A 72,089-nucleotide genomic window follows, 5' to 3' on the forward strand; every position below is an offset into this window, starting at 1 on the left:
CCGTGCCTTTTTGCACCTCCTTTTCGTCATGTGTTCAATACTTTTTCCCTGTGTCATTCCACTTTATTACACACAACTTAATTTATGGACTTATTTGTCTAAGTTCTTTGTATGTGTGGCTTACTTGTGTTGTTACTGACATCTGGGGGCCGATTCACTAAGCTCGAGTGAAGGATTCGAATGAAAAATGCTTCGAATTTCGAAGTATTTTTTGGGTACTTCGACCATCGAATGGGCTACTTCGACTACGACCTTCGACTTCGATTCGAACGATTCGAACGAAAAATCGTTCGACTATTCGACCATTCGATAGTCGAAGTACTTTCCCTTTAAAAAAAACTTCGACCCCCTACTTCGGCAGATAAAACCTACCGAAGTCAATGTTAGCCTATGGGGAAGGTCCCCATAGGCTTGCTAAACTTTTTTTGATCGAAGGATTTTCCTTCGATCGTTGGATTAAAATCCTTCAATCGTTCGATTCGAAGGATTTAATCGTTCGATCGAACGAAAAATCCTTCGATCGATCGAACGAACGTTTAGCGCTAAATCCTTCGACTTCGATATTCGAAGTCGAAGGATTTCAATTCGAGGGTCGAATTTCGAAGTATTTTTTACTTTGAAATTTGACCCTTAGTGAATCTGCCCCCTGGTGTAAAGGTCATGTCAATAGACACATTGCTGAGAAAAACGTTGACATTTCAATACTTATTTTCCTTGCTGAATACTGTATGTTTATATATAACAAGGCATTTCTGGGAAGGCACCAGATATTCACAGAGTTAGGAGAGAGAAGTGATCAAATACAACCATTCAATTACATCACAGGGTTATATACTACAATTTGGTTGGGTTAGGATCGTGCACAAGTGATATTTTTGATGAGGAAAGGGTGCCTTTAAGAAGCTATGTTGTAAATTTAAAGGGATACTTTTTTTTCAAAATGAATCAGTTAATTGTGCTGTTCCAGCACTGAAATCCATTTCTCAAAAGAGCAAACAGATTTTTTTATATTCAATTTTGAAATCTGACATGGGGCTAGACATATTGTCAATTTCCCAGCTGCCTCAAGTCATGTGACTTGTGCTCTGATAAACTTCAATCGCTCTTTACTGCTGTACTGCAAGTTGGACTGATATCACCACCCCTCCCTCCCCCCCAGCAGCCAAACAAAAGAACAATGGGAAGGTAACCAGATAACAGCTCCCTAACACAAGATAAGTGCTGCTTGGTAGATCTAAGAACAACACTCAATAGTAAAAATCCATGTCCCACTGAGACACATTCAGTTACATTGAGAAGGAAAAACAGCAGCCTGCCAGAAAGCATTTCTCTCCTAAAGTGCAGGCACAAGTCACATGACCAGGGGCAGCTGGGAAATTGACAATATGGCTAGCCCCATGTCAGATTTCAAAATTGAATATAAAAATATCTGTTTGCTCTTTTGAGAAATGGATTTCAGTGCAGAATTCTGTTGGAGCAGCACTATTAACTGATGCGTTTTGAAAAAAACATGTTTTCCGATGACAGGATTCCTTTTAAAAAAAGCATTCACACTTGTATATACATTTTGAAAAAGAAATAAGCATTAGTGTGCAGAAGAGACAAACCAAATGCAACTTTTCTACCATCAAATTCAATGGTTCTTTGTTGGCTTTTGCACTCATCGAACCATTCCTCTAGAACATTTCTACTGAACACGCGTGTTAAAAAAACGGTGTATTTCTGAATCATATTTAATTTGATTTCTTGCCAGAGGCAACGTGTATAAGACAATATTGAAGAATGAGAAAACAGTTTTGCTTATAGAAGGATTCTTGGGTGCAGATCTGTGGCAAAGATTTCCCTTTTCCCAAGACCTTACATATCATTAAATGAAGCTTAGTAATTACATTTTCACTGTGAATTTGGCATAGAAGTGTAGGCTGAAGTCATTTTCCAGAAACATTTACTGGAAAAATAAATTTAAACAAGCCAATGTTGGGTGTTTTAAACTTGGTCAGAGAATTAAGAAAGTGTTTTTCTGCTCTGTGGTACATTGCATATAATAAATAACTGTAGAGCGGATAGAACTAAAGTTAATACAATAAGTTTGAAAATCTGAGAGGATGGGTGTTTATCTAATACCACCGTTTTAATTGTATGCAGAAATTTGAACATTTAAGCATATATGCAGATTGGATAGTTTTAAACCCGAAAACATGACCTTAGACTTTTCTGCATTGCACCACATTATCTACTTAGTTGGCCAAATTGTTCTACATTGTTTCCCTTCCATGTATTACATGTCCTCTGTCCTTGTTTCACTTGAGTTTGTTTCATCCTCCTCTACCATTTTTGAATCTACCAACCCTTTAGCCACATTTATTTTTTTTATACAATTTATTTGCTGACTGATTTGTTCCATTTTAGAAGGGACAGTCCTTCCCACCTGCCCATACTGTTGGTGCACCATTGTCATTATTGTGAAATAATAGTCAGTGCACTAGTAAGACATTGAATCTCAGATTCTCCTTAAATCACCTGAAATGTCCCAGGAGGCAACTTCGGACTATTTAGTGATACATTGCATAAACGGCCATTTTCGGGAGATTTGTTGCAGAGTAAAAAAAATTGTGGGCGACAAATCTTCCCATGTGCCCCTACCATTAGGAGAGAGCAGGAGAATCCTGCAGAGTTTAAGATTGATTGCAGGGGAGAGTGTCTGGGAGACTGGTTAATAGGAGATTGCAGTAGTCTAAACAGGGTAGGATAAGGGCATGGGTTTATGTTTTGGTTGTCATTTGTGAAAGTACAGTAAGTAACATATCTTGACAATATTGTGGAGAAAAAAGTGTTGAGTTTTGGAAGTAGTAGTAATTATTTCTATTAAAAGGGGTCTCCACTAGTGATGGGCGAATTTGCGCCGTTTCGCTTCGCAGAAAAATCAGCGAATTTCGCGAAACGGCAAAAAATTCACGAAACGGCGCCGGCGTCTCATTTTTGACGCCGGCGCCCGTTTTTTTGACGCTGGCACCCGTTTTTGACGCCGTTGCCCGTTTTTTCGACAAAAAATGTTTTGACGTCGGCGAATTTTTGACCCAAATTTTCGCGGGCGTTACGCGAATTTATTCGCTGGCGGCAGATCGCGCAAATTCGCCCATCACTAGTCTCCACGTGATGGTTTTAAGGGTTCTATAAGAAAATATACAACAGCTGGATTTTAAAGGGGCAGTATACCCCCCAAGAGCAATGAATAGGTCTTATGCTGAACATACTTTTTGCCTATTGGTTTAGCCATGAATATCTTGTTTGTATGTTGTTTTTTTTTTTTGCTAGGGAAATTAAAGCTGCTCCATGTTTGGTCCTTTGCTGGTAGATAATTCAATTGTTGTGCATGTTTTACCAGCAGGAGTCCATATTATGTAGGGGGGGGATTATCTATACATTCCTAATCTAATTATCTCAAGAACCAAATATGGAGTAGCTTCAGCTTCCTTGTTTGCCCTTGTTTAGCTTAATAAATAACAAAAAGTAGAAAGTATGGTCAGAACAAGCTCTGTATAGTCAACTTATGTTGCACAATGGTTGTTAAAATATTTTGTGAAGACCACCTATCTCAAATTAAATACATATTTAATATTTAGGCCATGTACATGGTGAGAGTTTGTTCATGAATTAAACCAATAATTAAACTAAATACAGAGAAGCATTTTTGGAACATATGCTCTAAGAGCTGCTGATGCTTGTGGAATATAAAATATTTGCCTTGCTGGGGGTTTTGCTAAACTGACATCACTGTACCTAGTGGGCTGTATATTCTAGTTCTGTTGATACATCTGTGCAAACATCAGTATAACTCAACAGCTGCCAAGCAGTTGGACATATTTATAGGGTGAACCGGAAAATAATCAATTTTGTGTTTTCAGCCCAAGTAGGTAAGACGCATACAGACACCACATTTTAAGGGGAAATCATAAGGACACCAAACAGAAATAATATCCTTCCTTCCTAGATCAATGGCTAAACTCTGTATAATCTGCTATTTAGCAATAGGGATGATTGAAAGCATGGTATTCTTCCAGTGCAGATTTTGCACTATTTCTCAGCTGAACTGACAGTATTATACTGCTTGCTACTCTGTTTAACTCTTCAAATTTAAAGGGAGGTATACTTTTATATTTGCTTTTAGCATGTAATAGATGAATTCTTTCATGCAGCTTTTCAGCTGGTCTTTGTTATGGTGAATTATCTTAGTTTCTATTCTGTATATTTCCCTGCCTGTTTATCTTTCTTTTTAAGACTGTTTTACTCTAAACAATTTTATCCAAGAATGTTGCCTTTCCTATATTTTATAAAAAAAAGTGACTGCAAAGGGATATGATCAAGCTTCTAATGATGCAAGCTACAACTTCTACAGGCTAAACAAAATGGAAACTATGGAGTTGTCATTGGTGATCATGTAATAACTGGAACATGCAATATATAACTTTGGGCACCTTTCTACATTTTTTTTTGTGGAATGAATGCATTTTAATAAATATTTTCAGAAGGGTTTTTACAGTGAGAGCTGTGAACATGTGGACTTGTCTCCCTGTCGTATAGGCTGATACATTAGATAGCTTTAAAGGGATCCTGTCATCGGAAAACATGTTTTTTTCAAAACAAGTCAGTTAATAGTGCTACTCCAGCAGAATTCTGCACTGAAATCCATTTCTCAAAAGAGCAAACAGATTTTTTTATATTCAATTTTGAAATCTGACATGGGGCTAGACATTTTGTCAGTTTCCCAGCTGCCCCTGATCATGTGACTTGTGCCTGCACTTTAGGAGAGAAATACTTTCTGGCAGGCTGCTGTTTTTCCTTCTCAATGTAACTGAATGTGTCTCAGTGGGACATGGGTTTTTACTATTGAGTGTTGTTCTTAGATCTACCAGGCAGCTGTTATCTTGTGTTAGGGAGCTGTTATCTGGTTACCTTCCCATTGTTCTTTTGTTTGGCTGCTGTGGGGGAAAAGGGAGGGGGGTGATATCACTCCAACTTGCTGTACAGCAGTAAAGAGTGATAGAAGTTTATCAGAGCACAAGTCACATGTCTTGGGGCAGCTGGGAAATTGACAATATGTCTAGCCCCATGTCAGATTTCAAAATTGAATATAAAAAAATCTGTTTGCTCTTTTGAGAAATGGATTTCAGTGCAGAATTCTGCTGGAGCAGCACTATTAACTGATTCATTTAGAATTTTTTTTTCCCATGACAGTATCCCTTTAAGAAGGAGTTAGACAAGTTTTTCAGCATGTGAATAAATGCATTGTGATGGGCGAATCTGTCCCGTTTCATTTTGCCGAGAAATTTGCAAAACTCGAAAATGGCAAAACATTTCCCGAAACGCATGGAAGTCAATGGGCATCAAAATTAATTTTGACACGAGCGACAATTTTTAGAAGCGCGAATCTTGCCCAAATCCATTAAAGTCAATGGGCGTCCATCTGTCTGTTCAGTAAATTAATAGATGTTTTAAATACCTGTGATATTCACCTCCCCCCAGCTAATGTACCTTTTTAATTTAGACCAAAAAGTAAACATGTCAGAAGTATCCATGATATAAGGTGTGCCATCATCCAACTGATTAAGGCACCAATGTAATGGATGAGTTTCATATGGAAGAGCATATCTTTACCATTTGTTACTGGAAACTAAGAACATTTCAAGCCCCATGTCAAATTTCAAAATTAAATATTAACTTAAAAAATTGGTTTGATCTTTTGTAGGATTCTGTTGTAAAAGCTCTATTAAATTATGCATTTTGTAAAAACACATTTTACTGTGACAGATTACCTTTAAGCACTGCCCTGAAAGACACAAAAGTTATTATTAGTTTTATATCACCATCATCTCCAATATTGCTTTAAAAGTAAGGGGATTAAACACAAAACCTAACCATTTACCCCTACATACAGTGACATCTCACTCAAGGACACACATTGCATATGTGAACAGCATTACAGACAATAGGGGGAGGGCCTGCTCAAAAAACATGAAAAACATACAATCTAAAAAGGAAAGGGGAGTGTGCCATAGAGGCCCATTTATCAAAGTCCAAATTTATCTCAATATTATTTGGAGAAAAAACACCTACCAATACACTTTTTATGAATTTTTTGGACTTTACACTCGAAAACTCAGTTTTTCTTCGTTTTTTGGCCCGAAAACCCCTAAAACTTCAGATTATTGCACAAAACCCATCGCAGATGATAAAAACTTTGGGACTTCTCCCATTGACTTATTTGGAAGCTCGGCAGGTCTGAGATGCCAGATTTTTGGATTCTGACTTTTTCCATCCTCGGGGTATAATAAATTCTGAAAAATTTGTGTTTTTTTAAAATTCCGATTTCATACTAAAAAACACAAATTTAGTTTAGTAGATAACCTCCATAATGTGGAGGTGGCCAGTAGTTCTGTAAGTCCAAATATTGGTGGTGTACTACAGTAGATATGGGTGTTGGAGAAGAATAATGGTGCTATGAAATGTGGGCCAGATGTTGTTGCTTGAATGAAGAAGTGGGTTTTATGTGAGCATTTGAATGACTGGAAGTTCTGGGAATTTCTCAAAATCTTTATGAAATCCCCAAGTCGATATTTAGCAAATCTTCCCCCAAGTCTGCTTTAAAAGAGGTCCTACGCCTTCATAGAGGACTTCAGTAACAAGGAGTTCTTCATCTTAAGAAGCACCTCTCTTGGTCACGCTAATTAAACATGATTCAAAATATAAAGTTCTTGGCAAATCTATACATTGACAGAGCAATGAATGAATAGCTGATGTTTGGCTTGGCATTATGTAATATCTGTTGCTTAGCTCTGCTGGAAATAATCAACATTGTCTCTTCCCTTTTTCATTACATACTCTCATGACCTCACCCTCATTAATGTCACACTCCTCATAAACACAGTAATCACTGACACCACCAGCAGCATTTGCTCCTGACTTGGACATTTTCTTTTCCATGACCATTACTTTACTAATGGAACGGGAAGAGGTACTCGTTGTACTCACTAGTATGGCACTACAAGAGGCTGGCAGTCAAAAACCATCGAGAAACTGACATGTATTCATTCAAGTTATTCAAGAATATAATTACGTATTGAACCAAAGGATTCATAAATTTAGCAGCACAATACAGGGTATTCATATACCAGTGTCCCTGTAGTGTTTAGCAAAATGGCACCTATCCTGGGTAGAGAGGAACAAAATATCGCCTTAGGGTATCATAATTTTACAGTGATAAAGCATTTCATGAATGCACGGCCAAATACCATTTAACTAACACATTATAAAACACTTTGCAAACAATTTGTCCTGATATCCAATCAAATACAGCAGTATATATAGAAATGACAGTTTTCAGTGAATAATGTTAATTCGTTTTTCTCCCTTGAATAACCAAAAAACAAAAAAAAATCGGAAGCAGTAACCAATAAACTAATCAGTCCTTTTGAGACAATTTAATTGGTTTAGCCATGAATATTTTGTTCGTACAGTATGTTGTTTTTTTTGCTAGGGAAATTAAAGCTGCTCCATGTTTGGTCCTATACTGGTAGATAATTAAATTGCCAGTAAACCCCCGTCCTTTGTTGTGCATGTTTTATTAGCATGATATTATGTTTATATTATGCTTTATCCCTACAGGATATTATGTAGTGGGGATTATCTATACATTCCTAATATAATTATCGCAAGAACCAAATATGGAGTAGCTTCAACTCCCTTGCTTGCCCTTGTTTAGCTTAATAAATAACAAAAAGTAGAAAGTATGGTCAGCACAAGCTGAAAAAAAAAATCGGAAGCAGTAACCATTAAACTGATCAGTCCTTTTGAGACAATTGGGGAGAACATATTAAACCCATTCTCTAGCTCATAAGGGGTCAATTACAACATGGATGCCAACATGGGTGGCAGGGTGCAAACTGCAAAAACTTCACCAATCCACAATTTTTTTGTACTTTGCCTTTTATGGTTGCTGAACTGGTGCAGGTCTGGAACACAGACACCTTCAGCCACTCACATGAATGCAACTCAGCAGTGCTGTATTTATGGAGGTGTTATTGGTAAGCACCCAGGTGTCCTGTTCTCTACACCTCCCTAAAGTGCACACAAGTTAGAGAGCAACAGTGGATGCAGGTCGGCAGTGGGGCCCTTTGATAACCGCTTGCCCCAAGGCATACCTGCAGAGGTCCTGCTTCCCTTAGTGTTCTTGCATTTCTGTTGTGGGTCTTCCTAAATTACTCTTTAAATCTCAATGTAAATGTAACATATCCTAGTGGTCTAGCAGGTCACGCAGTGTCTCTTCATAATGCTGGTTTTCTATGGCATGCACTTTGATCCTTGCCTGCCTGATTATTCTGAACCCTACCGATATTGACCCATGCCTGCATGACCCCGGCCTGATTGACCTTGCTTGAACCTGTACCGACCCCAGCCTGCCTGACTACACTTTTCTTAGACTCCCTGAACTGTTGTTTTGAGTCCAAAACCTTGGAAACACACATGCCCCTTTGCTCGTTCAGAACTTCTACTTTGCTCCTCTCAAGTTAAGACCTGGCTGCAACGGAGTAGCTGAGAGCTGCTCCTGAGGCCAAAGATTGAGCCGTGACCAGGGAGCTTAGTACTTGTTCTGAATTTAGGGAGCCGTACGTCACAGTATAACAGTAATTTTGGAGACTGATCAAGTTGAATGACACTTTTCACTGCCTAGCTTTGCCTGTTCAGAGATACATAATAAATTCAAGAATCCAGTACAGGTATTCTCCAAAGTAGGTACACCTCTGGAGCAAGGTGTCATTTAAGGAGAAAGGATGTTCCTAAGGGACATGTAATCATAGAAATAGGACATGGGGTGTTTCATTCACTGCAGTCTTATTAAAAAAAAAGGCATGAGATTAGGATGCCCATTCCTTCTGGAAACATCTATCTTTTTAGAATATGCTCAGTGGTAGTGCAACTTAGCAAATAATATCTTGATCTCTCCTGTTCTCACAGCTACAGCGAGCAAAGCAGTCTTGGTGCCACTGTAACACAAGGAAATATGTGAGTAACTCAACCAAAAACAGTAAATGGTGAAATATCAAAGAGGAAGATAATAGCCAAGTTTTACTGCTCCCCAGGAGATTAGTGAAGACCAAACAGATGACTATAGCAGCAGTTTAGTAATGTCTGGAGAGATGAGGCCATGCTTATCGTGTTCAGCAGCAGTGCATGTGAAAGGGAGGATCCCAGCAATGTTTTTGGGTAAATCATGTAATCCCATGGGACAGAACATGAATAATTCTTTTAGTCATCTTATACATGAAGTGGCCAGCAAGGGAATGAAACATTACCAAGAATTAACTAGATAATAGATGTTCCTTCATCATTTTAATTCTTGGAAGTAAACACTTGTCTATGATCTTTCTGAATTCATTATAGTTTTTAATTGGAACCATCCGCCCAAAGATTAAGTGCATTTTCGTATCTACTTTATTAAAGTGTCAATAAATCTTGCACTCAGCATTTAATATGTGGCTCACTGTATTCAGCAACAATATAGATCAAACAGTTCTATGTATTTTGAGTAGTGATGGGCGAATTTATTCGCCAGGCGCAAAACCGTGGCGGAATTGCGCGATTCGCCGCCAGCGAATAAATTCACGAAACGCCCATGAAAATTCGCCCGAAAAAATTCGTCTGCGTCAAAAGAACGAGACGCCGGCGCCATTTCACTAATTTTTAGCCATTTTGCGAATTTCGGGGAAGCGAAACGGCGCAAATTCGCCCATCACTAATTTTGAGTTATTGAATCTTTTTTTAAGTTAAAATATTCCCCTGCTTTGTTTAGAAAAGGCTGCTCATCATGGAGACTTGTGAAAAATTGTGATTACTGGTATCTTTCAAAGCAGGGCACGCTTAGGGGCCAAGTTATCAAAATTCAAGTTTACTTTTTTTCCATGATTCAAGAAAAAACACAAGTGTGAATATACTTGAGAACAGTCTTCAGAACCTTGAATGGAATGTATTTATCAAAGAAAAAAACTTGGTTGGCGAGTTTCAATAGAAGACAATGGAACTTGTCTCTAACATCTTTATTCATTTATTTTTTCTAGTTCATTTAGCCTCATTGAAAATGAATGGAACAAAAAAGTTTACAAAAACATGTGTGCCAATATTTTGTTGCAGTTTTCTCTTAAAAAAAGTTTGTGTTTGAGAAAAGTTATTTTTTTTTTTGGTTCATGTGTTTTTCCCCCGAAAAATTGAGATGCACACTGCAGTCTGCATCTGAACATTCACAGTGATACATATCCCTGATATAAAGTGGATATATGCATCTAGATTATTTGGCAATGAGCCATGCAGTAATGAAAGTGTATGTGTTCTGTTAAGTAAGCTGTGTTTCCATGTTTTGTTTATCCTCCTGCATCAATCAAATGATTCCATCCCCTCTAATTTAACTGCAGCTTGCACACAACTTTTGACAGGGTTCTATTGCGTTAGAACTGTGGGGGAAAAAAATTGTGGATAAAAACATGGAGCTTTCCATTTAAAATTGCACTTTGCACACTGCGCTTGTGGTGATAAATGACCACTCATTTGTGTTATATATCAAGTTCCCTTGGTTACCCATCTGACAATACAATGAGTTAATACAATGCAATAAACCACCTACCCCTGCTATAAATATCAGTCTCAATGTAGCTACTTTAATCTACAGTCCTCGAGGCAGTGTAATAAAATGAAGGGTTTGAGAATGCAGAACTTTCAGCTAGCTCACATTAGAGTGTAAACATAAACACGAGTACAACAATGATATTAATTACATTAAAGGGTTTTTTTAAAATTGCATCAGTTAATAGTGCTGCTCCAGTAGAATTCTGCACTGAAATATGTTTTTCAAAAGAGCAAACCAATTTGTTTTATATTTAATTTTGAAATCCGACATGGGGTTAGACATATTGTCCAGGTGTCCCCAGTCATGTGACTTGTGGTCTGTGTAACTTCAGTCACTCTTTACTGCTGCACTGCAAGTTGGAGAGACATCAGTTTCTCCCCCAGCAGCCTGACAACAGTCCAATGGGAAGGTGAGAAGTAGTGATGGGCGAATCTGCGAAACGGCGCCGGCGTCTCGTTTTTGACGCCGGCGCCCGTTTTTTTGATGCTGGCGCCCGTTTTTGACGCCGACGCCCGTTTTTGACGCCGGAGTCCGTTTTTTGGAAAAAAAAAATTTTGACTGCCTAAAAGCAGTTCAATCCTAAAGTGCTGGCTCTTTCTGAAAGCACATGACCAGGCAAAATGATCTGAGATGCACCTACACACCAGTATTACAACTAAAGAAAATATAAACTTGTTGCTTCAGAAATAAAATTGTATATGGTAGATTGAACTATTTGTAGTGTAAACAATGACATTTAGAAATAAAGGGAAACTGTCATGATTTTTATGGTGTTGATTTTAAGGAATAATGTAGCAAATTAAGACATTTGCACTGGCTTGAAAATACCTCTTTGTGGGTATAAAACGGTTTAAAGAAATTCTATTATTGTTCTAGATAGGAACATTTCAGGTTACCAGAAACCTATTTTCAAGTTACTGTAAGAACTGCTGTTTTTCCACAAATTAGTGGGCATAAAACTGCCCTATAAATGTATAGACTGTCCCATAAATATTGTACTCAGTGGCTGATCCATGATGATCATATTCAGTGGAACAATATGAGCAGTAGATCATCTTGGATGTTTAAGAGAACTACAGTGAAAAAAGTGATTCATCCAAGTATCATGTTACTTCCATGATTACTCCCACAGGTCTACGTTTTCATCACTTCTAAGTTTACAGAGCACTTCATACTTTTGAAGAATGCAATAGCCTAAGAGCATCTCTTAAAATGATGTAATGCAACAGATGAGAGAGGAAACACCAAAAAACGCCAAGTCCAAACAGGGAAGGGTGGAGCGCATATGTCCGCAATGATATAATCTGAATGACCGTGAAGGTTATTAAATTATTTGCATGGTCATCTGTTAGCAAGCCTAATTCTGCTGGGGGAATATGTATTTTTTTCTTGCAGATAGTTAGTCAACTTGCATGTTCATTAGGGTTTTACAGTATAATGACACATAGGGGGTTATTTATCAAGGTCCGAATTTATCTCAGTATTTCTAATATCCAACTCCGACCAACTCTGAATTCCCGAAGGGACCTTATTTAATAAGAAAAAAGCCAGAGAAAATAAGGTCAGGCAAAACTCCGAAAACTTTGTTGCTTTCCCTGAAGACTGCGAATTGTTTGGAGTTTTTCCACAAAAACTATAATTTTCTTTGGAGTTTTTGGAGTTTTTTGCAACGAAACCCCAAAATCATTGGATATTGCTAACGGACATCAGCGCAGACACTGGGACCTTCCTCATTGACTTATACAGGACCTCGAGAGCTTTAAGATGCCGGGATTTCAGATTTGTCGTGTTTAGACCATCGGACTTTAATAAATGTCATTTTTTTTTTTTTTTTGCTCCGAAAACAACAAATTATTCGAGGTTCGGATATTCGGAGCTTGATAAATAAACCCCCATAATGTTAATATATGGGGTTATGTGGGTTGCAAGACAGGGATAACTAGTTGGTCTGCTTGAATATATTGCAATATATAGACAAGCGATCCCTGTTTTGTTTAAAGGGGAGGGCATTTTTACTAGCTAATGCACAAAATGTCACAATGCTGTGAGTGCAGAGGACCTCTTGTCTTTGTCGGTATGAATTTTTTGGTCACAGCCTTGTTGCACCCCGCCTAAGGGATGAGCACAACTTTCCCTATTATTAAATAGTTTATACAGGAGCAATGACCAGCTCCATGTTGTCATCATTCCTAGCTACAGTCAGGTGGCCAATAAAAAAAGTAACCATTCGGGACTTTTAACTAAGCAAGTTGCTGGTAAAACAAATTCACTGCATAAAATGTATAATCAAGCAATATAATTCTTAATGAATCAGATGAAAGTGAGTATTGGGGATGTTCATGCTGGAGAAGAGGCGTTTAAGTGGTGATATGATGACTATGTATAAATATATAAGGGGATCATATAATAATCTCTCTAATGCTTAATTTACCAGTAGGTCTTTCCAGCTGACACAGGGTCACCCATTCTGATTAGAAGAAAAGAGATTCCGCCTTAATATTGGGAAGGGGTTTGTTACAGTGAGAGCTGTGAAGATGTGGAATTGTCTCCCTGAATCAGTGGTACAGGCTGATACATTAGATAGGTATAAGAAGGGGTTGGATGGTGTTTAGCAAGTGAGGGAATACAGGGATATAGGAGATAGCTCATAGTACAAGTTGATCCAGGGACTGGTCCGATTGCCATTTTGGAGTCAGGAAGGAATCTTTTCCCCTTTGAGGCAAATTGGAGAGGCTTCAAATGGGGTTTTTTGCCTTCGTCTGGATCAACTGGCAGTTAGGTAGGTTAAAAAAAGTTAAAAAATGGTTGAACTTGATGGACGTGTGTCATTTTTCAACCAAACTTACTATGGTACTATGTTGTATAGGACTAACTAGCCCAGGGATGGCATTAGCCTCATTAATTTAACCACATACATTAGTTTCATCAATTTATATCAGATGCCAAGATGCCAAATATACAAGCAAACAGACAAGGAGAAGAAGTTCTCTGCACTCAGCCCATAATGGACTTGTTTTTATTTGTAGAAATCTTGTGGTCACAGACTCATTGCATCCCTACCTTATGGTTTAAAACGTAGTGGTGAGCACAGCTTTCCCGTGTTTGCTATATACTGTACATACAAGCAATGACTGGGTTAGACTATTCTAACAGCAGCTTATACAGAGACAAAGGATCTTCAGAAACTGTGTTTTAAAGCTTGGAAATACCAAAAAGGTTTAATGTTACACCACAAAATGTGTTTAGGGCGTGGGCCATCATGATAAAGGTGACTTCTTCTTCCTTCCCAAATCATGAAAAATTAACTTTTGTTAACCTCTGGGTAAACGTGTGTGTATGTGTCGGGGCATGGATGAGAGACTGAGACTGATAAGATGCCTGTACTTGACTTGACTTGACAAAACATTTTAGACAGACAAAATGCCTGTAGTATATACAGTATAAGCTTTCCAGCTGCGTCAAGGCAAATCTCTTTTGTTCAGTCCTAACCACAGACAGCTTTCTCTGGAAAATGAATTTGAGTGTTTAGACTACTTTGAAATTGCACAAGATTGCATAAGAAGTTCCAACACCAGATCAGCTGTAACACTCTCAAAGCCACCCACTTTCTCGGGCTGCTACAGTACATTCAGCTGATTTGGTATTCTTCCCAGAATCACACATTTAGCCTATTGTAAATAAGAAGGGGAACTTTTTATTCTTCCACATCCGCAAAACAATTCTGGAGCTCCAGAATGACTTGACACAGTATCAATCACCCAGGACGTACCCAACGACAATCTGTATGTAAATAAACAAGCGCATATGGTCATAATGGCTAAATGGACTGGGAAGTGGGAAGTGGTTAAGCTTTTAATGAACACCTGGGTATAGACAATAGGTACAGTATCTCGACACACTCTAGATTGTGCATGGTAACATCCAACTAATGTTATTGGCATTACATATAGACTGTACATACTGTACAATATATGGGTGCCACAAAGCTAATTATTTCATAAATGCAATTTAGTCTAAATACTAACAAATGTATACACACTCCTATGCCCCACTCAATACCTAGGGGCAGATTTATCAAGGGTCGAATTGAAAATTCACATTTTTTTAATTAGAATTTAAAGTTTATTTAAAGTGTAATTCGACTAGGGAATAGTCCAAATTCGATTTGATACAAATATGGATTTTGAAATTTATCATGTACTGGAGTCAATTGGTGGACTTTTAGGGGCAGATTTATCAAAGGTCGAGGTGAATTTTCGAATGAAAAAAAATTGAATTTCAAGCTTTATTTTGTTTACTTCAATTAGAGACTAGTCCAAATTCGATATGAATTTAAAAAAAATGTGAAAATTCGAACATAGAAATTTATCATGTGTCTCTTTAAAAATTCGACTTCGACCATTCGCCATCCAAAACCTTCCGAATTGCTGTTTAAGCCTATGGGGGACCTCCTAGAACCCATTTGGAGTCAATTGGTGGACTGTGAAAAACTTCAAATCGAATTAGATCGAATGTACCATTGCTTCGATTTGAACAATTTGAATTTGCCCGAATATGGGCCTACTCGATCGAAAACTGACCTTTTCGACCAAAAAAGAACTTTGACTTAAGCTCCCCATAGACGTGACAATTCTTCTTGCCGAACGACCGATTTTAGGGAAGCCCAACCAATCCTTCGAAATTATTGTGCGGTTAGTGGTATTCGAACGATCGTACATCTTACCATTTTTTGGCCGACATCTGTCGGTAAATTGATCGGCCAGGTCAAAAAATCTTTGTCGGTCCCAGTGCAATCTATCTATGTTTGCAGGGCCAAGCAGGCAGCTTCCCTTTGTTTTCCTGCCACATTGGTCTTTTTAGTTGATGTTAAATTCGTAGGATCGTATGATCGTTATGAGAAGATCGTGGTCTCACGATCAGGATCTGATCTTTTAAAAATCTCAACATCTATGGCCAGCTTTAATTTTGTTTTGGTCTTTTTGAATTCAATTTTGAAGTTTTTTCAATTCGAAATTCGACCCTTGATAAATATGCCCCTAAATAATTTTTTGGGGAAACACTTTGATTCGAATTTGTTAGAATGCGCTATTACGTTGATTCGTACTATTTGAATTCGGCTGAATACGGACCTATTCGATCGAAAACTGACCTATTTGGCCAAAAAAAACTTTGACTTAATTTCTGTTGGTCTTTTTGAATTCGAATTTCTACATTTTTTGAATTTCAAAATTTGACCCTTGATAAATATGCCCCTTAGTGTAATTCGACTAGGGAATAGTCCAAATTCGATTCGGATTTTGAAATTTATCATGTACTGTCCCTTTCAGAATTTGAATTCGACAATTTGCCATCTAAAACCTGCCGAATTGGTGTTTTAGCCTATGGGGGACCTCCTACAATCAATTTGGAGTCATTTAGTGGACTTTTGGATAAAATTAAAAAAAAATTTATGGGTGAAAAAACTCGAATCGACTTCAATTCAAATTTGCAGCTCGATCCTATTCACCCATTTTTAAAAACAATAGATTTTTTTAAATAAATTTCAATTGGTCATTTTTTTCTTTTTTTTTTCAAATTTAGAGTTTGTGGGAGTTTTTAGAAAGACTCATAAACTCGAAATTCGACCCTTGATAAATCTGCCCCCTTCAGTATAGACATAAAAAGAGAGTGAGCAAATACCACAGTTCTTGTAGAACGGCACAAAATGCAGATTGACAAAAGGGGAATTATCTGATGACAGAATCCGTGCAAAGAAAAACCAATACATACCTTTCACTTGCTGGTGTATTCTAATAGACAATTACTTTTTATTTTTTGACCAAATCACAGCAGAAATGAAATGTTTTCTTTTCTTTTTTTTTCATGCTTTTTTTCATGACCAGACACAGATAAAACAAATTCCCTTGACATCGATTATAAAGGAAATTTCTTTTCACGGCGCACCTTTGTTTACCAGAAATATGATATTCAGCAAATGCTGTAATAATAGCTCAATTCACTTACATGAGTCCAAAGGCTGTTTGACAGTTTGAAATTCACCATTCTGAGCAATCAGCAAGACGGATCAAGCAGTAAATGGCAAAAGAATCCAGTCATTGTTTTCAGTTCTCAAGAAAACATAACACAAAAGAATTCTGAATCTGTTCAGAGCACAAATGAAATACCCCCTCAGGGAAAAAAAACAGGTTCAACTGGTTGAGGGCTAATAATTATGTTAGGATATAAAAACAGTTTAACAATGCAAAAGACTTTTGGCAACAAAGTGATACATGTAGGCACATCAGAGGAGCCAATGTTATGATAGAAAGGCATAACAAAAAAACATTTTAAATTCACCTTATAATTTGGTACACCAGTGGGCAGTGTAGGACTGCAGTACAGTGAGGGGCCTTGACAAGACACATGGGCATTGGCCAATACCTATTTTAGTATTATGTACACAATTATTAAGTATTATTTACAGCTGGCCATCCTTTTCTCTTCATGGGGTAGATTCATCAACGGTCGAAGTGAACATTTGAATTTTGGAATTGAATTTTCTCATTTTTTATGTGGAATTCGACTAGGGAATAGTTAAAATTCGATTTGAGTTTTTAAAAAATTATGAATTAGATTTTTGAAATGTATCATGTATTTGGATGCACCGAATCCAGGATTCGGTTCGGGATTCGGGCCAGGATTCGGCCTTTTTCAGCAGGATTCAGATTTGGCCGAATCCTTCTGCCCGGCCGAACCGAATCAGAATCTGCATATGCAAATTAAGGGCGGGGAGGGAAATCGCATGACTTTTTGTCACAAAACAAGGAAGTAAAAAATGTTTTCCCCTTCTCACCCCTAATTTGCATATGCAAATTAGGATTCGGTTCGGTATTCGGCCAAATCCTTTGCAAAGGATTCAGGGGTTCGGCCGAATCCAAAATAGTGGATTCGGTGCATCCCTAATTATGTACTGGGACTTTAAGAATTTGAATGTAACTATTTGCCACCTTAACCTGCCGAATTGCTGTTTTAGCCTAGAGGGGGGCGTCCTGGGTTCAACTTGGAGTTGTTTGCAGCCTTCCTGAAAATCTAGTTTTTTTCAGAGAAAAAACTCGAATCAAAATTGATTTGAATTTAATTCGAATTTGCAGGTCGATCCCATTAATCCGACTTTGAAAAATTCAGATCCAGGTCAGGTCTGTAAAAACACCCATGCAGGACTCTACCACTAGATACATCAAGTCAAGTAGACTGGAAAGGTTACAGTAGTTCTGACATGCAACCTGTCCTAATAGAAATGACTAAACCTTCTGTTGTGTGCCAATTCTAGCAAGTCTGAACTGCAGATAGTAAACAGGCTTACCTCTTGTTTAAGAGAACAGTGTAAATAGACCTCTAACATACAGGCAGGCATGTGGGCTAAGAAAAAGTCCCCAATGACGTTAACCACGGACATCTTTACATGTATTTCCCTCGCAGTACATGAAAAAAAGCAAAAAGGAACAATTAATTTTAGCAAAAACAGTGACGCTAATCTGTAAAATTTCCACCATAGCATAATCACCAAACTCAACTACCGAAAATTTAAAATGTGTAATTTATCACTTCACCCCTAAAAAGGGCTGTAAAAGTATAATCACTGATATGAAGACAGGGAGACTATTTATGAGCGACTGTGGTCGAAAAATCTGAAAATAATTTAAATCGCTTATGCTATGACCAACATATCACTAAGAGGTTTATTTATCCAAGAGCGAATTTATTTCAATATTTTCTGATCAAATTCGCTCGGGTTTTTTGCGCTTATGTTTTATTACAATTTCTTGAAAATTTGTTTTGCGGGAAAAAAAATCTGATTTTCACAGGGTTTTTTTTGGATTTTTCATCAGAGTTCAAATTTTTTTCGGATTTTTCACCCGAAATCTCCGATTTTTTCCTGAACACTCCTAAACATCAGGGTATTGCACGAAACCCAGCGCACATCAAAAAATAATTGGAACTTCTCCCATTGACTTATATGCAACCTTGGCAGATCTGAGATGCTGGATTTTCTGATTTGGACTTTTCCATCCTCGGGGGTTAATAAATTCTAAAAAATTCGTGATTTTTAAAAGTCTGATTTTACAAAGAAAAATCAAGATTTTTGCATCCGGAGATTAGTAAATAACCCCCTAAGTTGCCTGAAACTGCCTCTAGTGGAAACTTTGGTCGACTGACTGATATGTTGGTCATAGTACCAGCGACTTCAGTTATTTCAAATGGAGAGTCGTTTTCGGGAGATTTGTTGAGCCCAGTTGCTCATAAATAGTCGCGAAGGACAAATCTCCCCAACAACCACTGCCCTTATCAGACTAGTGTTGTGCAGGATTGAGCAACTTTCTCTATAGCAATGAGCTAACATTCCCAATGCACTTATTTAAAATATAATATTTTTCAAATTCCAGGGGGTGCCAGCCAACATATTAATGAAAAGGAAAATTTTTTAAGGGCTGATAACCTTTAATGAACCCCAACTCCTGCTTTCCATAAAGTATCCTGCAAAACCCCTTAAGACTACAGAGACCTTCACATTAGTTATGATCCACACAAAGTATGTTTTTCACTTCACTTCTAAGGTTCCTTACTGTGCTTTTTTCCCCTGTAATTTTTTTGCCCCCTCTTACACTCAAACTTGTATTTGCTTAGTATTTGAACTGGAAACCCTAATTAAAATTTGGACTTTTGCCCAGACGTTTATAAATGAAGTTCACATTAATCTCTTGGTGTTTAACTTTCATATTATTTTCAAACATTGGTTACGTGCCATTCTAAGCTCTGCTCTGTGTAGCTCTGTAATTACACCCACTCAGATTATTCCTCTTGCTTGTGGTTGCCTTTACTGGAAAATGCATCATTCAAACTTTGGCTCGGATTTGCTATAAGGAAGCAACTCCCGTTTCCATAAAATGACTGTGTCTTTAGATTATAGTGCAGGGATAAGGCAGTATTACATAGTTAAACATTAGTATAATGGTTAAAGAAAATATTCGTCTTTTGCAAGTAACAATTTCCTTTTTGGGTTGTTTCTTACGTTTTATCATAATACAGCACGCTAAGTCCAGTTTACCTACCTATTAATTTGCTGAAGATTGTTTGCGAAAATCATACACTGTGGGAAGAGAAAGAGAGGTACATCACAATAAACACTGCTCAATAAACAGATAAAAGCTCTCAATAGAAAATTTTTTGAGACATCAAGGGGATTTCCCTTTGGAAACTGAAAAGAACACCAGCTTTAATGAAACAACCACCTTCATTTGAGAACTTTTGCAAGTTATCTGTTGTTTGCTCTCCTTTCTTCTCCTCCTCCTCCAAACTCCTTACTCTAAAGAAATAAATGAAGCCTCTGTGACACTCCCAAAAAAGCATCTTTAGCAGCAGACAAGAAGAAGAGTATTAGGAGCTACAGACGTGGCTAAGCTATATACCCACAAGCCATCCCTCTGGTTATAAAGGGTTGACTGGTTGAAGGTTAAATTTTGGAAATTCTTGGGTGTATACTTACCACATGTGGGAATGACACATCACCTGGATATTTATGGAGTAGATCTGCTAATGGATCCTCTATTGCTTTTGTTGATGTTTTGGTCATATAAGCTTTACATTAGTACAATAGAATGGAAAGAAGTATAATAGAATAATCACGTTACATGAAGACAAAATGAAAAATGATCTAATATTACATGAAAGAGGCTGTTCACCTTCCAAAACCTTTTTTTCAGTGCAGTTCACAACAAACTTTTTGCAATTACTTTCTATATTCTATTTGTGATAATTTTTCTAATACTGGAGTGTAACGTTTGATTTTTCATCTTCTAAAGGTTCTAACTGTTTTAAATTGATACATCTAGTTGATATATTTGTTATCTTTGTCCTTGCTGAGTAGAATTCCTGAGTTTCTTTAGGGTCAGAGCATACGCTCAGATTCGGGGAGATTATTCACCCGTCGACAAATTTCCTCTTCTTCGGGTTGAATAATCTCCCCGAACTGCCTCCCGCCGGACCAAACTAGAATCTTTGATTTGCCCTTATTTATCAATTCAATAAACTCAAAAAACCAGATAAGAAAATGTTTTTTTTTCTGACTGTCTCTGTGAAAAACCCGAATTTTTCACGTTTGAAGCCCAAAAACCCATGAAAAATTTGAGTTTTCACGGAAAAACCACCATCAAACTCTGAAAAGTCGAGGGTTAAAATCTTCAAATTGTTAAGGGGACGTCTGCCATTGACTTTTGCATACATTTGGCAGGTTTTAGATGGAGTATTTTCAGATTCAGACCTGGAACAGATTCGGGGTATTAAAAAATCACGGGAAAATCACGTCTTTTTTTACGGCAACTTTTTTGGTTTTCTGCGTCAAAACGGACACCACGAAAAAAATTCACCTTAATAAATAACCTCCTAAATGTATCCAATTTTCACAGTTCAGAATCTGCTCCTGGATCACTGAGCTGCCAGACTGAGACACCACAGACAGGAACACTCAACTTTAAATTTGGAAAAACTACAAAAAATAAAATATTGAAAAAATGATTTATTCCTGGTAAACAATCTGAAAACAAACTGGAAAAAGTGTTTGGAAGGTGAACAACCCCTTTAAAAAAAAGTTCAACTGTTGATGAATGTAAATGAATAATGTTTTGAAATTAAAAGAAAAAAATTATTTCATAAATCTGTAAATGTTCTACTCATGTCTGTAGAAATCTGTGTATGCAGTTGGAAGTTGTTTTGAAATGTCTACAATTACTTCTACCGCCTTAAAATATGATCGTCTCCTGAATGAGCACATTTTTAATCTAGATTTGGCACAAAATTTCAACCATTGTCTCAATTTAGTTTTTTGCTTAATGTAATGTAATTTGTTCACATACTCAGCATTGGGATTTACCTGTCTTAAAACGGGGATAAAACCAAGTACAGTTTGTTCTGGTTCGTTTTACATGTTTGATAGTTTTGAACAGCCAAAACCAGTCATGTAACTTTTGAATGACCCTAGAAGAGCATAGCTGAACAGCTTGCACCAGTTTTAGCCCTCTGTCTGCAAAGCATGCACTGTAGATGCACTGAGATTATCATTTTTGCACTAAAAATTGATTTATCTCACTATCTGATTATTTTATTTTAACAATTGTAGGGCTTTATTGAATCTTAATTGGTTTTATTGTGTTTGTAGTTGTGTGTTGATGTTCAATGCTTGTTTTTGGACCTTGACTAGGACAACGCTATTTCACTAGTGCGAAGTTGCGTCTAGGACGCCGAATGCTGGCGAATTTTCGATATCGTTACTTCGGCAATCAAAGCGAAGATGTGCTAGCATTGCCTAATTTGCATACGGCGGGAAATGATAAAGTTGAATGGACGTATATGTTGCAGCAAATACATTACATTACACAAGTCCAGGGAACCTTAATACATAAAATAGAGTTGTTATATTGCCCTACACATGAGCCCACTGTATAATTTATGTTCCATGGGGGAGGGGGGAATCCGGTTACCCAAAAAAAAATTTACGGACCGGCTATCACTCAGAAAAAAGGAAAAGACGACAGCATTTTTTGGGACTTAGAAAAATGTTGCACTAAAAATTGAGGAAGTCCTATGCACTCTATTGCACTTCACTTGGTCTGAGCTGGTGAAGGCAAGTCTGACGAATGAGATAACGTTCAGTAAAATCCACATCTTAGTGAATTTGCAGAGTTACGTCCATTTGCCAGAGCGAAAATTTGCCTGGCGTTAAAGTGCAAAGCAACGCTAGCGCCCTTTAGGGAATCTGCCCCTTTGGTCTGCATGTGAAACTAGAACATGCCAAGTAAAATTAACGCCCCTTGTTTTATAATGTATTACTACGTTATTACAGTATAAAACCTTTTAAGTTTTTGAATTTTGGAAATTCAGTTGTTTGAACACAGGGTTCCAGTCACCACAAAATAGCTTTTACGTTATCTAGATCCATGCTAATTCATTGGTGGAGATTTAATTTCCGAGAAATTTGATATTAAGGGTGATGGCACGAGTTAAGATTTGTCACCATCCTTTTTTTACTAACATTAGGGGGCAGATTTATCAAGGGTCGAATTTCGAAGTTAAAAATACTTGAATATTTGATTATCGAATTTCATCGAATTTGGCCATCGAACGATCGAAGTAAAATCAAACGATTTTAACTTTGACTTGCTGTAGAAGGTCCCCATAGGCTTGCATAGCACTTCAGCAGGTTTAATTTGGCGAAATAATGAAGTCAAAGTTTTTTTAAAGAGACAGTACTTCGATTATCGAATGGTCGAATATTCGAACGATTTTTACTTCTAATCAAAGTCGATTAAATTCGAAGTCGTAGTATACTATTCGATAGTCGAAGTATCCAAAAAATTACTTTGAATTTTGAATTTTTTTACTTTGAAAATTCCCTCGAATTCACTTCGACCCTTGATAAATCTGCCCTTAGAATTCCACACTGGTCCAAAAACAAGGAAGACTCACCAAGACTTTTGCCATTTTCCTAAATCATTTCTCTGGATATGAAAAATGACTGTGCCGTCATGCCAACGGATTAGATAATGCTTTACCAGCCTAAGAAAACTTAGAACTACATAAAATGATATACTCAAAGATTATCAATATCAATAGGCATGTGTTTCCTCTACTTGATATTTAAAAGGACCAGAACATTAAAAGGAACCCATCAACAACGTCAACTTCTGCGGAGATAAAGTTTCACCTGGATCCTGAAATGATAAGTGAGAGAAATGTACTTGCTCTCAGGTAAAGGCTGTTTGGATTTGGAAAAATAACCCTTGGACTTCCCTGAACTAATTGAGGAAAACAGCAAACTATGATTATTCACTCTCCTAATATTCTCTTAGGAGAGTGAACGTGGACCTCTGATAAAATCTACTTGCACAGACTATTGTTCACTTTCATGTACCTTTAAAAAACCTGAGGCTGAACCAGGGGACATGACAGCTTAAAGGGGAACTCCAGCTCAATGTCAATACATTTTATAAGTCGTCTGTAATCTTAATACACAAGGCTTTAAAATAATCAAGATTCCCAAATAATCTACCTGGTTATTTTGTTTTTAATTGCGACAGAAACTCTCTCCTGAAGTGCTAGGCCTCTTCATTTTAGGGGGCACATTACTTAAGTGGGAATTTTCTCCTTGACAATCGCCGCTAGCTATGTAATGCCGTCACGAATATACTTATCCATTCAAATATGAACATACACTCCAGTAGGGAGAAGATTGGCGTACTTTCTCCAGAGTATTTTTTCGGAGCAAAAATTAGTTATTTATGCCAGCACGTAGTATGAACAGTAAATTTTAGTAAACAAGCATATAAAGATTATTTTAATATGTATTGCCGCAACTATTGAAAATATAGGCATCTAAGTGTCTAAGAGACTAGATCATATTGGACAATAATATTCACATAATCAACAATAATATTCTAGGACACTGACAATATTGATATGAAACTGGCTTTTCTGAATCCCATCTTGAATCTTATCTGTTCTAGAGCCCGGGGCTCAGAATCTTCAAGAAAAAATAGGCTCATTTATGATTTCAGCACAAAGTAATGTAAATTTAAATATAAATGTATGTCTGACGTATTTGCTCGCAACACAACAAAACATGCACCAACCGCCATGTTAGTAAAGTTGTGGCTAGCATTTGCAGAGTGGTAATGGTGTCACCTCCAATCGTTTGCATTGCGCAACTCACTAATAGTGATGGGCGCATTTTTCGCGAATTTCCCGCCACTGAAGTCATGGCGTAACTCAAATGCAGAGTATACACATAAATATTTGCAATTTGTGTTTTTACCATATTTATGGACATTCATAGTGCGAACAATTCTGTTTGCACATTAAATACAGCACTTTTATCCATGCAAAGGGCAGATATATTCACTGTGCAAACCATTCTGCCCTGCGCAAAGTTTATCAATGCGCCCCAATGTGTGCAGGTTGAACGGGCACAACTTTGTGTACATTGTAACACACTGCAATTGCCCTTGTGAACGTATAATCCCTGTGGTCTTTAATACACAATTTGGAGTACATGCTGACAATTGTCATTATTCTTCATTTGAAACACTCGGTCCAATTTTCCCATTTAGATTTTTTACAAATAGACTGCGCGATCTTATAGCCTTGAAAAAGCCGCAATCAAATATATATGTATATATACAAAAATTCGTGGCAAATCTTTGCACAGTAGTCATGTGGTTTACAGAAATTGTGCTTAATGACTTAACACTCCAGGAAAATCCCCAGATGAAGAATCTGCAATAACATCTCTATACAGCAGCTATTAACAACACTAGCAATGTAGGTGTGGACTCAGATGTGTTGTCTGATCCAACCTGGTTATTAACAACAAGGTGGATCCTTAATTAAATCTATATAAATAATAGCTATCGACAGCGTTGACACTTGTAAGCGTGCATTTAGAAGAACTGACTGTTAGCAGCCTGAAAACATCAATATGGGTAAGGATATGATCTTTATTCCATTTGAATAAATGCCTGAAATCTCAGCTAATTTCTGTTTAAATAGGCTTTTATACATTTCTGGAGAAAAAAAACTACTGTTGTCCAGCTCTTACTGCACTATTCATTTTCAGCAGGAAGATGTCAAAATGTCTATTACCCCTAGTATTAAATGCATTATAATGATTTTATGGTGCAAATACACATTGTGCAGACCACACGCATGCAGGAGAGGTGTCCCTACTAATTATGTCATTTTTGCTTTTAGCACCACCGACTCCTCATGTAAATGCTTGAAAAATGTGCTAATGTGTAGTGATGGGCGAATCTGTCCTGTTTTGCTTCGCCGAATATTGCGCAAAACATTGAAAAAAATCACAATAATGGCAAAAATTTGCAAAACGTATTGAAGTCAATGGTCGTCAACTACCAAGGGAGCAGGGGGTGCAACTGGGCCAGGGCCCGCATCCCCGCAGGGCCCCCCGGCTGGAGTCTGCTGCAGGCGCAGAGTAAAATCACACGGACGAGGGTGGGGGCGGGCCTGGCTGCATGGCCCGCACCAGGGCCCGCCCCCACCTAGCTCCGTTACTGAGCGTCAGTTTTCACATGCGCGACTATTTAGTCCAAATGTATTAAAGTCAATGGCCGTCTGAATCATTTTGACATGCGTCAACTTTTATTTTTGTCTTGGCGGATTTTGCGCTGGCGAATTTGACGCCGTTTCGCAAAAACATTTGCGGGTGGCAAAATGCGGAAATTCGACGCGAATCCATGCCTGTCGATTTTATTCACCCATCACTACTAATGTGCAATGACTTGCTCTTGTAAGATATAAGTACTGAGCAGATGTGACCCAAATAAATACCTTGGAGTTGGTTTGCTCAAATGTTTGATTGGCTGAATTTCTCAGCATAATGGTAGAAAAAATTGTTTACTCTTCCATTTGTATTTGTACTTTTGCAAAACGAACTGTGTGAGATCCAACTCACAACTGATTCATCAATCAATATCTATCAACATTGATGTAACACCTAAGAGGAACCCCGAATTGTAGCTTGTAACAGTAACATGGGGAGCCCATTTATCAAAAGTCGAAATTCGAATTCATGTGAAAATTTTTAAATTCAAATATACTCACAATCTCGACTGGGAGGTTATTTAAGAAAAGATTTGAATGTCTAATATTCGATCGAATGGTTCTGACCTGAAAATCGAATTGTATTCCATTCGGATTCGAAAAAAAACTTCAAATGTCAGGTGGTGGTTTAATAAAGCATATATTTACAACAACATATAATTACATAGTCATTGAAGCCTATTAATGAGTACATACCAAACACAGTGAGAAACACACATAGAAAGCAGCAGCACTCAGGCTTGCAAGGCAGATAAGTTGGCATGTGGGAGAATATCCCAACACTAAGGGGCAGATTTATCAAGGGTCGAATTTCGAAGTTAAAAATACTTCGACATCCGACCATCGAATTAAAATACTTCAAATTCAAATATCGAATTCGAACTTTTTTTCATCTAATTTGGCTATCCTGCAGTCGAAGTAAAATCGAACGGTCAAACGATTAAATTGTTCGAATGGAGCGGTTCGAAGGATTTCAGCGATCGATCGAACGATTTTTCTTCGACTTCAAAAAACTTAGAAAACTGCTCTAGAAGGTCCCCATAGACTGACATAGCACTTCAAGTATTGAAGTCAAAGTTATTTTAAAGAGACAGTACTTTGATTATCAAATGGTCGAATATTCGAACTATTTTACTTTGAATCGAATTCGAAGTCGAAGTCGTAGTATCCTATTCAATGGTCGAAGTATCCAAAAAATTACTTCACATTTCGAGTTTTTTTACTTCAAAAATTCCCTCGAATTCACTTCAAATTCACTTTGACCCTTGATAAATCTGCTCCATAGGGAGTTATTTATCAAAATCCAAAAAGTTCTCAATATTTTCTGGAACTACCCCAACTACATCTGTACAGACTTCCCCCCTCCTCTTGTGTGGAAAAAAATCTATTAAAATTGTGAAAAAATGTACACATTTTTGGGATTTGTTGGAATACTTTTTTATTCTGACTTTTAACACCATTGGAGTTTAATAAATGCCAAAAAATTATAGGTTTTTTTTTACGAAAAAAATTGTGTTTCTCCTCTTTAAAAGTCAAACCAAAAAAAAATTGGACTTTAATAAATAAATACCCCCCTAAGTCCTTTGTCAAGGGGATTCTAGTGCCCAAAGCACTCTTTATAGTCTAAATTAGGGATGTACCGATTCCAGGATTCGGTACGGGATTTGGCCAGGATTCTGCCTTTTTCAGCAGGATTCAGAATTGGGCAAATCCTTCTGCCCAGTCGAACTGAATTCGAATCCTAATTTGCATATGCAAATATGCAAATTAGGGGTGGGAGGGAAATTGCGTGACTTTTTGTCACAAAAAAAGGACTTAAAAAATGTTTGAAACATTTTTCCTCCTCCATGCCTAAGGCATAGAGGAGGGGCAGACAATATTTGATTGACAGCTGAGATTTTTAAGTGAGCTTACAACAGCTATGAATGATTTCATAAAATATAGAAATTGGATTTCATGTTTAATTTGAAAAGGAATTTTATTATACAGCTTTTTGTGTCTGGGTGATAAGTCCACTTTAAAACATATTTCCTTGATTAAAAAAAGCTGAGTGACTTTAATTAATGCAAATACTTTTACATTCTACTAGTAACCAGAACATTATTGTCACATGTATTCACAAATACCTATATTTACATTGTGATCTGTCAGTGACCTCCTGTATCACCAGAGGACTGTACTATTATGTATCTGTCATTTTTCTAGCCTCAAAATATGGTGACTTAACAAAAGTTGAAACCACTGGAGCTTCGGAGGCAACAGCCAAACAAGACAAACTGAAAGAGAAAGGTAAGAACAAAACTGTACTGCAGAGGGCAAGTGTTGGGTTTCTGAGAAGTCTGAAAGCACTTAGCCAAGGGGGCACTTCCACATTTCTTCCCAAACAGTAGAATATTTAGTAACTTTACAGATACTTCGAATAGTTACACCTTAGATGGTCTCAAAGTTTTATTTACAACGAAGAGGCAGTACTTATAGGTAGTGATGGGCGAATTTTCGCCGTTTCGCTTCGCCGAAAAATTCGCGAAACGGCGCCGGCGTCTCGTTTTTTACGCCGGCGCCCGTTTTTGACGCCGGCGCCCGTTTTTTTGGAAAAAAAATTTTTGACGCCGGCGAATTTTTTCGCCGGATTTTCGCGGGCGTTTCGCGAATTTATTCGCCTGCCGCGAATCGCGCAAATTCGCCACGAATTCGCGCCTGGCGAATAAATTCGCCCATCACTACTTATAGGTGAACTAGTCCCCAGCCTAGCAGATACTTATGGGGGAATGTAAAAAAAGTTGCAAAGAGCAAAACAATTTGCCCAAATAAGAATAAAAAATTGCACTTTGTGATGATACTCTTCCTTAAACTGTTATCGCACTGCAAATTTTAATTGCGCATCGCCCACTTTTAAGAAGTGCTTGAAGGCTGCGTAATCTTTTGGAGCAAACAACTTTTTCAGTAGGAAGTTTTATTACATTCACTGCACACTAGTCGCTAAACAGAAGTGGTTGCTAAACAGTTTCTGGGTTCAAAAAAGACATATTAAATTTGGGCAAATGGAAATTTGTTTGCACAAAGGCATACCTTTTCTCATTGCAAATATTTTTTCTGTTGCCGACTTTTATTACATTCCCCCATTAGAGTGCTACCTTACTCCAGACTCTCCAATTCCTGTGCCTAACCGCTTGAGTGCCTATGATGACAATTAACAATGGTGGGTACCAACCCTTGTAGTCTGCACCTTGGAGCCGCAGGCTGCTGTACTAGCTACCCTGATCCTATCTCTTACTCCTAGAGTAAGCTATTACAGATCTTTCCTACCAAGTCCTACCTCCACCTCAGGCTCTCCAACTCTGACCACCCCATCCAGAAAGACGTTTACAAAGAGGTAACACATGATCACTTATCTTTCTAGAGACTAGGAACAAATCACACCCCAGCCAATTACCAAATTGCCAGAAACCACTTTCACATGGCAATGGGAAACAGCTTCCTCTCCCTAGCCCTGAACTGACTCAGTCCGTCGAAGGTTTAACCTTTTCAGTGATTTTATGGGAGCTCATACAGTGACACATTTCAATAGAATTCCTCATAATCCAATATAAGTTCCTATTGACTGTGACAAGAGAACATCTGTAAGAGCCATGGATTTATAATTAAGGTCTTAAATCCATCTTTTCTGCCAGGTTAATTAGCATGTGCAAAATATGTAATACAACATATCTGTACATATTAATCACATTGGGGCTCATTTATAAACATTGGGCAAATTTGCACCTGGGCAGTAACCCATAGCAACCAATCAGTAACTAGCTTTTTTCAACCAGCTGCAGGTTGAACACTGAAAGCAATCATCTGATGCAAATTTGCCCAGTGTTTATAAATAACCCCCATTGTGTTTTGGGGTTCTGTACCAGCGCAAGTCAACCACAACCCTTTAGCAGTGGAGATCTGTAAATATGAAGATACCCCAGTAGCTCCCCATCTTCTTTTTTGCTGATTCACTGCACATGCTCTGGGATGCTGTTAGTTACCTGAACTTAAGGACCAACTCACAATATATTGTATACTGCATGTAGAGAATCTAAAAGTCACAATACAAGACTCATTAGTAATAGTGATGGGCGAATTTGTCCCATTTTGATTTGCCAAAAAATGTGCACATTTCCCACGGAATTCGTGTAATGGCGAAAAATTCACAAAACGTGAATTCCGACACCGGTGACAATTTTACATGCCTTAAAGTCAATGGGCGTGCGTTTAATTGTCGCCGGCGTCAGAATTGTCGCCGTAGTAAATAAAAACAAACTTTGACACCGGCAAATTTTTGCAGCAAAGCCTGGCGAATAAAATCGCCCATCACTAATAAGCAATTATTTCAGACTCTCATTACATGGCAACTCCAAAAACAGCACAATTAACATTAGAAATTAATAATTAGCCCTGTAGCATTAGTTTCAATGACATATGAACCTCATTTTCTGTTTGATGATTAGCAACACCTCTAAGATTAGCTGCTCAACAGCAGCCCAGAGCACAGGGAGCACTTATATGGGGCACTTATATGAAAAAAAGGTATTGTTTTAAACCTAAGAGTATGTTCTTATTATCATTTCCAGCTCAGTATCTTGCCAATCGTTTCCCCCTGTATTTTAAGGTGTTGCAGCATCTCATAAAATGGCCCAGACTGACAACCCAAGGATGCAGAAGTACAAAGCAATCATATTAAGAGCTGCAGCAAAAGCAAAAGTAGATCCTGCTTTAATCTGTGGGATAATATCAAGGGAAAGTCGTGCTGGTGCAGTGCTCAAGGATGGTTGGGGAGATCATGGCAATGGATTTGGCCTAATGCAGGTATTGTTGCTTCAATAGACCTTCATACCTTGTTGCTTTAGACCTCATATCTACTTTCTAAACAAAGTCCAGTTCATACCATGCTCAGTGTAGCCTAGGATGATGCATATTGGTGCCTGTTAGTCTTGAGAACTGAAAAACTATTATAAATGAAAATACTTCCTAGAAATGGAGATTAAGGGGCCAATTCACTAACTTCGAGTGAAGGATTCGAAGTAAAAAACTTCGAATTTCCAAGTGTTTTTTGGGCTACTTCGACCATCGAATGGGCTACTTCGACCTTCGACTACGACTTCGAATCGAAGGATTCAAACTAAAAAAAATTTTATTGTTTATTCAACCATTCGATAAACGAAGTACTGTCTCTTTAAAAAAAACTTCGACCCCCTAGTTCGCCATCTAAAAGCTACCGAACTCAATGTTAGCCTATGGGGAAGGTCCCCATAGGCTTTCCTAAGTTTTTTTGATCGAAGGATATTCCTTCGATCGTTGGATTAATAATCCTTTGATCGTTCGATCGTACTATCTGCGCTAAATCCTTCGACTTCGATATTGAAAGTCGAAGGATTTTAATTCCCAGTCAAATATGAGCGTTAATTAACCCTTAATAGGCTTATATAGTTTTTTGAGTTTAGGACTAGAGTAAAATTTGAGACCACAGTCCCGGGTACTCTGCCTTCTTTGACTTTGTGGTGTCCCAGGGATAGAAACAAATTAGGTAGTAGATTTGGGACAACTCCACCTCCTTCTTTTTCCATTTCCAGGCAGATATATGTCTGAATTAATATTATATCATTATGTTTTTGTTATTCCGCAGGGGTAGTTGCTGTTGATCTATAAACTTACAGATTTGTAACTTATAAATATGAATAGATACAATATTTTTAAAAACAACAATAGAAACATTATAAATTGTGAATTTACGGATTTATGATACAATATACTGCTGGCTTTGTAGACTAGGAACGTTCATCATTTTAAATAAGGGTTTCATATATAGTTCATATTGGAAGGAACTTCTTATGAGTGTGGGTTTATCATTGAAAAAAATAACATTATTTTTACATGATGCTTCCAGGTAGATAAAAGACATCATACGCTAAAAGGAAAGTGGGACAGTGAAGAGCATGTGGATCAAGCAACTGGTATCCTTGTTGACTTCATTTTGGGTTGTAAAATGAAATTCCATGGATGGACCCCAGAGCAGCAGCTCAAAGGTTTGAAATTTCCTAGACTGTACTGAAACTAGGACAAGCTAAAGGCAGGTCCAAGCATAGTTACTACTCTCAGAGGAGTACAACAGTAAGGGCAACCATACAGTGAGCAATGGTGAATGCCACCTGAGATATTAGACTACTAGCCATATATCTCTATTGTTCTGAACAGCAAGAAGTGAAGAAGTTCTGAGGCTCATCTTTACTTTCTGTTTCCTATTTACTGACAGATATAGTTCCTTGTCAAGTCTTTAGACTGATATCCACATCCACACACACAATGAAAATCATACAGACTTCATTTTATAGGTGTATATGACAAGCTTCAAGTAGGACAGAGTAAATAAAATGGTTTATCCAGGTCTATGTAAAACAACAACTAAAAAATTGGTTGGAAGAATACCCATACAATAAGAAAAGGCATAGGAAAAATTAATCAAAGGGGGTGAAAGTCTGATTTAAATGTTGGAGGAATCACAGCCGGTTTTTAAACCAAACCCATTTTTGTAAAACCAAAGCGGTGCAGCATCGCTAGTGCAATGAGCAGAATATCAATCTTTGCACTAGAGAGAACCTGGAAATTCAGCTCTTTAAGTTACAAGGGTCGGCTTTTTTTGCTTCTTTCACTATTTTTTTTAACTCAAATGCTCCTTATTTCCATCTCTTTTTTTGCCTTTATGCTAATCACAATTATTCTCTTTTCGCCTGATGTTTTTTTAATTTTACCATTTATATATTTTTTCCCTTTTCTTCCTATGGTCTTCCAAATTCCTCCTCTATTTAACCTTTGTCCCATTGGGCTTTGCCATTTTAACCTAAAATCTTTCTCTTCAACTTCTTTTTGACTTGTTGCCTCTTTCCCCCTTTTTTGTTTCATACTCATTCCACTTACTTGGCTTCTTGACCACTTTATTATCTCTTCTTTCCTTTACCCATCTGCTCTGTGACCATTCTGTTCTCCATTAAGGTTGTTGTTCTTATTCCCTCATGACTTCTGTTCTACACCCTTTTCTCTTCTAGTTCCACTTCTATTCTGTTGTCTCTTAACCTTGTGCAATTGGATCACTTTATTCTTTCTTTTATTCTTTCTTTCTTTCGTTTCCCCTTTATATTCCAAACCTTCCATTCCCTTAATTGTATTATATTTGCCTCAACCCCCATTATCCATCTCATATTATATTTTTACCCTTTAACCTCCTCCATTTGTCATTGTACTCCATTAAAGGGGGTCAGTTACCCAGTCATAAAAAAGCTGTATAATAAATCCATTTTCAAATTATACATGAAATCCAAATTCTTTTTAGTAAAAGATCCATACCTGTTATAAAATGCATTTAAAAATCTAATCTCTCAGGCAAAGTGGCAGGGCAGACAATCAGGGCCGGATTTACATAACTGGAGCCCCTAGGCCAACTACCATTCGTCGCCCCTGTCCCCTCCTCTTTTTCATGCAAATTTCATCGGACCGGAGCAATGGGTATTTGCACATGGGAAATTAAAAAAATTATTGTATTTCCTGCATATCCCCATAGTTTTTTAACCAATGTTGGTGTGGTTGGGCCCCCTAAATCCTGCCGCCCTAGGCCCGGGCTCAGGTGGCCTTTCAACAAATCCGAGCCTGCAGACAATTCATTTCACTTTTCATTCTGTACTTCCTAGATGTCACTGCACTGCTCTCATTCCCCCTCCCTCCTCACTATCTAATTGTGAAGCCAGCGCATGGCATGTTCATCAAGTCTTCTATTCTGACAAATAAACAAGGATTTGGGAAGATGCACAGCGTACCTTCATAACAGAATGGTGGTTGCCTGCTTGCTGAGATTGTGTAATTCCAAGATTGAAGGAAACATGATAAAAATAATTTTTATAGTGTAAATAAAATTTATTTTGCTTGATAAACCCAATAGAAATGAATTTGTAATTATTTCTCACACTGGCAGGTCCCCTTTAAGTTTATGCTAGAGAGAATTTGGACTGCACCATATATTTTAATGTTTCCCATTGTTCAACAGTACCTTAAATTAACATATTATTTCTTTGTCTAGGGGGCATTGCAGCTTACAATTGTGGTTTAAGTAGAGTTGACAACTATGCACACGTTGACATGCACACTACTGGGAAGGACTACTCCAATGATGTTGTGGGCAGGGCTCAGTGGTTTAAGCAGAATGGATTTTAGTAACAAAAACCTGCAAGCGATGTGTTCCATGTCCAGATTTCTATTAGATTACTCTGTTTCTGCATTCAGTAAAATTTCCTAAATCAAAATAAACATTGTTGTTATATATGATATAATCATAATTTACTGTGGGTTCCTGGGTTTCTGCTTATGTGTCACTGTTGTTCTTGAAGGCTGAACATTTTCACAGCTTGGTCATCTACTTTTGTTGGTTTCTGTCATTTTGTAACACAAAGATTATCTACAAATTATAAAATATTCTGTTTTGCATTCATTATTCATTATATCATTCATGCATACATTTTGGGGCTGATTCACTAAGGGTCGAATATCGAGGGTTAATTAACCCTCGATATTCGGCTGGGAATTGAAATCCTTCGAAGTCGAAGGATTTAGTGCAGATAGTACGATCGAACGATCAAAGGATTATTCCTTCGATCGAATGATTAAATCCTTCGAATCAAACGATTCGAAGGATTTAAATCCAACAATCGAAGGAATATCCTTCGATCAAAAAAAGTTAGGCAAGTCTATGGGGACCTTCCCCATAGGCTAACATTGACTTCGGTAGCTTTTAGATGGCGAACTAGGGGGTCGAAGTTTTTTTTAAAGAGACGGTACTTCGACTATCGAATGGTCGAATAGTCGAACGATTTTTACTTTGAATCCTTTGATTTGTAGTCGAAGGTCGAAGTAGCCCATTCGATGGTCGAAGTAGCCCAAAAAAAACTTTGAAATTCAAAGTTTTTTTACTTCGAATCCTTCACTCGAAGTTAGTGAATCGGCCCCCTACTGTTTCTCCTGAGTTCATTTTGTAAAGAACAACCAGTGATGTGGATCCTTATGATTGAAGACCATTAGCCATTTTTTTTAGTAACTCAGATTCTTTTTATTGATACTGATATGAATCAGTGCTACAGGTTTGCTTGGGAAAATGGTGGGGCAAACTGTCATTCATTTATAGTTCTGTAAGAACAAAGAAAATGTCATTTGAAACAGATCCATCTAACAAACGTGCATTCATTTGTGACACTATTTAACACTATTTAGGAGTGTTGAGTGGGGTTAGGATCTTGGGTACTATTGCCCAGAAGTAAGGACTATGGGGCAGATTTTTTAAGGGTCGAAGTGAAAATTCGAATTCAGAAAAAAATTTTTTTGGTCAAAACACTCAAAATCTAATTTTGAATTATCCAAACTTGAATCTAGTTTTTTTAATTTGATTTGAGTTTTTCTAATGCAAATAAAATTTGAGTTTTCAGATCAATTAGTCCAAACAGAGAAAATTTGATTTTATTAATACATTTCAGGTTTATGGGAATTTTAAAAAACTCACATGAATTGGAAATTCGACTCTTGATAAATGTGCCTCTAAGGGGCAGATTTATCAAAGGTCGAAGTGAAAATTCTATTTAAAAAAAAATGAATTTTTGTGTATTTCAACTAGGGAATAGTCCAAATTTAATTCAAATTGTAAAAATTTTATGAAAATTTGAATTTTGAAATGTACCATCTTTTTAAAGATTTGCCTTCGACCAATCACCATCTAAAACCTGCCGAATTGCTGTTTTAGACTATGGGGGACCGCCTAGAACCTACTTGGAGTCAATTGGTGGACTTTGAAAAATCAAAGGGTTTTTTTGAAAAACAAATTCGAAGTCGATCAAATGCGATATTCCTTCGATTCGTACGATTTGAATTCGATCTAAAACAGACCTATTTGATTGAAAACGGACCTATTCGGGCAAAAAAACAAAACTTTGATTTAATTTTGGTTGGTCTTTTTGAATTCTAATTTTGAAGTTTTTCAAATTTGAAATTCGACCCTTGATAAATCTGACCCCTAGGGGCAGATTCATTAAGGGTCGAATTTCGAAGTTAAAAATACTTCGAAATTCGACCCTCGAATTGAAATCCTTCGACTTCGAATATCGAAGTCGAAGGATTTAGCGCTAATCCTGTGATCGATCGATTTGAAGGATTTGAATCCAACGATCGAAGGAAAATCCTTCGATCAAAAAATCACAGGCAAGCCTATGGGGACCTTCCCCATAGGCTAACATTGACTTCGGTAGGTTTTACCTGCCGAAGTAGAGGGTCGAAGTTTTTTTTAAAGGGGAAGTACTTCGACTATCGAATGGTCGAATAGTCGAACGATTTTTCGTTCGATTCGTTCGATTTCGTTCGAATTCGAACGAATTTAACCAATTCGATGGTCGAAGTACCAAAAAAATACTTCGAAATTCGAATTTTTTTCATTCGAATCCTTCACTCGAGCTTAGTGAATCGGCCCCCTAGTGTCAGAGTTAGCTCCACTTAGGCTAGAGGCTGAAAGCTGGGAGTACCCCCTTATATGCTGGATGCTCTCTCTCTTACCCTGCGAGTCTGTACTGGCCATTAGTGCCGTGAGTATAACCGTATCCACTGATGTTATATGTCCCTGCTTATCTCTTATTAAACTGCTATGTGGATTTTGTTCTTCAATAAATAAGCTCTATGGTTAAGTTGCAAGAACCACTGGCATTCATCTATTGTACATTGCATACAGTTACAGCTGTATAACACCCTGCCATCACACCCCCTGAAGTAATATTGGGGTAAACCTACTAGTTGAGAATCACGGAGCCGCTCATTTTACAATATCCCGAGCCATGCAAAGACCATGTTATAATAGATGTAAAAAGGTTTAATTTCTGGCCTCAGTATCTCTTTAAGATATAGGTATAATCAATAAAAATGTTTAGCTTTAACTACGGGGAACACAGATTTCATTGTCTTAAGAAGGAATCCTAACATCATATGCTGCTGAACTCGGTTCTCAAAAGTGTAATAAACTTATTTCAAGAGGCTGATTTATAAAAAATGTAAAAAAGCAGCAAAAAATTTGAACATGAATATACTGGAGAATATTGTTTCAATACCGACTAGGGATGTAGCGAACCGCCGAGTATGTGTTCGCGAACGCCGTTCGCGAACACCGGCAAAAAATGCGAACAGTTCGCGAACTGTTCGCGAACTTCGAACATCCGAAAATCGTTCGATTCGAACGATCGAAGGATTTTAATCGTTCGATCGAACGATTTTCGTTCGAATCGAACGAAAATCGTTAGATTTTAGCGATCGAATGGTCGAATGGTCGAACGATTTTGACGCGAACGCCTATTGGCGAACGTCGCGCGACGTTCGCGAACTTGCGGCGGACGCGAACAGTCGAAGTTCGCGCGAACTAGTTCGCCGGCGAACAGTTCGCTACATCCCTAATACCGACTAATAGTCTGTATTTATTAAAGAAATAACCCGTAAAAAGTCACCAAAAAACGTGGCACGTAAGGGCTGGACAGGTACAATAAATGTCAATTGGAACGGTATCAAACAACTTTATTTGTTTATTAATTTTACCAGTTCATGAAAAAATGTAAGCCTCACTAAAAATTAATGGAACAATGCGATTCTTGCTGGTATACGACTTTTTTTATAAGAGAAAAAAACACATTTGGCAATATTCTGCCGCATTTCTTTTAAGTAGGCTAGTGTTTGAGAAAAAATAGTTGCGTGAGTTATACCTTTTTTTACGCATTTGTTTTTACCCCCAACCTCGAAAATGAGTAAAAAGGCATCTAAGTGGGTTATTTATAAATGTCTGAATGCCAAAAACTAAAAAGAAATCATTTTTTTTACTAAAACTCACATTTTTCGAGATTTCTTATACCCCGAGGCTGCAAAAAGTCAGAATCTGAATATCCGGCATCTCAGACCTGCTGAGGTTTTATATAAGTCAATGGGAAAGGTCGCTATCTGAAAGCTTATGTGGTCTGTGTTGAAATTAGGCCAAAAATCTTACTATTTTGTACTTTTCGTCCTGTCATCGGAAAACATGTTTTTTTCAAAACACATCAGTTAATAGTGCTACTCCAGCAGAATTCTGCACTGAAATCCATTTCTCAAAAGAGCAAACAGATTTTTTTATATTCAATTTTGAAATCTAACATGGGGCTAGACATTTTGTCAATTTCCCAGCTGCCCCTGGTCATGTGACTTGTGCCTGCACTTTTGGAGAGAAATGCTTTCTGGCAGGCTGCTGTTTTTCCTTCTCAATGTAACTGAATGTGTCTCAGTGGGACATGGGTTTTTACTATTGAGTGTTGTTCTTAGATCTACCAGGCAGCTGTTATCTTGTGTTAGGGAGCTGTTATCTGGTTACCTTCCCATTGTTCTTTTGTTTGGCTGCTGGGGGGGAAAGGGGAGGGAGGGGGTGATATCACTCCAACTTGCAGTACAGCAGTAAAGAGTGATTGAAGTTTATCAGAGCACAAGTCACATGACCAGGGGCAGCTGGGAAATTGACAATATGTCTAGCCCAATGTCAGATTTCAAAATTGAATATAAAAAAATCTGTTTGCTCTTTTGAGAAATGGATTTCAGTGCAGAATTCTGCTGGAGCAGCACTATTAACTGATTCATTTTGAAAAAATGTTTTTTTCCCATGACAGTATCCCTAAAATTAATTAATTGAAACTGCTTACAGAGTTCTTGGTTAATTAAAAAAAAAATCCAAATCGTACATTTGTTGCCGAAAACTGCATCTTTTTTGGGTTTGACGCCAAGAAACCTGCAACTTTTTCTGATTATCACCTGAAAAACAGAAAATCTTTGGATTATTGAACAAAACCCAGAGCAGATCAGGATATCTTCCAATTGTAAACAGAACATCTGCCATTGACTTCTACATTTCTATACATTTTTCATTTATTTTGCATAAATAAATCCCACCCTATAAATATCACATTTGTCCATGACCTTGAGTTCAGTTCAACAGTATTTATTTTTGATATTCAATAAGGTGTTATAACAAAACAAATTCCTTACTATTTCATTCAATGACTGAACTGTCATGCATCTGAGGTTATGGGGAAAGGTCAGGGTTATTCTGAAGGGAAACATATTTGGGCTCTATGCCTTTAGTATATATGTTAGACCTGTATATTTACTGTAACAAACAGAGCCAAGACATTCTCAGAAAACAGATACTGTATGTACAAAAGACAAGTCAAGCTTTCGCTGTTTAAAGTTACAATGAAACAACAGAACAGAAAGAGAGAAAGACACATGATAAACAGCATACTATGCAAATGAATACCTTATAGATGTTTTACTATTATTTAACACTATAGATTCTATCATATATGATGCAATTTAGCAGTACAATGCTCTTATCTCTCTATAGGCCTCTGGTTTAACTGAACTTTGATGCTTCTCTAATCCCAGTGACTGATTAGTGAGTGCCTAGTAGTGATGACTCATAGTGATGGGCGAATTTGCGTGAATTGGCGAAAAAAATTTTTGATGCCGGCGCCCGTTTTTGACGCCGGCGAATTTTTGACGCAAATTTATTCGCTGGCGGCGAATCGCGCAAATTCGCCGCGAATTTGCGCCTGGCGAATAAATTCGCCCATCACTAATGACTCATCATCACTGACGAGGCAAAAATTTGTTGAGACATAAGAGTCGCCACAAGAAAAAACGCCCGTTGACTTTAATGCATTTGGTTTGAGGATAAACGCCCACTGACTGTTATGCATTTAGACAAAAAGAGTCAAGACAAAAAAGTCCTTGAGAAACAGTGGGACATTCACTAAGATTCGTTATTGCACCAGCATCCGCTTCGCGCACTTCGCCAGGCGTATTTTCGCCAGCGCTACGCAAATTCACTAAAATCCGAAGTTGCGCTCAGGGGAAGCGTAAGGTTGCGAAGTTGCACTAGCATTTATTCGCCAAGCAAAGCAAAGTTACGCTAGCGATGCTTAATTTGCATACGGCGCCAAATTGAAGTTACAATGGAGGTATATGTAGCATCACTACACAAGCCTGGGAAACCTTCAAAACAGCAAATAAAATTTTAATTTTTCCCTACACATGTGCCCACTGTATAGTTAAGGTGCCATGAGTTAGGAAATTTAGGGGGGAAGGAGGGGAGCCCCAAAAAAAATTTTGATCTTTTTCAGCCTATCACCCATAAAAAATGAAAAAACACCAGCATTTTTTGGGACTTTTTTTGAAGCAATCCCTATCTACTCTATTGCACTTCGCCTGGTCTGAGGTGGCGAAGTAAGTCTGGCGTAAAAGGTAGCGTTCAGAATAATTTGCGCATTAGTGAATTTGCGTAGTTACGTCCGTTGCGCAAATTCGCCATGCGTAAGGGTGCGAAGTAACACTAGCGAATTTACGCCAGCGTCCATTAGTGAATCAGTGAATTAACAAAAACGCGCTATGCTGGCGTATTCACGCTAGCGTTAGGCGCTTCGTCGTTTAGTGAATTTGCCCAATGTCTAGAGAAAGGGGTTCATTTAACATGGGACAAACTTGGTTACTTTTTAGAGTGTCCATAAAGAGTGCATAAAACCAGAGTACTACAGGGCCGATGCCTAGGGCAGGAACTTTAGGGGCAGCCCTTGATGGCAAATGCTCATGGTACACCAGGGTAGAGCACAGACCATTCTGCAGCTAATTAGAAAATCCTCGCTCCTTCCTGCTAAATTCTAGACACCCAAAATGGTAAAATACCATCCATCTGTTTTTGACTGGTCCACTGCCTGGCTTATTGACTTCACAGGATCACAGTAACACTAGCGAGTTTTTGGGTTGTGTCATTTGATCAGGAGCAATGTGTCATCAAAGAATTCTGTTTCATAGCAGAGGCCCAAAGACAAACCAATTAACAGTATTTTTTTTATTTAAACATAAACATAAGGTTAACGTGCCTGCCCAAAAAAGTATGCACTTGGATATGGCTGGTCAGGTGAAGCTTAGGACTACCTCACTTACAGTAGGTGAGAATATATACAGTATATATGTGTTTTTATGTATGACTGCATTTACTATTGTGATTACTAGTAGAACACTAGAGAGCAGTGCTGCACTTTTTTCTGTACTGAAATGCTGCATCTAATTACTTGGCTTATACATAAATACAGCTCTCAGAATGAACCGGGTCCCCTGTGTTGGTTTTGGACATTTTATTTTCATTCGAAATGATCTTTCCTCGCTTAGAACATTTCCTTTTTGTACACGGTAATAAAAATGATGCAGTGCAATGAATATCCCGCTTGCTTTTGTAGTGGGAATTAAAGTGATTATCCGGTTTGTACGTCAGCGGAATTTCCATAGAAAACCCAGCGCATTAAAAGTTGGTGTGCCATTCCGCAGAAATGAAATTCAACACAGATTCGGGAAATGGCTGTTGGGTTACTTGGCTCCTGGGTCGATGAGAATAATCAAAAGCCAGCAGAGGATACAGTCCCGGCTCCAGGACAATGCCTTAGGGACCATTCCAAAGAAACAGAATATTAGGACTCCTCCACCTAGTACAGAATTAGTAATAGTTATGACTGCAACTTTGACAATTCTTACAACACCTCGAGGGCTATAGGCTGGACAGGACCATCACAGATAGTGATGGGCGAATTTATTCGCCAGGCGCGTAGTCGCGGCAAATTTGCGTGATTCGCCGCCAGTGAATTAATTCGCGAAACGCCTGCGAAAATTCGCTGCAAAATTTTTTTTTTAAAAAAAACGGACGCCGGCGTCAAAAACGGGCGCCGGCATCAAAAACGAGACGCCAGCGCCATTTCCCGATTTTTTCCCCGTTTCACGAAGCAAAACGGCGCAAATTTGACCGACACTAATCACAGACAATTATTTTATTTGTATAGGAAAACAAAACATATAATATATATAATAATAGGATTATGTACAACAATATGGCCTCTGGTACATCTCCCAGTACACACTGAAATGTATCTTGGTTGGAGTATACTTTACATTTGATAATGATGACAGTCCAAAAAGAAAACACCATGAAGGCTCCAACTGAGATTTTCTATTTACTTTAAATGGTTTTCTCAGTAATGCAGATAATATTTTTTTATTATTTTCAGTAAGTGAATAGATCTAAATATGGGAAAAAGTGCTCCCTTCTTCAACATCGTAATAATCTAATTTCAATTAAACGAGGACTGTCTACTTAAGTGCAGTAAAAAAGAGCATTGACTCAAGGGATACCACCATTTTAATAGATGATACAGCCTCATTATGGGTATGCAGTGCAGTTTTGGGTTCCAGTATAGTGATGGGTGAATAAATTCGGCAGACGCAAATTTGCAGCGAATTTCCACATTTCCACATTTCGGATACATTTGCGAAACTCAAGTGAAAACTTACTTTAATGCGTCAATTTTCGAGTTTCACAAATCAGAAATTCGCCCATCACTATTCCAGTACTTAAGAAGAATATTAATGAGTTGGAGATAATGCAGATGAGTGCAACTAAACTGGTTAAAGTTATGGAACAATTAAACTATGAAATAAGATTGGCAGCGTAGGTGGTTCTTCTTGGTGAGGACAGTGAGTTTGTGAGTTCCCTGCCGGATGATATTTCAATGGCAGATTCTATTAATGCCATTTATTGGCTTTGATGACTTCTTGGCCAATCACAAAATCCAGGGCTGTATGAGTAGGTCTAGATATGTATAGTATATATTTATACACTAGGGTCATTTGAAGGGGTTGAACTTGATGGTCTTTCTTCAACCCAAATTTACTATGTTTTTTAGTAATACACTCCTAATCGCAGGCCCCATAGTGGGGAGCTAATAACATTGCACACTATTCTTTTCACTTATATTTGTTGTAAAAATCTACCTTTGTATGGAAAGACTACAGGGCAGATTTACGAAAGGGCCAATTGCCGCCCGCGACTGCTTTGCACACTTCGTCAGGCGCAAATTCGTTACCACTACGCTAATCCACTAATCCAAATTTGCATCCTGGGCACGGAATGCTGGCGACTTTTCACTAGCGATACTTCTTCAGTGCGAGCATTTCATAGTGAAGATTCGCTAGCGTTTGTTTATGCCTAGCAAAAAGTTGCTAGTGATTAGTGATGGGCGAATTTGCGCCGTTTTGCCAAACAATTTGCGAATTTCGCGAAACGGGGAAAAATTAATTTTTTTGACGCCGGCGCCAGTTTTTGACGCCGGCGCCCATTTTTGACACCGGCGTCCATTTTTTCGAAAAAAAAAATTTGACGCCGGCGAATTTTTGCAGCGAATTTTTGCGGGCGTTTTGTGAATTTATTCGCTGCTGGCGAATCGTGCAGATTCACCGCGAATTCGCGCCTGGCGAATAAATTCGTCCATCACTACTAGTGATCTTACGCTTAGGTCAGTTTGAATAGGGCTACAGTAAAGTTGTATGGACGTCTTTATTATAAATGTTGGTGCAAATGCTGTAAGTGGCCACTTTTTAATACAAATGTCCAAGGAACCTTAATAAAGACAAAAGAGTTCATATAATGCCCTAGACATGTTGTCTGTGTCTGCCTAACTTGCATGTATAAATGACACAGGGGACAAGTAAGGGGACAAGTAGAGGGACAGGAGATGGCCCCCAACCCATCACCAAGGTTTACTTTAAAACAGGGGTGCCCAAAAGGTAGAGCGGGATCTACCAGTAGACCTTTAGCTGGGGATCAGTAGATCTCAAGAAACTGTCAACAAGATCTGCTCCTGTAAGCAATTGTCTCCTGAAGTTCCTAAACGTGACTGTTTTGCCAACCTCACTGTCTTTTCTCAACCAATCAGTTACAGTTTCTAATGTTAATGGAATGCTGCTGCCGCCCCCTCATAGAGAAACATAGGGGATCAGATGGGCAGTGTAAAAATATCAGGCAGATACTTTTAGAGCAGAGACAATCGGTCAGATTAGTCGCCTGTCGACAAATCGCCTCTTCTTTTTTTCACCAGAAAATTCTCAAGGGGCAGGAAATATCCCATAATACTGTTTTTTTTACCCATCATTCTTTGCTGACAGCAAACTTCTGCAACAGCTCAGAGTCGTATTATTGGCAGTGGGCATCACAGTCCAAGGATTCGTCAGCCTCTACGCTTTTTTGGTTTCATTGTGATTGGCTACATTAAACTGTGCATTTCTATGAAGCAAAGAGATTGACTGGTATGATTTCTTGTTCCTATGATTCTATTGGCAGAAGGGTTTATATGATGCAGACATGTTTGATTGGTGTTACTCTGGTGATGTTGTTGGATGGTATAATCATCAGTCAATAAAGTTTATGAGTTTTGAAGATGCATTTCTGGCCATAAATGTCACAGTAAAAATTGCCATAATAACCGCTATAAAAAAAGACTATTTTATAGCATAAATATTCGCAAAAACGTAATTTGTTCCCAGAAAATTCGCAACTCGCTAAAATTACCGATAACGTAAGCTGGTTCGTTGACGTAGTTTCCGCAAGTGATCGCAATGACTTCTGAGTGGATCGCTGTTTAGTATACTTAGTTGCTGCGAATATTCTGGCGTAAAAATATTCTCAGCGATAACAACATGCGGAAACTTAAAGTCAGATTTACCGCACTTTAGTAAACAGACCCCAGTATAGTCAAGCAGTCTGGGTCAGCAGGAGTTAGTCAGAAGCTGTTGAAGAAAGTGGGTCACAGAGGAACGAGCACAATAACTTACGGCTAATTTTACTTGACCTAAGGATGTCAGTGTGCAGTGGCTCCTTCGAATATGCTATGTGTTATTATGCAAGCGCAATAACATCATACAGTGCCATACACAGGGCTGTGCTTTAAAAACACATGTTATTAATATTAATCAAATGTGCAGCTTGGCACTAGCACCCCAGAACCATCACATGCCGCAAACAAAACAACTGCAGGAGAGTGTACAAGGTTCCATCATCTCCCTCAAGCTTTCTGCCCCAGTCTCCTAAACATAGGTCAAAGCAGAGGCTATATCTGATGCTTTCTAAACGAAGATCATTAGGCCTCTATTTATTTTGAGTGTACTGGTCTGAATAAATACACTGTACAGAATCAACTCCATAACAAAGAAGACACTTGTTGGAAATGAGAGTTTGCCCATGACCGTAGATCTAGAATCCACATTAACCCAGACACACACAGACACTAGTGATAGGCGAATTTATTCGGCAGGCGCGAATTTGCGGTGAATTCCCACGATTCGCCACCATCTAATAAATTCGTGAAAATTCACTGGCGTGAAAAAAATGGACGCCGGCGCCATTTTGCAAATTTTTCACTGTTTCGTGAATTTTGCAGGAAATTCACGAATTTTTCAGCAAAGCAAAACAGCCCAAATTCGCCCATCACTAACAGACACATACAGTACATTGGTGCAATGACAAAAACCTAAACGAATTCAGAAATACATATTTACAGTTTTCAATCTATTTATGGAAAAAGAACAATTGTTCACAGTTCTTTTGATGTCGGTATTAATGCTGTCGGAGGACAAGAGACTTGCATAATATGCATTGTTCTGTGAAAGTCTCGTCACGTTAAGATGGGTTAAATACACCATTTTCACAATAACAGGCCCTATAAGAATCAGAAGGCAAGGACAGCCTGTGGCAGAAAGGAGATCTTCAAACTAAAAGTCACCAAAAGTATAAAAACAAGTTGTACAGTATATGAAGAAAACAGGTGCTTGGCTTACATTCTGTTATTTTATTATTTTATAATGTAGATGTGGGGGCTCTGCAACCACAAACCATCATTCCTTTTGGCTGTGCACACACTGTGGTCTCTGGTCAGCCTGGTTGGCTATTGACTGGTCAGATGTGTTATTTGTCTAGTGGCGGCAGCACTGCAGGATAAGTGTCTAGAGGAAAAATACAATTTCTGCAATATGCAATATTCTCTTTTTGTAAAATGTCTCTGAAACTCTGGTACAATTAAATTGTGGTTTTATTGAAGATATAAAGAGACAGAGTTTAGAACGACTTCCTAGAAAGCAATTGGAGAGAAACCTCATTTTAGATTAAAAAAAAGTGTCTTCAAGAACACTCCAGGAATAATGAGCATCCACAATGTAGCTCTTTCAAAAAGTGTACAAACCATCTATGGCTTTCAATAAATTAAGATGCATCATGTTGGAGAACAAGGAAGGCCCTATTTACAGTGGAGTTCAAAAATATTAGATACCTAGGTTTGCTTCTTGAGCTGGTACTCGTTAAGAAATAACTGCACAGGCCCATGGACAATTGAATAGCAGTGGTCCGGACTGAGAATAAAACTAGGCCCTGGCATTTCAGGTACACAGAGGCCCAACCAGCCCAGACAGAGGCCCAAACAGTCCCCACCAGCCCAATAAATACTGACTTTCAATGGGACCTTATAGCAGCCCCTCTGGCATTTGTCAGAACCCACAGATTGCCAGTCTGGGCCTGAGCAGTGCCATCTTATCTTGTTTTCCTAGTTCTCCCTCCGGTCCCTCCTATTTCACAACTTTGTAGCACTACAATCTACAGCTAAGGTTATTTATTAAAGTCATGCAAAAAACTAGAAAAATCTAGTTTTTTTACTATAGAATCCAAATTTTCATTGCGAAAGAGACTCAAAATTTTCAAGATTTACTATACCCCGGTGATGGGAAAAGTCAGAATCTGAAATCCTCCATCTCAGACCTGCTGAAGTCAACGGAAGTATTTCATGCTTTTCAGGCAAAAATCTGAAAATTTTGGACATTTGGGGAACAAATCAGAAAAAACATACAATTCAAATTTTTGCTCCTTTTTATTGAGTTTCCCCCCGATCCAATTAAATTGTGCGTTTTAAATAATAAATAAGGTCAAATTCTGGATTCTAGTTTGCTCTGACTTTTTTTAAATACAATTATCAGAAAAATTCAGATTTTAATAAATAACCCACTAAGTCTGAGAAGTCGGCTAAGCAAAATGGTGAAAAGGTGGTGCAATTTTTAGGACCGGCCTGGGGAACAAACCCAGCAATTTTGTTCATGGTGGGGAGGTGACTAAAATGTTGGAACCCCTCAATGAACTGGCTGTCTACTGGTTCACATTGAGAAAATGGTATCCAAAGACCATGGATAGGGGGATAGGGCTGTGTGTGAATGGGGTAGGCCAGATAATTACATAGTTAAGTTGGATGGAAAAAAAGATAAATCAAATTCAACCCCTCCAAATAGCAGCCCTCCAGTAGATTTATTAGAACACAAATTGCTCAAGGGCATTGACTACATGGAAAAGTTGGGTGGCACCATACATTATATCCCTTTATTGTTGGGGTTGATATATTACTCTGTCATGAATACTCTTATTTTTGTTGTGGTTATCTGGCACTTCAGGGCATAGCAGCAGTCACAACCTCTTAAGTAGTTATGGGCGAGAATTTGCGGCAAAATTCAGCGTTTCGCTGCCGGCGAATAAATTCATGAATTTGCCGTGAAAATTCGACGTTTTTTTTTATGCTGTGACAAATCCGATGCTGAAGACAATTCTGACGCCTGCAACAATTAAACGTACGCCCATTGACTTTAATGCGCACCAAATTGTCGCAGGCGTTTTGGCGAACTGAAATGGGACAAAATCGCCCATCGCTACTCTTAAGATTTGAACCCATGAGGAGGTTCAGAGTCTTTCAGTCAAATCAGACTTGTACAGTGCATGAAACACAAAAGCTAACTCAGAAGCTATTTCAGTTAACAAATGTGTCTTTAAATACAGCAGCAAGCTGGTTCTTTATCATGAGGTTAAAATAGACATCAAAGTCTGTCAGAATGCCATGTTCAAGTTCTAAAGAGGTGGGCGAATGTAAATATAAAAGGAAAAACTTAGACAGCATTAACACATCTAACTGTGTCTGAAAATCTGCCAAAGTCATAACAAAGCAAGGTTGTGTGCGAGAAAGACATGCGTTTATGGCTGTATTTTCACAAGCACAGAATAAAAGTTGGCAATGATAATAACCAACTGGGTAAACTTTCCATTAACATAGGTTATGAATGTTATGGAAGTAGGAAATCCTTCTTTAAGAGGTTTAATTTTCAAAATTAACAGGTTTAAAAAAATAGAAGTGACATTGCAGTATATTATTTTTGCTTCGGAGACACAATGGCTGAATAGAATTCTGCTTTGCAATGAAATATAACAAGGGATGCCTAGAACTATTGGCACATGAACAAAGTAGAACAGAATGAAAGAGCTTAATAAAAATGTTGGGGCAAATTTCTACAATTAAGATCAAATTGACAAATTCACCTACACACCAATATTACAACTAAGAAAAGTACACTTGTTGAGTTAGGGATGAAAGTTTATATCGCAGAGTGAATTATTTACAGTGTAATTTAGGAATAAAAATTACAATCATTACAGAATCCCTTTCATGTTCATTTAATGATCAGTCATGAGAGCTCATTTATAAGTAAAAATGGAAGAAGCTGACGAGTTGACACAATTAATTAATAGTGTTGTGCAAAGCCACTCCTTGCATAATTGCACTTGGCATTGATGTATCCGATCCCCACTCCTTCTACAAATCATGTGCCAGCATAGCTAATGTTGAAGGGAAACCCTTGAACTACTGGCAACTTCAGCTGGCAGCATTGTCTAAAATTATCATCATGTAGTTGTAGTGTCAACATATTTCACATTCATTTACAATCAGTCACTGTCAGGACCAGTGATGGGCGAATAAATTTGCCTTGGGCAAATTTCTGTGTTTCACCGCTGGCGAATAAATTAGCATAAGTTGCACGAAAATTGGCCGGCATCAAAAAATTTTGGATGCGTGTCTGAAAAGTCGCTTGAGTCAAAACCTCTCAACACTATTCGGACACCCGTTGACTTTAACGCCGGCGGCAAAATTGATGTGGGCGTCAATTTTCGAGTTTCACAAATATTTTGGAGAGAAATTCAATCATCACTAGTCAGGACTGACCAAAGGTGTGTGGTTGGCAGGTGGGAGCTGAAATGCATGGTAACAGGGTGATACCATGTTTGGTGTTAGAAGAACCAGAATACAGGAAATGTGCTCAGAATGATGTTTAATGGGTAACTTGAAATAGCTGGTGCTGGTGAGACAGAAGACAAATTAGAAAGAGTATAATCTGAAAGATAAGTCAGTATAACAAACCAGAGGTCTGGGGAAGGCTTCAGGCTGATGCAAGTCCGTGTACACCGACAAGAGGTCTTAGATGGGAGGCAGGCAACACAAGTCCAAGGAACAGGCAAGAGGTCTTAGATGGAAGGCAGGCAACACAAGTCCAAGGAACAGGCAAGAGGTCTTAGATGGAAGGCAGGCAACACAAGTCCAAGGAACAGGCAAGAGGTCTTTGGAGGGCGGCAGGCAACACAAGTCCGTGAAACAAGCGAAGGGTCAAAACCAGGAGATCAGATCAAGTATGGGAGCAGGAACAAGGTATTAACAGGACTGAGGAACAAGCAGGGCCAGGGCAAATCAGGAATCCGGAGCACTGGCAAAAAGAGACATAGGTCAATGATCCAGCAATAGTTTATATAGGGCCTTGATGATAAGATTACTGACACCTGGCCTTAAAGAGATTAGGGGAGACAAGGAATAGCAGTAGTCTATACGGACAGTCCGAAGTGTGAGCTCCAGCTGCCTCCAGTGGCTCAGCAGAAGAGTCCAGTCCAGTTATCATGCAGACCAGGGATTGAATCCGGAATAGTCCTGACAATCACTTACAAAACAAAAGAACAGATTTATCAACAATTGTTTGCAGTGCAAAGTTGTCAGAAGGAATCATCACTATTCATTCTGAAATCTAGTTTTTAATTATTGCCTAAGAAAGTGTGATAGTGTTTCCAGGAAAGTGAATTCAATCAATATCAATAAAATCCGCTAGAAATAAATCTTTAAAAATACATTGTTCATTGACATAGTAACATAGTAACATAGTAAGTAAGGTTGAAAAAAGACACATGTCCATCGAGTTCAACCTTTTTTTTTTTTATTAACTACGTATCTGCCAGTTGATCCAGAGGAAGGCAAAAAAACCATCTGAAGCCTCTCCAATTTGCCTTAGAAGGGGAAAAATTCCTTCCTTACTCCAAAATGGCAATCGGACATATATTGGATGAAATATTTCCCAATGATTCGTTATTTCTGTGTCTGAGTAGTGATGGGCGAATTTGCGCCATTTCAACGAAAATTTGTGCATTTTCAGCGAAATTCGCAAAAAAGGCGAAAAATTCGCTGGTGTCAAATTTTTCTGACGCCGGCGAACTTTCGCCAGCAAATTTTTGAAGGCGTTTCGCAAATGGTGGCGAATCGCACAAATTCACTGCAATTGTGCAAATTAGCCCATCACTATGTCTGAGTTATAAATTTCCTTAAAGCTCAGAAAAGGAAAAAAATCTACTTGGCCAACTGAATTCATAAGCGTGGATATTGACTATAAATTAACCTTGAAATATATTTGCCAGCAAAGCTAGAAAGATTATTTCTTTGTTTAGTCTGTCTATAACTCAACAATGTCTTATATTTTAAGATTGTTTGGGTTTTTTGGGATAATGGATCTTTACATAATTTGGATCTTCATACTAGTGATGGGTGAATAAATTAGCTTGGCACAAATTTGCAGGAAATGTCCACGTTTCGCCACTGGCGAATAAATCTGCGAATCTCCCATGAAAATTCGCTTGTGAAAATTTGCCGGCGTCAATTTTCAAAAAAAAAATTGTGAAAACGTTCGAAATTGCACGATTTTTTGTGAAAATGTTCGAATTGCACAATTTTTTTGTGAAAACGTTCCAATTTCACAATTTTTTTCGTGCAAAATTTCAAGATTTTTCATGAACTTTCTGATTTCACAATTTTTCACTGATTTTTCACCATTTTGCGGGAAATTCGCAAATTTGACGGCAAAGTGAAACAGGAGAAATTCGCCCATCACTACTTCATACCTCAAGTCTGGTAGAAAATCATTAAGTAAGTCCAATAGGATTGTTTGGCTTCCAATAAGGATTCATTATATCTTAGTTGGGAACAAGTACAAGCTACTGTTTTATTATTACAGAGAAAAAGGAAATCAGATTTAAAAATTTGGATTATTTGATTATAATGGAGTCTATGGGAGACGGCCTTTCTGTAATTCAGAGCTTTCTGGATAACGGCTTTTCCAGAATATAAGAAAAAAATGCTTATATTCACTCCCCAAAGCCAAAGAGGGATTTCAATTTTTGACCATATATCCCCTTTAAAAGGCTGAATTTGATGGACAGGTCTCCTTTTTTTAACTTACTATGTTACTATGTATTTTGGAAGTCCAGTCTGTTGCCCTCAAACTACAGTCCCACAAACATCATTAGGGAGACACAATTTGTTTGGCGCAGAAAAAACAATTGTAAAGTTAAGAAGAAGAATTGTACGTACGGATGCAGAGAGAGGGGAATGTTGGGCAGTTTATACAGGAGTACAAATATGCAATGAAACAGCACATTTTCAGACCATTCCCTTTCCCTCACTTCCCTGGAAAAAAAAAAAGAATTCCCAAGACTCAGTTTTATGCATTCTTAACTGACCACAACAGCTTTCAAGTTGGGCTGTAACCTGAACACTGCCATTTGTTTATCTGCTTTCCCAGAATGCTCTAATCCCTATAAGCTGCCTTCGCAAAAATAGACTTTAATATATAACCTTTATGTGGTGCTGTTTTTAAACAGTTTCAGATGTGATACCGAATACCTGTGACTTTGGAGGGTTTCTTGCAGCTTGTTGATAACAGCTGAGGCTTAAACGAGGATTATCCCTCCAATTCGGAACAATTTAACAAGGGCTGAGTTTAAAGGCTTTCTTTTAACAAACGAAAGATTTAATTTCTCCAGCTAGTAAATATTCCTTATCAGATGAAGAAAACATACTTTTCCCAGTCCCACTAGGTTAGCAGACAAAAACAGTTAACTGTGATCCTAAATATATGCCTACATAATCCAGAGACACATTGGTAGGTGGGCTGGACTAGCAGAGTCAGGCGGGCCCAGAAGAAGAGAAGGACACGGGCCGTGAAGGTTTTGTGCGATGCTGAAGCGGGTATCTGGGGGATATGATTGGGCTGCGAACACCTACAAAACTGCTGATTAGTGATGGGCGAATTTGCGCCGTTTCGATTCGCCGAAAAATTTGCGAATTTCGCGCGAAATTCACGAAACGGCGAAAATTCGCGAAACGGCGTCAGCGCCCGTTTTTGACACTGGTGCCTGTTTTTGGCGCCGGCGTCCGTTTTTTGCGAAAAAAAAATTTTTGACGTCGCCGAATTTTTGCCGTGAATTTTCGTGGGCGTTTCGCAAATTTATTCGCTGGCGGCGAAACGCGCAAATTCGCCGCGAATTCGCACCTGGCGAATAAATTCGCCCATCACTACTGCTGATATAAAACAATTATCTGCTATTGGAAAATTCCAACATGTTGCTTCCCAACCCCTTGGATGTTGCTCCCAGTGGCCTCAAAGCAGGTGCTTATTTTTTAATTCTAGGCAAGTTTCGGTTGCATTAAAAACAGATGAACTGGCAAACACAACCTCCTGTAGGCTGTCAGTCCACATAGGTGCTACCAAATAGCCAATCACAGCCCTTATTTGGCACCCCAGGAACTTGTTTCCTGCTTGTGTTGCTCCCCAACTAAAAAGCCATCCAACCCCTTCTTAAAGCTATTAAATGAATCAGCCTGTACCACTGATTCAGGGAGAAAATGCCACATCTTTACAGCTCTCACTGTAACAAACCCCTTCAGAATATTTAGCCAGAGCCTCCTTTCTTGTTCCATTTCAGAAGACTACCTAATTAGTTAGTGGGAGACAGGGGCACTGCCCATTGGTAAGATTATATTTTGTTATTTACTGTGTGTGGATAGATATGCACATATGTATACAAGAAACGTTAAAGGTGGGTAATGACAAATAAAGTGTTGTGTAACATTTCTACAACATCCCATGATCCTGCTCTTCACTAAAACCTGCTTTTCCTAAGCATGCCCTAGAGCTATGATAATCATCTGACCACAAACTAAATTCTAGAGGAAAGGCCTTGTAGAATGTGCAAAGCCTCCAGAGTAGTTATTAGAGATGATGGGAAAGTGCTGCCATAAGTACACGGTAATGACCCTGGAAACGCTGCTCCTGTCACCACCAGCAAGATAATGTCAATAATCATCTACAGAAGGAATGCTGGAAACATCTGGACAAAATGATTTAAGCATTTGCTTAAACACAGGTTTGCAAGACCGGCATCACCAATTGACCTGTGCCTTTATGTTAAAATTGTTGGTTATTTAAATACAATGTCTGGCAGCAGTATCAGTAAATTAAAGACTGAAAAATGATTGCCACTTCAGTATACAAATTATATACAAAATGTAAATACAAACCTGCAAATTTATCTCTATTATTTTCAGGCATCTGTATTGTTTAGTGGATTCTGTTATTCTGTGTATTTACCAAGGATCCTACTTATGCTTCAGGCATAGAGCACTGTTATTAGACAGGTATCTATTATCTTGCTTGGAAGCCGGGGTTTCCTGGATAATAATGTGTAGCACCATGCCTTAAAGCTATTAATACAAATATAAACATTCAAAATCCAATATGATTGTTTTTCCATCAATATAGATATATATGCAGCATCAAGTACAGGTACAGGATCGGTTATCCGGAATGCTTGGGACCTGTGGTTTTCTGGATAAGGAGTCTTTCCCTTATTTGGATCTCTACACCTTAAGGGGTTATTTACAAAACTCCGAATGCAGAAAATCCGAAAAACATGTGTTTTCGGATTTTAAAAAAACACAAATTTTTCAGAATTTATCATCATATATAGGAAGGAAAAAGTCAGAATCCGAAAATCCGGCATCTCAGGCCTGCCGAGGTTGCATATAAGTCAACGGGAGGAGTCACAAAAGTTTTTTGATTAGCGATCAGTTTTTGGGGTTTCCGTGCAAATATCTGAAAAAATCTTTTCGGGTGGAAATTCCGTAAAATTCATAAAATTTGTATTTTTCACGATTTTTTTACAATTTTTTTACAGCAAACAACATTTTTGGAAAAGTGTATTAATAAATAAGCCGAAAAAACCCATTCGGATTTAGTCTGAGTTTTTTTCAGAAAATATTGAGAAAAATTCGGACTTTGATAAATGGGCCTCCTCGTCTGTTAATAAAATTTTATAAACCCAGTAAAATTGTTTTGCCACCAATATGGGTTTATGCAGCTTCGTTAGGATCAAGGGGCATATTTATCAAAATCCCAATTTTTCTGAGTATTCAAATTAAAAAGTTCGATTGAACTAGAATCCATGATTGGACCTTATTTATTATTAAAAATGCACAATGTAATCGGGGACAAACTTAAAATTGAACGAAAACCCAAAACTAGTTTTTTCCCAAATTGCTCAAATTATTCGCGCTTTTTCCCGAAAAGCCTGAATTTTTCAAATTTTGAAGTAGACAGATTTTTGGGCTAATTCCAGCTCAGATTGCAGAAACAAGTAGGGTAGGGACCTCTTCCACTGACTTACATACAACCTTGGTAGGTCTATGATTTTCGGATTCAGACTTTTTCCATCCTCGCGGTATAATAAATCTTTAAAAATTTGAGGGTTTTTTCCACTAAAAATTTGGATTATATAGTAAAAAAAACTTTTTTTTCATTTTTGACATTCAGACTTTAATAAAAAAAACACTTCCCAAGTGCCAGGTATTTTTTAATTATTACAGAGGAATGGATTTTTTTTTTTTAAAAAATGGAATTATATGCATAAAAGGAACTCTAAGGGAGATGGACATAATTTGTAGAGCTTTCTGGATAACAGGTTGCTGGATAAGGGATTCCATACCTGTGTTATTATTATAATGTAAAGCAAATAAAATAAACAAAAAAATATAGCAAAAAAAAACAATAAAGCATTGAGTTTTAAAGGAAAAGGAAAGGGAAATCACTGTGGGGGGAGGGGTGTATGGGTGCCAAAATCAGGAACCACCCAGTGATTACAATTGCTTTTCTGATACCCCAGGCCAATACTTCTTTCTACTGAAAAGTAGGGATGCACCAAATCCAGGATTTGGTTCAGGATTCAGCCAGGATTCGGCCTTTTTCAGCAAAATTTAGATTTGGCTGAATACTTCTGCCCAGCTGAACCGAATCTGAATACTAATTTGCATATGTAACTACTGTGCATGTGCACTGGCTCGAGACTGAAGAAAAGATTCAAGGAAGAGGAAGAAGATTGTGTTGTGGCGCTCATATAGAATTACCATGGACCGGTGCAGTTTTCAGCTAACGGGAGCACGAGCCTGGGGTATCAGGTAAATGTTTTATTTATCACTGTGACTATAATTGTTCTTCTCCTTTTTACAGGACACTATTGGACATAGTATTGCCTTATTTTTGGAGCTTTCTTTGTAATGACTTTCCAAATCATTTATCCCTTCAGTACCTGAAGTATCATAGTGCTCTCATAATGCTCATTTTATACATTTAAGCACCTTGGAGGTTGATTGAGAAACTGTCATTTACTTGTTGCCGTTTTGGCAGTAGAATATTTTTACTCCACCACTGTGCCTGTATCTTCTCATTATTTAACCATCTATATCCGCTTTGGTGGTTCAGTTTAAAACCACTCTTGAGGAAGTCTTGGTGATATGCAATCTGTTTTATTTATCATGACTTTTGATTAGATTACTGCTAATAAAGAATGAAAGCAGAAACTTGAGTCACTATTATTAACTGCACTGGCACATTTTAATTCCTGTATTACTTCATTTGGAACCAAAAGGCTTTTTTGGGGGTAATTACCCCCAAAAAAGCCTTTTGGTTCCAAATGAAGTAATACAGGAATTAAAATGTGCCAGTGCAGTTAATAATAGTGACTCAAGTTTCTGCTTTCATTCTTTATTAGCAGTAATCTAATCAAAACGAATGGGTGGTTTCCATGGGTAATTGCATTAGCATACTTGGCAAATTAAAATGAAACTGCAATAAGATTTACGCATTCAATGTAGCGAAACCTTACTGGCTAGCACTTGTTAGTAATGTTGAACCCCTCAGCTCTGTGCAAGAGATTCCAAAAAATGTTCCTGCCAAATATTTCCCTATGTCTATAAGGGACTATGACTTTCCATGGCTCTTATAGGCTATAGGGGGGATTGGGGAGCTCATTGGGGAGCTTTGACTAGGGAAAGGAATTTTACCAGAATGCCTAAAGGGCATTTTCTTAGCATGTTACCCTGTACTGTTTTACAATAAGACTAAGTAACAGACAATTCTCATCTACTAACTGGGCAGTAAATCATGACAACCAATCAAATATTTTACTTTAATTGCAAAAACAGTTTATGTGGCTTACTGTCTGTCTGCGGATTTGCCCAGTGATGGTAAAAGTGGACCACCACGGCTTGCCAAGCCCAGATGTTCCTAAGTCCCTATTCTATAACTAAATGGTGTGTAGTAGACCATACCAATTGACTTAATGTCCAGCTGTATGAGGGGCTGAACCATATGAACAGCATCAAGAGGAGCTGCAGAACATATCGCCACCTCTATGTAATGTTGCTCTGGAGAGGATGGAGATTGGAAGCCTAAAGACTGGATAACTACGTATTAACCAAATACAGATGTACAGATGATATATGATATACTTGCAAACAGTAGCAAGCAGGAGACTGAGACAAAATCCAGTAACAGGCCAAAGTGAGGGGCAGGCGGCAGTCAGACAGAGTCAGTGGACAGGCTAAGAGTCAGAACTAGTGATGGACGAATTTATCCCGTTTCACTTGGCCGAAAACCAGGGAATCCATATAAGGCAGGCAGGGAACCGGACATGGGATCAGGCACAAGCTGAGGATACAGGAACTCAAACCAGGAACAAGGCAGGGTCCAGGCACAATGCAAGGATTAGCAGTTTTGGGAGCTCAAATGGGTAAGAAAAGGGAGCAGAAGTGTAGATTATGACGATGCACAATAGGGAAAATCAAGCAACATTGGAACAAAGAACCTCTGGTGGCTCATAGGAAATTGCATAGACCAAGAAACACACAGGCCAGTATTTGATTTCCAGCAATTTCTGACAGCACAATGGTTTCATTAAAAATAGGGAAAAAAAATAGCAATCAGTTCTATGGTAATGCTAGAAATCCTGGAGTATTCCTTGTTTCACATTATTTGCCAGCACTCTCTTGGTACCTAGAGGCAATCATGTATGTTTTTTATTTAAGTTCCATTAATAAATGCCAGTTGTGCTCAGAAGCAATAGCAATGATAAATGGTGTATATTTCGAGGTTATCATTAAAGCAGCCGTGTGAGTTAGTACAAGTACCTGATAGAATAACAGTTTCCTAATCAGTGTAACATTGTCAGGAAATGAAATACTTGCAGCTGATTACTCTTCTGCTCACAGCTAATCTCAGCTGAACATTAGGTCACATCCAAGCTAAAAAGAGGATTTCCAATAAAAAGACAATACAACAAATGTAAGATTTATTTGAGCCCCCCCATTTCCCCTGTAATTTCAAGAAACATATTTTGTTATTCATTTTTTATAATGAGCTTGTACTAAGACTAAAAAATACAACTACAGTTGGTAGATTAATTCAATCCCCAACGATAGTAAGGAAAGAGTTCAATGAATTACATTTTTTATCCAAGGAGATGAATAGTGATGGGCGGATTTGGGGTGTTTCGCTTCGCCGAAAAATTTGTGAATTTCCCGATTTAAAGTTCGTCTTGTTTTTGACGCTGGCGTCCGGTTTTTTTGATGCCAGTGAATTGTCGCGGCGGTTTCCCGAATTTATTTGGAATTCGCTGGAATTCTCCGTGAATTCGCGCCTGGCGAATAAATATGTTGGGGGGTATTCTTTCTGTAATTTGGATCTTCATACCTGTACCTTGTCTACTAGAAAATCATGTAAACCTTAAATAAACCCATTAGTCTTATTTTGCTTCCAACAATGATTAATTATATTTTAGTTTGGACCAAGTACAAGCTACTGTTTTGTTACTACAGAGAAAGGGAATCATTTTTAAAAATGTAATTTATTTGGTAAAATGGAGTCTGTGGGAGATGGCCGTTCCATTATTCTGAGCTACCTGGATAACAGGTTTCCAGATAATGGGTTCATATACCTGTAGCTCCATGTGTCTTCACCCTTCTAGCTCAGTGGCAGCTCTAATACCTCTCCGAATAGCTAATCCCTCTATCAAATGAACTTGGGGATTGGAACTATTTTGCCTGTTCTAATGAACTACTTGTGATGGCCAAATTTTTCCGGTTTCACTTCGCCAAAAAATCTGCGAATTTCCTGCAAAATCCGCAAAATTTGTGAAAACGGAAAGTTCAAGAAAAACCGTGAAATGCAAACGTTTTCACGAAAAAATCGTGAAATTCAAACGTTTTCACGAAAAAATTGTGAAATTTGAAAGTTTTCACAAAAAAATTGTGAAATTTGAAGGATTTTACTAAAAAAACGTGAAAATCTAAAAATTTTTACGAAAAAATCGTGAAAACGGAAATGTACGCAAATGTATTCGCCGGCAGCAAAACTTGGAAATTCGCTGCAAATTCGTGCCATCACTACTTGTAACATCGATACCTTTTTGTGGAAAACAATCTGATGATTAGTAAATTGATGACATAGTATATGAATATGTATCAATAAGCAGATATGTTTTAACTAGTGGGATATGGAATTAATCTTTAAGAAGGAAAGCTTTGGAAAATTTAGGAGAACTGCCCATGAAAGTATCTCATGTTGCATGAGATGAAGCTTATAATATTCATACTACATTTTTCCTCTTTAAGTTAGAGTCAACCTTTCTTTAAGGGACCTTGGTCTTGTGGCTGTGGCAAGTGAGGAAAAGTTGTGCTCACCACTAATTTTAAAAACCATTAGGCGGGGGTGCAATGAGGCTGTGACCACAAAATACATATAGACAAATACAAGATTCCTCTGCACTCAACCCATTATCAATATATTTAAGACACAAAGGGACTAAGTTTTACCTGCAACTTTCTAGCTGCTTTCAAAGTAAAACTCCCAAACTTGGTCATACAGGAGCAGTGACCAGCTCCATGTTGTAGCTCCCACCCCTCCCAGCTAAAGTCAGGTGATCCCACTGGTGTCTAATAAAAGGGCAGCCAAGTTTGGGAGTTTTACTTTGAAAGCAGCAAGTAAGTTGCAGGTAAAACTTAGTCCCTGTGTAAAATGTATAATGAAACTATAGAATTCTTAATGAATCAGATGAAAATTAAGCGTAGGACTGGCCAGATATGGGATGACTTTGACGTAGTTGGCCAGCTTAAATATATTGCAATATATGGACAAACAATCCCTGTTTTGTTTAAAGGGTAAGGCATTTTTCAGTAGCAGTATATACAAAATGTCTCTGTCTTAAATATATTGATAATGGGTTGAGTGCAGAGGACTCTTGTATTTGTCTGTATGTGGCAAGTGAGGCTAAACTTTTTAAAGCTGGACATGGTGGCCACAAATAGCTTTGTGTTCTTTGGCTAGAACTAGTTGAAGCTTTTCCCAATGACCCCCAGAAGACGGTAACTTTTATTTTTTTAAAAAATGTTATTAAACTACATCAACTGATGTCCAATACCACCTCCCTGCAGACATTGTTTTGTTCAAGTCGTTCTTGATCTCTAATGTTGTTTTAGAGTCGATTTGTGGAGGTACTTGCCTTAACCCTTATCCTTTAAATGATGTCCCATAACTCAACAGTGGTGCACTTAACATCCTTATAATTTAGGTCATGCATATTCAGTTTTGGCATTGCAGCTGACATCTCTGTGTTGTAGTTCAACAATAGCCGAAGGGAGTGTTGGACACGGCTGGCCTCGTACCATGTAAATTTCGCTTTTCCTTAATAAGTGCTACATCCTGACTTTTAAAACAGAAAGAAAATAACCTTCTTATTATGAAGTTTAAAGCTTCCTTGTTTGTTTTCCTTCTACTGTATCCGATTTCTCATAATAACCATTCAAGGCTATGCTAAATTCTCTGGCACAAAGGCTGAAACTGTATAACTATTACATACTTAACATATAAAAAGCCCTATCACAACCCATAGGAAAACACGAGGCATGCAATGTCTGAGGTTTTGGTCTTTCCGTAAATAATGCGAAATCTGCTTTCAAGAATCGCTTCCCATCCTCCCACCTATAATATGTTATGATTAAGGGCCCATTCTTCTCTTCAGCGTGTACGTCTCGTGTTACTGGAATGCTGGATAATATTCAATGTGCTATTAAGAGCAAAGAATGGCTCCACTCATTGTGCGGAAAACCCTAGCAAATTGAAATCTTAATAATATTTGTTTCTTGGCAGACAGGCCTTCTAAATAAGGCGTGTTGCTAACATAGTGTCAATAATTTAATTAGACCGTGAAGAAAATGCTCTGACTTTTACAGGTGTTTTAACTTTAATGCAAAAAATAGGAGAGCGCAAAACAGATGTTTTGCCTACAGACCTGATGTATAGATTGGGGTATTAGTGAAAGCAGAACAAGCAAATTTTACATGAACGTTACCTCTTTTGCCAGAGTTTCCTTCACCGTCTTAGACCTGGCGAACTGATAAGATGAAGCTACATCCGCCTCAATCTTATGTCAGTGACATCATATCCTGTATGCCGGAAAGTTATTAAAATGATTAAAAAAAATGCTCGTGTTTTTTCATATATTAAAACAGATTGTCTTTAAAAGTTGTAACTATTACAAAATGTTGTTTTAACTTTTTTTTTTACCATTTGAGGGGCAAGCCACATTTGTTTTAGGGTGGGCTCATGTCTAGGACAGTGCTAATGCAGCATATTAAAAGTCCTTAGTGATGTTTGGTCAGATCACAGTAGAAGTGTGCCATCTCTTCCACTAACAATAATTTGGATCTTCATACTTTAAGGGCCTTATTTATCAAAGTCCAAAATGTATCTGAGTATTTAAATAAAATTGTACCTTATTTATTATTAAAAAAGCACAATTTATTCAGATCCGCGACAAACTCGATAAAATCGAGCAAACATTTGAATTGTACGATTTTTTCTGACCTTGGTAGGCCTGAGATGCCAGATTTTCAGACTCTGACTTTTTCCATCCTTGGGGTATAATAAATCTTGAAAAATTCAAGGTTTTTTTTCCACTAAAAATTTGGCTTTTATAGTAAAAAACTAGAATTGTTTGCGTTTTTGGCATTCGGACTTTAATAAATTACCCCCTGTATCTAACTTAACTTAACAATTAAATAAACCCAATAGCCTAATTTTACTTTACTGAGAATTAATTAATATTATTATCTCAGTTGGGATCAAGTACAAGGAACCGCTTTATTATTACAGAGAAAATGGAAATCGTTTTGAAAAATTTGGATCATTTGGACAAAATGGAGTCTATGGGAGATGGGCATTCCATCATGTGAAACTTACAGATAACAGATCTCATACCTGTATATCGAGGCCTTTGCTTCTGTTGTCCCATTTATGCACAATGACTCTTGTATCTAAAGAATCGAAATATTTGAAGCACTCTAGCTATGAATCATACTGTAAATTATTGCAACACATTTGTCATTGTGACACATTCTATCTCCATATGAACGTTTTTGCCTTGAATTCATAGGGTATGGCTGGGTCATATTTGAAATATCATATTTTATAGACTTACGGTCAGAGTTGAAGTTACAGTCCTGTAACTATAAAGGGTTAGCAGGACATACATATCAGATTTCAGAACAAGGAAGAGACGACCTCATGTGAAGTCCCTTGTTTTAGTCGCCACATCCGACCACAGTGTCTTAAATACTTGTATCTTCTTTCAGCTGTTCATGGGATTATTCTCATTTTGCACTCATTTCTGTCACTGATTTGCACACTGATTTCTAAAAATAAAGGTTGCGGGAACAGGTTTACAGCCTGAGTTGCATGATGTAATTTGAAAATATTCAATAAGTTTTGTTTTAACGTGTAGTATTGTTCTGCCACCTTGGCGATTTCACTTCAAAGGACTGTGGTTTTTAGATTATATCACATTTCACGGTCATTGCTTCCTTTCTTTGCTTTACATCCCACTGTAGATTAGGATGCTCTTCTGTGTCAAAGGGCTTACAGCAGGCAAGCTAGGAGGCTTTTTGAATTTTGAAAACCGTTTTTCAGAAATATTCATAATAAAGAGTTTAGGGTCTCCAAGTAGAAAAGTGATAACTCACCACATAAAGGAAGAGGCCCAGGTGCACCGCCCTGAGCCCTCAGCACACGGAGCGGACAAACTTAGGGCTATGATTGTGTTTATGACACGAAACGCATAAGGCTGTGGACACAATAAACTCCCTTCACTTTGAAATTATCTGCCTGGTGGAAATTTGCCTTTTTTGAGTGCCTGCTCCAAAGGTTTTTTTCGGTTTGCCGATATATTTACCCGTCAGATTTTGTGCGTTGCTAACTAGTGATGAGTGAATCAGTGTCATTTCGCTTCACTGGAAAATTCACCAAACTTTGCGAAAATTTGTGAAAGAGGTGGTTTTCAAGGTGACTTTTTTGTGCAATATAGGGGGGTCTAAAAGTGTTTTGTCGCCTCAAATCCAAACCTGGTTAAAAATCACTAACCACTTGGGTTGCCACCTTTTAGCCCAGTGGAGATCAGGCAGGAGACGGGGCTATGATGCAGAGGGGGTGGGGCCATGACACAGATGGGCGGGGTTATGATGCAGCGATGGGAAAACTGGGCAGGCAGTTTTGACCAGGGCAGCCCTTCAAATTACTGAACTGTAGGGGTCAAAACTTGACAGGTGGCAACCCTACTAACCACCCAGGCCCGGACTGGCAATCTGTGGGTTCTGGCAAATGCCTGAGGTGCTGCTGTACGGTTCCATAGAAAGTTACCATATAGTGGTCTGGTAGGGGTCTGTTTGGGCTGGTAGGAGGCTGTTTGGGCCTCTATGTACTTGGAATGACAGGGCCTATATTGACTCCCAGTCCAGGCCTGTTACCACCGTTCTTCTGTGCTGCATGTTATCCATAATATTTAGATTAGGCTAAATGCTGAATCCTGCAATAAAGATTTGGTGTACTCTAAACCATATTGCATAGCATCCCTAATATGAATATATATATATGTAGAGACCCTGAGATTTAGGTATGTTTAACTCAGACAGTTTCCCCTGTATGACACCTAAGTGGTCCTTTGATTCCCACAGGCAGCTACTGTCTGTCCCTATTCCTAGATCCATTTTAGTTCAAGGTTTTGCCCAGTAGGTGGCAGTGTTTAAAAGTGAGAACACAGGTACTCAGGGCTCTCTTCCTGGATCCCACCTTGCGGGGAGGTGGGTACAGGAGAGGGTCTGAGTGGTGACAGACTCTGGCTAGGGAAAGTTTATTTAGCAGCAGAAGTTTGTGTAATAGTCACTCTAAAAGTTAAAGGCAGGTATTTAGTGAGCAGCTTTCCAACAAGGAGAGTAGTTGGGGTTAGCACCCTTGCAGTGATCAAGCCGCCAGATAGGGACATGAGTAAGTGAGCTCAGGAGCAGGGAACGTGCCAAGGAGCAAGATACCTCATAGGATTCCTAGTGCATTACCCCTTGAGAGGGACCTACTTGCAATATCATAAGGTGTGGAGGTACTGGAATGTACTGGAAGATCTATATTGCCTGATGTGACCAGATCCACTGCCAGCCTGTTCAATAAAGAAGTTTGAAGCAACCCCAGGGCTGCTGTTACTTTCAGTCCGATTGATCGGTGCACCAGGAGACACCCAGGATCCACCTGAGGGTTAGGTGCTTCAAGTGACCGCTACACACTCCTGCGAGTTGCCCATAGCCTCAGGGTGCCCCGGGGTATACTAGGAAATTGACAATATGTCTAGCCCCATGTCAGATTTCAAAATCGAATATAAAAAAATCTGTTTGCTCTTTTGAGAAATGGATTTCAGTGCAGAATTCTGCTGGAGCAGCACCATTAACTGATTCATTTTGAGAAGAAAAAATTTTTTTCCCCATGACAGTATCCCTTTAATGACACCAAAGCAAACTGCTCATTAATTGCTGCCATTATATCCTAAATGGTTTCACAGACAAGGGAAAGCAAAACAAGTATAGCTTAGAGTGCTGATTAAACGCTGGTTGTTAAATGTTCTTATGATTTAACTAAAAGCCATAATTTATCAGCCTCTCCCTCAATTTAGCAAGTTCAGTTTGGTGTCAAACCTATCAAAGCCTATCAGTTCATATAGGCCGAATGGAAGGGGCTTAAAGAACAACAACAAAGGAGGAAAACAATGTTGATGAAAGGTGTGTCAGGTTCAGCTATTTATTACAGCAAAGAGCCAAGAACTTGGATTGCCTGCCATCGTTCAACAGGGGCATTTACACAACTACTGATACTTAACATGCTCAGACAGAGGGAGTTACTGTGTAATCTGACATTGATGGCTGAATGCAGGCAAAACATATAGTTCTACACAATGCAGAAAGGGGAAAGGAAATATGCCCAGCTTAGTGCCGCTTTCATTCCCTTTCTTTTCTTTTTTTCATCTCACGTTCTTGTTGATCTTTTAACTGGGTTCAATTTAAATTAAAACCATCTTCTATTCCTTGTCAGTAATTTCCAAGTGAGTGTCAGAATAAGAAAAGGTGTAGAGTTTCTCAGTCAGTGAAGAACTTCAGAGGGAGAGGGGAGGAGAGCCGGGGAAGAGGGGAGTGAAGGAGAAGAATAAAAATTGCATGTTTTGCTTTAATTCACCTCGGCTTCAAAGACCAAAAACAAAGGGGGAGGCTTTTGACATTGGAGGCTAATCGCATTGGTTCCACTGATCTGCTATTTGGGGGGATAAAAACTATTTAAGAAGGATATTTTTTTTTTAAAGTGACCTCTGCTGTGCTGGTTTGTTAATAGTGCCCCACGCCTATTATTGACAAAGTGAGGCCAAGTACATTTGCTAAAAGCTTCCTTGGAACAATACTATACTGTGGGACAAAGACTTGCCATTTTATTACCCGCATCTCACGGGTAAAATGTTTAAATTCTGCTACTGGCCTCGTCATGTATATTTCATGAAGGGGCAGTGTTTTTAATGAGTTTTTACGTTTCAATAAATTCATTTGCTTATATAGCCATAATATAGCAAAAATGATTTCTTCTTTAATAACAGAACTCAGAAAAAGAAATAAGACTTCCAGTTTTAACTGTGGCTTGTTCTTCTGTTTTAAGAGAACGTGGCTTGTATTTTTAATGGATTATCTTGAGAAAAGAATAAACAAAATGAATAAAGTTCAGATGATATCTGAATGAAATTTTTATAACAGTGCAAGGACTATTTTGTAAGCACTTAGGTGTCACTACTAGTGATGGGCAAATTCCTCCTGTTTTTGTGAATTTGTGAATTTCCTGCAAAATTCGCAAAATGGTAAAAAAAAATGGGCGAAAAATCGTGAAAATCAGAAATTGACAGAAAAGTCATGCGCATCAATTTTGATGCTGGCATAATAGTCAATGGGCGACCGAATAGTGTTGACGCGTGGTGATTTCGACTCGAAGGATTTTTTGTATGCGCGTCCAAAATATTTTGATGCTGACGAAATTTTTAAATTCACTTCGAATTCTTGCCAGGCAAATAAATTTGCAGAAATGGTGCGGAAATTCGCCGGCGTCAAAACAATTGTGACGCACGTCGGAAAAGTCACTCGTGTCAAAACCGTTGCGCGTCAACATTATTTGGATGCCCGTTGACTTTAACGCTGGAATCAAAATTGACGCGGGCTTCAAAATTTGCATTTGGCGAATTTTTCTGCGTTTTGAGAAATTCGCCCATCACTACCCAAGATGCAAAGGTCCAGTTTGTGGGTTGTAACAGTAGGGAGCATGTGTGGAGTCAGCGTGATTTTGGTGGATCATGTGAAGTATTTGACATAATTTTAGCATGGCTGTGCTGTATCAGGGGAGGGAACACGAGGATTTTTTTTCTATTGGGGCCCTACTTTACTTTTTAACAGATGAATAAGATTCAATGCCCTCACAGTTTAGCAGAAGTGTCTCATAGTATTTCCAGTCAATGCAATTCTCTTTCAGGTCACGAAGCATGAGAGATATCCAAAAGAAAGAAGTAAACAATGGATGTACAGATGTGGTGTACCCAAAGTACCTCCAAGTGTTTATTTATGTAATACAAAAATCAAACGTTTTGAAGGCTTCCCGCCCTCTTCGTCAGTGATATAGGACACAAGTTGGTCCCCAAATGGTTGGCATTGAAATAGTCACAAACCACCACCAGACGTGTCCTTTGCATCTGATGTGAACATCATATGTGAACCTGCATGGTTTGGAGACTCACTTGTGCACTATATTAGTGACGAAGAGGTCGGGAAGCCCTTGAAAGGTTTGGTTTTTGTACTCTGCAAATAACCGCTTGGTGCTACTTTACGTTTTGGCAGGACTATGGGTCCCTGGTGACCAGTGGGCTAGCAATTGGCCCCCCTGGGGGTGTGCACTGATAACATATTAATATGGAGTTCCATGATTAGTGATAGCGGCCCTGCGTATTACAAGAACCAATGCTTGGGCTGAGATGCCTTTTTATAAAACTTAACCTGATGGGGAAACAACAAACAAAATGTATCATGCATCAAATAGATGGCCCAACAAATGCACTAATCTGAATTCGGTCTTTTATCAACAACCAAAAAATACTTAATTTGGTTATTTTGTCTGATCAGAAAGTCTAGTCCCAATGAAGGTATATTTATATAGAGTGTAGGACACAGGCACTAACAATTTAAAGATGTACTTTTTGAATTATTTTTGAATGCATAAAAAGATAGTGGTCCTGCATACAAACAAGTGTTATTGGGACCAGTTTGTGTGGATTCTCACAACCAGCAGTGGTTTAAATCAGACCCTCGTAGACCATGTGCTGAGGTTGGTCTTGAGGGGTCCTTGCCTCTATGATCTGTCCAAATCTGACTGCAGCTGCCATCCAGTTCCAGTTTATTTTGAATAGGAGGGTTTAGAAGTGAGGGGAGGTTAGGTACCTGACTGGCCTTCAGTGGAGTTAATATGCTCCAAGGATAGGGTTGCCACCTTTTAGTTCTGGCTTTACAGTCTGAGAGCAGAGTTGTGAAATTGTGGGGACTGGCTGGTTCATGAAGGGACTGAATTGTTTCGAATTTGGTGACTAGGTGGGGTTTAGGGGAGTGGAGAGGGGGTTTGGGACTGATTAGACTCAGTGATCCCCAACCAGTAGCTCACGAGCAACATGTTGCTCACCAACCCCTTGGATGTTGCTCCCTATGACCTCAAAGCAGGTGCTTATTTTTGAATTACAGGCTAGAAGGCAAGTATTGGTTCAAACCATGTGTAATTCCAAACAGAGTCTCCTGTAGGCTGCCAGTCTACATAGGGACCAACAAATAGCCAATAACAGCCCTTATTTGGTACTCCAGGAAGGTTTTGCATGCCTGTGTTGCTCCCCAACTCTTTTTATTTTTGAATGTGGCTCACGGGATTAGAGGTAGGCTAGGAATTACAAATTCAGAAGCAAATAAATTGCTTGTAAATTTTTAATACAGTATGACCCACACCTTGGCTGGTATTTTATTGGCCAGGCCGGTCAAATATCAGCCAGGTGGCAACTGTATCCAAAGGGGGGATTTGAAATTCAAAAAAATACACAATAATGTCAACTTATTATTGTTATATCATTATGTAATGCCATGAATTGGTTTAACAGCACTTTGTGAGATTTCCACAAGCCGTGAATTATTAATGTGTTCACCCCTTGTTTATTTTCTATACAAGACAAGATCTTCTTTTGACAATAAAAAAACACAATTGAGTATGGTTATTGTTATTGCCTTTACTAATATAAGTGGGGAAGGGGGGCCCCTTCCAAAAAAAATTTGCTTATGCCATTGGTACCCTGTTTCTAATATATTGTTTTATAAAAGTTTAAGCAGATGTAGATGTTTTTCATTCTGCTCCGAGAGTTATAAGGCTGCTGCTGCCATCTTCTACACGCTATGAATAAATAGATCTTCTGAGCTCACTATTGTCTCAGACAACACAACAATTGTTGTCCAGTGTTGCAAGAAAGCTGTCAGATGCAGCCAGGGCTGGTTGAAGCATTAGTTCAATATCAGCTGGAGTGACACAGGCTGAACAAACCATCTGTAAAGTATTCATACTTCCCAAAATAAGCTCTTGCCAGCAGGTCCCTACAGCCCCAGTTTTTATTTTGTGTTTGTTAAATTCATGTAAGGCATATGTTGGTTATAAATGTTAATACAATATTGTTTATTAATAAATGCTGCGTTAATAATTAACACTTACTTTTAGAAGAAACCACATTTCATAAGATATGAAAGGGTTGTCCTGATTCCCAAAGTCAATTGTCATGCCTGTGGGAATAATGGAATCTCTTTCAGCTCTGTTTGTGCACCATCTGCTGCAGAGCTCAGATCCTTTATTCAGTCCAGCAGGTGTCAGTGGAGCTATTTAATTTAAAGAAAAGCTCAACTGGTACTAAATTACATGGCCCCGGAGTGAAGTTGCCTCTTTAAAGTGAAACATAATTGTTTTCTTTAGAAAGACAGAGCAACAAATGCAGTGTCAGCTGATTCAGAACAGCACTTCCACATTGACCTTCCACCTCCTGGATTTGACTCAACCTCTGCCTTTTTCTTTTTACTTATGAAAACATTATGGGTCAAGTGCCTGTGCAATCACTACCCTGGACCTGAGAAGCCATCTGCTCAATAAACAGCAGCCATGGTGAATAGAAGTTTGTGTGTCCAATAGAGAGAATCTGGTTCCTTGTTTGAACATCCAAAAGTTGCTAGATATGTTGTGTTATGAGAATGAATGAAAGCCATATGCAGGATCTTGCTCATAGAATTCAAATGGCTTTAGACACACCAAGGGGCAAATTCATCATGGGTCGAATATCGAGGGTTAATTAACCCTCGATATTCGACTGGGAATATTGAAGTCAAAGGATTTTAGCGCAAATAGTTCGATCGAACAATCGAAGGAATAATCCTTCGATCGAACGATTAATTCCTTCGAATCGAATGATTCGAAGGATTTTATTCCAACGATCGAAGGATTATCCTTCGACCAAAAAAACTTAGGAAAGCCTATGGGGACCTTCTCCATAGGCTAACATTGAGTTTGGTAGGTTTTAGATGGCGAACTAGGGGGGTCGAAGTTTTTTCTTAAAGAGACAGTATTTCGACTATCGAATGGTTGAATAGTTGAACGATTTTTAGTTCGAATCCTTCGATTCGAAGTTGTAGTCGAAGGTCAAAGTAGCCCATTCAATGGTCGAAGTAGCCCAAAAAAAACCTTCGAAATTCGAAGTTTTTTTACTTGAATCCTTCACTCGAGCTTGGTGAATTGGCCCCCAACTGTTTTAGGCTCAGACATCAAATACCATTGTTTGCTTGTCGCTATATCCAAATTCATTGACTTGAGTAGAAATACATTTTCAGTCTACAAAGTCACTATTTTGTAAATCCCAAGTATTGGCCTTTATTTTGAATCACGTTATTTAAATTACATTATGGTAACACTACTAAAACAGTAGCCACCAGGATTAGAAGGCATACTGAATATTGTTTTATTTTGCATTGCAGTGTCATTTCCTTTTCAAATAACTTTTATAGGGTAATAAATTCTAAGGCAGCATGGTGGCTTCAGTTTAACTCAAGCATCCTAGGTTTGATTCAAGACAGAGCATTGTCCACATGTTCTCCCCATGATTCCATGAGTTTCCTCCCATGGTCTCTTCCCATACACCAAAAATATACAGTCGGGGCTTTAGACTGTAATCTCCACTGGGGCAGGGGCTGGTCTGGATGAGATATATCAATAAAATCTTGACTTGTGTCTAGTAACGCATATAAAGCACTCAATGGTGCTACCAAACAGGTTCTATCTTCTTATTAGTGCACATGGTCTACTGGTTGTGATGAGTGAATAAATTCCCCAGGCACGGATTCGCTGCCAACGAATAAATTCCCCAAACTGTGGCAAAAATTCACTGGCGATAAATCAGCATCACCCAAAAAAAAAAAAATTGGCGTATGTCAGAATTGTCGCACACATAAATTTGTCGTGCATCAAAATTATTCGGACGCCGATTGACTTTAATGTATTTGGACAAAATAGTTGTGCGTATAAAAAAAAATGGTTGTCAGAATTGTCACTCGCGTCAAAATTGTTGCACAATAAAATTATTTTGACGCCCATTGACTTCAATATGTTTCGCATATCTTTCGGTAAATTCACGAATTTTTCTGCCACATATTCACCCATAACTATCTACTAGACTTAGGGGGCAGATGTTTCCTGAATTACATGCATTACATTACCTTCATAGTATGTCACAGATGGACCTTTTCTATTAATCTTCATTTTCCTATTTTTACGGTGTTTTTGTTACAGGTATGGGATCCATTATATGGAAACCCGTTATCCAGAAAGTTCTGAATGACGCTAAAGCCATCTCCCATAGACTCCAATTTAATCAAATAATTCAGATTTTTAAAAAGGATTTGCTTTATCTCTGTAATAAGACACTACTTCTACTTGGTCCTAAGATATAGTTAATACTTATTGGAGGCAAAACAATTCTATTAGGGTTATTTATTTTTATTTAAATGATTTTTTTAAGTATACTTATTTAAAGCATGGTGATTCAAATTACAGAAAGACCCATTATCCGGAAAACCCCAGGTCCTTTGTATTTTGGAAATAGCTCCCATACCTGTATTAGCCTCCTTATTCTGCCACTTTCTAAATACTAGTAATGGGGGCGAATTTGGGGAGTTTCGCTTCGCCAAAAAATTGACGAATTTCCTGCAAAATTTGCAAAGCGGCGAAAAATCTGCGAAACGGTGCCAGCTCGTTCTTGACGCCGGCTTCCGTTTTTGACGCCAGCGTCCTTTTTTTTTTACGCAGGTGAATTTTCGCTAGCAATTTTTCGTGGTGGTTTTGTGAATTTACTTGCCGGCGGTAAATCATGGAAATTCACAGTGGATCTGTGCTTGGCCAATAAATTCACCCGTCACTACTAAATATCCAAAAACAATGACATCAACTGCAGGTTTCAGTTCTGTTGTTGTTACTATTTTTTATTGCTTGCTTTCTGTTCAAGCCTTCTACAATTCCTCTTCACTCCTGATTTCCAAACTGTTTTCTGTTTGCTAGGGCAACAAAGCTCTACTGTCTAGACCTTACTAAAAGTAAATTGTAAGGCGACCTACACCTTATAGAACTGTAATCTTAAATTATTTTAGTGCAAAGTAAGCAAAAAGTTTGAGTGTGTCATATGGAGTGAGTATTGATCTTCTGCATGTGGTTTCTATGAAATACTTACAAGATGATTATGTGCAGCTTTCAACAGATAGTTCTGATATTTACTGTTAGAGGATAGTTAGTAGAGAACTGGTGGTTGTCTTGCATTGGTCAAGTATATTTTATACATTGCCAGCATTTGGTTTAAATTTTAGATGATAATCATGAGACAGACATTATGGCACCCACTTTCAAGTTGAACAAATTGTATGATTTTTATCTGCAAAGGGATTGTGGAATCTGTATGTTGGGCTCTGGTTTGTGGTGCAGAGTGTGGTGCTGTTGCATTCAATGTGTGTATAATTGCTTTTATTTAGTACAGACCACAGGATGGAAAACAAGCGAAGTGGCAAAATTCATGGAGTAAATAAGGAGACCCAAATGAAAAAATTGTAATATGTTGGTATTTTATGAGTAAATATATTTACTTTCTGTCTATCTTTCTTTATTGCACACATATAGAAAGTGTGCAACAGTAAATATTAGATATCAGTCTAAAGAGGACCAAACAGAACCAAATTTCTCCATCCACTGGATCAGCAGCTTATTGGCCTGCACATGGAACCATCGTGATGTCCTCCCCAACCAGATATTGATCACCACAATATCTGCTTGGGGCTCAGACAGATAATTGTGTAGTAAAACTCCAGTGAGTGCTGTTCTCTCCTGGCAGGTCTATAAAGGTTACAAATGTGATCCTGTTGCTGGCCCACTGACGCAACTGAATCCACTACCAGGCCTATCAAATTAGGCAAAGATGCTCTTGCTCTTGTGAAAATTGTGTGGATGACCAGCTAATGATACGAGAAGGCAATTTCCTCAAGCACAGTCCATTGCAAACGCC

The 72,089-nt window shown here is 38.3% G+C and overlaps 1 protein-coding gene across 1 annotated transcript; it reads left to right on the forward strand.

Moving 5' to 3' along the window:
• Positions 1-25,026: 25,026 nt before the first annotated feature.
• On the forward strand, positions 25,027-34,326 carry LOC121397550 (lysozyme g-like). The gene is made up of 5 exons (XM_041574387.1): positions 25,027-25,185; positions 28,028-28,111; positions 30,465-30,661; positions 31,740-31,878; positions 33,921-34,326. The coding sequence occupies exons 1-5, from the start codon at positions 25,182-25,184 to the stop codon at positions 34,052-34,054; spliced, it is 558 nt and encodes a 185-aa protein (XP_041430321.1). The 5' UTR covers positions 25,027-25,181; the 3' UTR covers positions 34,055-34,326.
• The last annotated feature ends 37,763 nt before the right edge of the window (positions 34,327-72,089 follow it).

This window comes from Xenopus laevis, chromosome 8S (assembly GCF_017654675.1).
Source record: "Xenopus laevis strain J_2021 chromosome 8S, Xenopus_laevis_v10.1, whole genome shotgun sequence".
Classification (NCBI taxonomy): domain Eukaryota; kingdom Metazoa; phylum Chordata; class Amphibia; order Anura; family Pipidae; genus Xenopus; species Xenopus laevis.

Bases quoted from the DNA above. Each gene is read 5' to 3' on its own strand.
- LOC121397550 (XM_041574387.1), top strand. The intron at 28,112-30,464 runs GTAAGAACAAAA...CTGTATTTTAAG, and splicing joins AGACAAACTGAAAGAGAAAG to GTGTTGCAGCATCTCATAAA. The intron at 31,879-33,920 runs GTTTGAAATTTC...TTCTTTGTCTAG, and splicing joins CCCAGAGCAGCAGCTCAAAG to GGGGCATTGCAGCTTACAAT.